This window comes from Camellia sinensis, chromosome 2 (assembly GCF_055761805.1).
Source record: "Camellia sinensis isolate YWXY chromosome 2, ASM5576180v1, whole genome shotgun sequence".
In the NCBI taxonomy this organism is placed as follows: Eukaryota; Viridiplantae; Streptophyta; class Magnoliopsida; order Ericales; family Theaceae; genus Camellia; species Camellia sinensis.
The window spans coordinates 35123765-35195853 of record NC_138962.1 but is presented as its reverse complement, the minus strand read 5'-3'; the positions used below and the strand labels follow the sequence as shown (position 1 = coordinate 35195853).

Here is a 72089-nt window from a genome sequence, read left to right as displayed (position 1 = left end):
TTTAGCAGTTAAAAGAATTAAAGCTAAAGTTCAACAGTTACCATGTTTACAATTACCAAACCCTAATTGGAGAAAAATTGTTGAAACAGACGCATCCAATGAAGGATTTGGTGGGATCTTAAAACAGCTTAATCCCAATACCCAGCAAGAAGAATTATTAAGATTTCACTCTGGACATTGGAATAAAGCCGCTTTAAATTATCCAACCATCAAACAGGAATGTTTAGCCATTGTTAAATGTGTTATTAAATTTCAGGATGATCTTTTGAACCAGCACTTTCTCATCAGAGTTGATTGCTCTGCTGCTAAACAGATTTTCAAAAAGGATGTCAAAAATCTTGCATCCAAACAGATATTTCTGACTTGGCAAAGTTTTTTATCCAATTTTGATTTTGATATTGAATATATCAAAGGCGAAACTAACTCTTTGCCTGATTTCTTGACCCGTGAATATTTGCAGAAATCACATCCTCAAAAGGAATGACCAGTCGAGGCCACAGAGGTCGTGGTCGTGGCAGGGGTTACAACCCTCGCTATGATCCAACAGAATTTCTACCTTTAAGAGGTCAAACCAGTAATCCATTGTAGACACCCCATTTTGACCGACCTTAAGACTCAGACGTCACCGATTGAGCGCTTGGTGATATTACATAATGTGCTCGTTCAGAAGTTTCAGAGTCACGGCCGTGAGCCCTGCCTCCGGACTTCCGAACCCTCTTTTGTGCTTTGCCTCGGTTTACGAACCAGGCTCGGTTTTCGCTGTTTCTTTTCCTGAGGGAAGGGAGAGGTCCTGTAGACCATCTCTCAGTGGCCGTGGGCTACATTTTGTGGCCGCAGGCCATTTTGCCCGTTTCGGAGTCCGGTTTCCGGTTTTTCGGGACCGTTGGTCGTGTGCCTCGGTTCGGGACCACCTAACCATCTCCGTTTGTTCTGATTTCTGGCATACTTCCTTTCTACTCCCTTTTGAGGGACACTGGGGTCTGAGAAACCCACTTCGTGCCCGAATGCCACTTTCGGTGCTTGACGACTCATTTTCGGGATCCCGAACTGCGTGTTTTGGCCCCCGAACATTCGTTTTGCAACAGTTTTCGTTCATTTTTGGCAGGTACCTCTGTTTTATCACTGGAAAGGCCGTAGAAGGGTGGGAGGCCAGTAATTGTTGCAGCAACCAGTTATATATCCTCCGACGCCCTCCGACGCCCGTTTTTCACACTTCCGGGCTAATGTTGAACACCTTGGGGCCACATTCTTGAACTTTGAACCACATATATGTGATGTACACACTTGGGAGGATCCTAAAAGTTGGTGGCCGGCCAGTAATGTTGCCTGACCCTTTTGAACCCCTCCTTCCGGACTAATGTTGAACAACCTGGGCCCTTTTTCTTGAACTTTGAACCACATATCTGTGATGTACACACATGGGAGGACCTTAAAAAGTGGTGGCCGGCCACTATTTCAACTTGACCGTTTTGACCCCTAGCCGGCCGGCTAGGTGGCGTGGCCGGCCGGCCACCTGGAGCTCCAAAAAGGGGCCGGCCATGTTCCTCACAACATCCACTTTACAGCTGTATAGCTGTTTCCCTCAGAAAATATCCCAATCCGGGGGATATTTTGTGGGGGAAAACTTGCCTAATTTCCCCCACCTTTGCCCCTCCTTTACTCCCTCTTTTTTGTCCTTATAACCAGCAGGTGATATCACATTTAGGGGTGAGAAAAAATTGCTTCAAGCCTTGATACACTTATCTCACTCCATCTCTCTCATTTTCCTTGAAAACTCCTAAGCTACACCTCATTTTCTTCATCACCACCAAGCTCTACCACCACCACTCCATTCCAGCAACAAGGGGAGGAATTCCAGCAGCTAAGAGGCAACAAATTTGGTCCAAGAAGCAACAAAAGTATTGATCTTCAAGGGTGAGTCTATTTTCCCTCTTTTCTAGTTCATTTTTGCACCATTCCTCTAGCCATCATGCTTACTGTTTTGAGCTCCGACCAAAACTGAAAAGGTCATTTTTTTGAGCTCATTTTCATGTCTCATTAAGGGCTCAACCCTGTTTGAGCCCTCCATCTTGCACTTGCTTCAATACCCTCTTTGTATGTCAATATTTTGCATGCTTTTTCTAACCTAAGTGTGATCTATTTTGGAGTTTCTCATGAACTGTAAGTAGGCTTATTTTGAGCCTCTCTTCAACATTGAAGAAGGGATCATCTTTGTTTGGGACCTCCATGTACCACTTGTCTTTATATCCATCTTTGGTCCCCTATTCTTGTATGACTTGGCAGCCTATCTTGGTTCCATTTTTGGTCATTTTACAGAGCTATAAAAGTTCTTATTTTGGCCCATTCTTCATGTTTCATTAAGGGCCTTTCATGGTTTGAGGTATATTTTATACACTTCATGTTATATCTCTCTTTTAATCCCTATTTTTGCATGATTTGTTAGCCTATCTTGCTTCTGTTTTTGGACATTTTACAGTACTAAAAATAGTCTTATTTTGGACCATTCTTCATGTTTCATTAAGGGTCTTTGGCTGTTTGATGAATATTTTGCATACTTTGTGTTATAGCCACTTTTGAGCCTCATTTTGCATTGCATTTCTAGCAGGTTTGTATACTGTTTTGGAGTTTTTAAAGTTCTGTAAATAGTCATATTTTTGGTCCCTCTTCAATGTTGTAGAAGGGAATTTTTCAGTTTGGGTTTTGCATATACTACTTCCTTCTTTGGCCACCTTTTGGCCCTTTTTCTTGCATGGGAGTGCAGCCATACCTGTGTTTGTTTTTGGGGTTTTTATAGTTCTGGAAAACATCATATTTTGGGCCCCTCTTCAAATTTGTTGAAGGGCCCTAACCTGTTTGAGGACAGCAGCTGTGAGTTGCTTCTTAATCCCACGTTTAGGGCCATTTCTTGCATGCTAGTTTTGCACTGTTTTTGCTTGCTATTTGGCCATGTTTTGAACTGGAAAAATGCTTATCTTGGTATTGCCTTGCTTCTGTATTTTCATTGCATGTCCATATTGTGCATGTTTGGTATAGCTATAGGCCATTTCGGGTGCCAAAATTCATATTTCGGGACTACTCCATGCATTGGGTGTACTTTCGCCTCGTTTCGGGGCTGTTTTCCCCCACATTTCAGTGCCTAAATTCCATTAGCATGTTTGCATATCATTTCCATGCCATTGCATTGCGTATGCCATTGCCTCGGTTTGCGTGTCCGTGTGCACGCATTTCGAGGCACTTCATTTTCATCCATCGGCCTCTTATGTGGGTGCGGCTGAGGCTCTCTCACGTTAGTATAAGTCCATGTTGCGTTCTATATGCCATTTCCATGCCATTGCATTGCGTATGCCATCGCCTCGGTTTGCGTGCCCGTGTGCACGCATTTCGAGGCACTTTATTTTCATCCATCGGCCTCTTATGTGGGTGCGGCTGAGGCTCTCTCACGTTAGTATAAGTCCATGTTGCATTCTATATGCCATTTCCATGCCATTGCATTGCGTATGCCATCGCCTCGGTTTGCGTGCCCGTGTGCACGCATTTCGAGACACTTCATTTTCATCCATCGACCTCTTATGTGAGTGTGGCTGAGGCTCTCTCATGTTAGTGTAAGCCCATATCATATTTCCATGTCATTTGCATTGCGTATGTCATTTTCTCGGTTTGCGTGCCCGCGTGTACGCATTTCGAGGCATCTCATTTCATAACATTGTGTATGTTAGAATTGTATCTTAGTTGCATTTCATGCATGTCATGCATATTGCATCATGTTCGGAATAGGAGTTAGCCCGGGCACGGGAAACGAGGTGCGTTTCGTACTCCGAGTAACGGAATGTGTCTCAATTCCCTAGTCACCGACACTCCGGATCATCCATGATGGAGTTAGGTTCTTGTTGTGTTTATACGTGCATTCATTCTATATTGAGTTGTGCATTTCGACTCCTCGGCCATCATGTCTCGGTATGCGTGATTGGTGGCACGAGGATCGAGGCATGCATATATCTGTGAAAATACATTGCTATGCCCCTTTCCTGCTCTCTGTTGCAGCAAAATGACGAATCAGCAACTTTTCGGAGCTTGGCACGCTTTCCAAGAATAACTGTTAAACAGAGGCTAATTGGGGCATCCCGGTGAATTTCCGCGCAAGACAGCCTAAACATACATCATTCATCAGAAGCAAGGCAATCCCGGGCTTGCACGCTGATTAAGGCCGAAATGTACATCATTGAGGCCGTTAATTAGAATCTCTTAACTTCACTTGCTGGTCAAACTGTATATTTTATGTGTGTTGAGTGTCAATCAGGTTATACATCGTCGGAGCATAAAATGAGCAAAAAGTCAGAATTTGGGCAGAGTTGACTTTCCCGCACGTGTGTTGACTTTCCCGCACGTGCGTTGACTTTTTCTGGGAAAGTCAAACCGACGTTTTAAACCTGTTTGGACGGGATTTGAAGCATAAAAAGACAAGAAAAAGGCTGGATTAGGGTTCTGAAATTGTTTTGACCTAAAGAGGGAGGCTAGGGTTTGCAAAAGAGGAAGAAACAAAAAGCTTCAAGGATGTCTCCCATGGTGATTCCTTCTCTTTCTACTCCCTTCCACTCCTCCATGAGTGGCTAGTCTTCTTTTCTAGGGTTTTGATGAAACCCTAGCCATGTAATTATGTAGTTTTCTTTTTTTTGATTTTAAATTATGTAAAGGTTTGAACCATTGTATGGTGTTTTAGAAATTCTTTATCTATGATCTTCATTATCTTTTCAAATATTTAACTTTCTGTGATTGTTGAATATTATCCATACATGAGTTTTCTATTCCTTCACATTCGAGGTATAGGACGAACCATGCTACGAGGAACGAGTCGTATCACTACCCTAGTTTAGAGTGAACGATTCGTATTGCTTGAGATGGTTCGTGCTCGTACATTGAATGTGATAATCTTCTTGTTAAATGCTTTGAGCTTGTAGTTGTGAAGCATTAATTCGTTCAAACCGTAGCATAATTAATTTCAATTGGAAACCCTAATTATGTGGTTAGTGGTGAATTCTCTACCCTAGGATTTTTCCCCAATTTAGTAAATCCAATTTCATTTAATATTGATAATTTAATTCCTTAGTTTAATTTATTTGTTAATTAAATTAGGTTATGATCATTCAATCTTTTTATCAAAATTAATTTAGGAATTTAACAATTAAATTAGTTTAATTTCACAATAGTCCTTGTGGATCGATACCTGGACTTGCCATTATTCTGATAGAATTTGGTATAGTTTAGTATTTAATTTTGGTGTGTTCAACGACCCATCACACGCCAGTTTCATTAATTAATTAGGAATTTGTATATTATTCGGACTGTAATATTTGGACTGTAATATTCTTTCATTCGGGACTGTATATTTATTCGGACCCTCTGCGCGAGGGCATAACTGTAATAAGTGTGCGTGTGTGTGTTGTATGTCTTCCAACCCCACGTCTTTCTCCCTTTTATTTATCCGCTTATGATGGTTAGATTAGGGTATATTTTAATTAGCATACAGTATGACAGCATGTTTGCATTCATTCATTTGTTTTGCATGCATCGGGCTCGGCGCATCATACTAACTGCATTGTATTTTTAATTTCAAATTGAATACATGTTAGCTGTAGCATTCCATACGCCATGTTTAGAATAGCCGAGCCTGCTATAGTTGCATTAGGCATTTCTGTATACCTAGGATCATGCATGATTTCTTATACAGTTTTTGTTTTGGCTTGGAGTACTCGGTAAGCTTTATGCTTTAGCATCCTTGCATGCGCGTGAGTGTTACCATGAATAGCATGCTTACCATGAGGCTATATGCTTATGTGATATAACTGCCTAAATGCCTCTGGGTGAAGGTTGGGTTACTTAAATTGGAATAAATCATCAAATGTTTCAAGCCTACCTGCGGGTAGCAAACCATTTTCAAAAAGCGAACATGAAATTTTTTGTTCCAATTTAGGCGATCCAATCTATACTTGTATGCTGTGCGCATCACATAGTAACCTAGGCTAATAACCGGAATAAGAACTCACAATGTTTTCAAAAATAGATATCATGGTTAGTAGAGGCCGGTCTATGACCGGGCGAGCGGGAGTGCTCACGAAGTGACTTTCCCCAATCGTACCCAAGTTCCCGAGCCGAGGCAACTTTGGTGATGACGGACACGTGGCCTTTTGGCACCGAGTCAGGGTTTCCTAAATTTTCCAAAATAAAATATTTAGGTGGCGACTCTGTATCTGGCAAAGCAGTCCATGTTTGGCACTTCTTTCAAAAATCTGTTTTCTCAAAACGATTTGCCGGATTTGGACTCTTTGGTTCAGACTTAGAACCGTGACTACAAATCGAGTCCGAGCTGTAGCGAGGTCCCCCGCGGGCTTGTTACATCCATCAGCTAAGGATATTCTCCTTAAGACTGAAGAACCGTATACTCCTAACAGTATTACAGAGGAAACTGTCCTCTATATTGAAACAGCAGATGAGCAATGGATGACCGATCCATGGGAGATCAAGCGTAGATATCTTACAACGTAACAATCTCCATCTCATTTTGACCAGTACCAATATATCTATGAACAGATATTAACAGAAAACGGGGCCGCTGAAATTAAACATACTTTACATGATGTTAATAAAACTGCTAGCCCAATTCAATTCAGTAAAATTGTTATCCGACAGCTTATGCCCATTTCTACTTGGGGCATTCATCCGCATACTACCCGCGATATTGATTTACGTAACAAACAAACTAAATACAGTTACTGGGATTATATTGATGCTTTCACACAGGTTTTCTATTACCAGAATTCCATTAAAAACCATTCTTGGTTTATCCGTATCTGTCCCGATGTCCTTAAAAACGATGTCCCCAATTGGTTCCTCGTTTGGTGGGATAAATTTGGACTTTCTCTTGATATTTTACCAGACACTATACGCACCACATTTAATGAGTGGCATGTAGCTTATTCTCGAGCTTATGCCTACTTAAATAAAAACAGAGACCTTTCCATCAGTAAATCTCTTGTCCATTTTACTATCCGTTTTGGTATTCCATGGATATGAAAATGAGACTTTGCTTGTGATTACCAGAATAAGGTTCCCCGCCTTAAAAGAATCTTTTTTGTAAAATGGTGGGATAAGGGAATGAATCCTAATTTAACAGAGACTGTCCAGAAAATTCAACAGCATACCAAAGCATGTTGGGAAACAGTTAAACAGCCAGCTTTTCCAGCTCCATCACCAGCATTATCCAGTAATCCCTTTGTGCAAATCCAAAAGGAATTAAAACAGTAATATCCTCATCTTTCAGACCATGAATTAATGATCAAAAGCATGGATTTTTGTAAGAACCCTCATACTACTTACCGATTAATGACTGATTGATTACCGATAGACACTGATTACCGTTAAACTGAATTGATTATGACTGATAATTGAGCTGATTAAAAGTACTGAACTGACTGACTGGAGTCTGGAATTAATTGACTGACTGTATCTGTTTAAATGCATAACCTATCTGTTTGATTGTTTGATTATCTGTTCATGTTTTATGTTTAAACTGCTAATTGAAGGCCTTATCGGTGGCCGAACCGGGAATCGATTAATGTTTTATAATCCTCATAATTAATGTGAGTTTATGGTGTATTTACCTGAAAACTGATTAGGTATGACTAAATTAGATTAAAACAAGCTAATTAAAGAGTTAGGCTTAATTACCAAATTGCCATTGTTAGTGGGCCTCTTATTATAACATATTAGAGCCTTGTGCACACTTGAAACAAACATTTCCTCAGCCTTGTTTGATGCTCTAGCCGACCTTAGAGAGAGAGAGGAGCTAGAAGAGTTGAGTTCAACTTGTTTCATGGTGAATTGGCTAGAATTGCTTAAAGAATTGAAGGTTGATTACTAATTTGAGCTCCTTCACTTCTAATTCTACACCTAAGGTAGATCATTCATCATCTTAATGGTGTCTTTGAGTTGTTCTTGCATGATTCATGCTTCATTGTAGAACTAAGTCATGAATTGGCTCATTGTTGTTGAATTAAAGCTTAATGGTTGCATGCATGTACATATATTGAAGTTTTGAGGTTGTAGTTCATAATACCTCACATGCATGTCCATCTTTTGGTCATACTCCATGAGTTCATCTTGTTTTTGAAGGTTTGAGCTCTTTTGAAACAGCACTAAAGCTTTAAAGATGATTTAAGATCATGCATGTCACATTTGAGTTGTTGTTCTTGAAACTTGGTTTGAAATCATGTTTAATTGAACTACCTTTGGGCTTTGATTTCTCAAATTGATCTTTGAAACATGCTATACTATGAGTTTTGAAGTGTTTTCCAGAAAATTAGCCCAAAAGGATCGAATTTGATGCATTGGAACTTGATTTGAGCATTGGAGTTCAAATCTGGATTTTCCAGATTTTGGTCTCCCGCTCGAGCGGGGAAAGTGGAGCTCGAGCGGGGAATTCGAGCTCCCAGCATCTTGCACTGTTTTACAGTCCGCTCGAGCGGAGTAATGTACGCTCGAGCGGAGACCTTTGTTGCATGACCGCTCGAGCGGGAAAACTTGAGCTCGAGCGGGACTCTGTTTTTCTGAAAATGTTTTAAATGTGCATCTTTGCATCCTCATCCCATTCTAGGCGTTCTTAGGCCTAGTTTAAGACATCTTGTTGAGGATATAGATATAGAACACGCCGAGGCATTAGGGATTAAGTTGTTAATCTTTCCCAACTGTGTAGCTTAGTGTGTGTTCAATCTGTTAACTGTGTAGGGTTGGCGACTGGGGAGACACGCTCTAGTTTACTATAGCCCAGAACTCTGTGAGTAACATTTGTGTAAAGATATGTTCAAACTGATTATCTTCTGAACAATTAAACTGAACTGTTTAAATATTGAAAAGACATTCATCCTAAACCTCTTTACGTATTATGTTATTCACTAGGCTTTAGCTCACTGCTCCTATATATATGTAGGTGTTCAGGCACTGGACCGCTGCTAGGAGCGTCAGGCAAGTTTTTGTTTTGTCAGCCAACCACTGTGCCTCACTGTGAGGTTCTAAGCCGTTCAAGCTTCGGCTTTGGGGTGTTTTAATATTCCCTGTCCGTCCCTGTAACTGTTTTGTTTACTGTATATACTGTATAGACTGTTACTGTACCGTTTAATAGGGATTAGATCCCTGTTCTGAATGATTGTGCATGTATGTGTAGACTGTCACAGCTCATTGGACATTGTTCATTTACTATATTGGCTTCCGCCAGGCCCTGTACTCTGTTTTACTGGTTTACTGTTAGGTAGGCCTTCGGTAATCTCGGATTACTGGCCGGTTACGGTGCTAAACCCATAGGGCTGGGTTTGGGTCGTGACAATTTTCTAAAAGAGCAGTTCCTCCAAACAGTTAGCCAAGATGATGACGTCTCTATGAGGTCAGGCACCAGTCAGACTCCATCAGAACCAGAGAATGATCCAGCCGAACACGTGTTGGCAGGAGAGTCACAAGATCCAGAAGAAGATGAGCCCAATCTCGGTGACTTTTGGGACTCACTAACAGCTGTAATTGCAGAAAAGATGACTAAAGACAAAGACAGGAAAGGAAAAGGGCCCGAGCATTAAGGCGTCGGTACAAACAGACAAAATGCTTTTAAGAAAAGCAGATTCCCACTACCAGTCAGATGGAGAAGACAGCAGATAAAATGCTTTTAAGAAAAGCAGATTCCCACTACCAGTTAGATGGAGAAGACAGCTCCACTTTCCGACATAGTTGAAGATAAGATTTAATTATAGATAAGGTGTAATCCTGTTAGCTTATTAGGAAATGACACATGTCTTCCCTTAAGATTTTTCTTATCTTCTTCGTGTTATATATAGGGATGGTCTCACCCTTGTTAGGGGACCTGGATTTTAGATTTCTTTCTCTCTCTTATGTACTATCTCTTCAACCCCCTCTTGTAAAATATTTGTACTTCCTCCATTAATAATAGTAAGCTTTGGGAATACTCTCCATGGTTGTAAGTATGAATGCCCTCTGTTAATACTTTAGAACAGTTGTTACCTTATTTGCAGTTTTGGCAGCAACAGAAAAATCATTATCTTAATACACCAGTAGATTTATATACTCAACCGTATATATCTGAGCGTATATCAAAGTGTAATCAGCGTATAGCTGAATTACAGATTCTGATTAACGAACAGATAGTTGCGTGGGCGGCTAGAAGGCCTCCACCTCAACAGTAAATTTATGAGATCATATATGTTGTAATTTATTTTGTTTATATATGGATTATGTGCATAGTTATTCCTGGGTTTGTGCTAATGTAAGGTTAATTAAATGTTAGGGTTAGTGGGACGTCACCCAAGTCGCGTAAGGTTGGTCGTATAGCAGGGATTGCGTGTAGACCATTTACCTGTAAGCCGTTGACAGACGTGCTAGCCAGAACCTTTAGTGAGCACCTTAGTTGGTATCAGAGCCAAGTTTAATTAGTCACATAATGCATATATAAAAATAATAAATTATACATATATGATCACAATACAAATATAACCGAAATAACCAATGAAATACCCGTAGACATACCAGGAAATGATTCAGTAACCACTGTAGGAAACACAGTCTCCTCAGTAGCAGAAGCAGCCGAATTAGTGGCATATCAGGATGTAAAAGATGCATTAGATAAATGGACAATACCAACAGTAGATCCAAAGACAATTTATAAAATTGGAACTTTTAATTTTCTGAGTAAACAGGTAATTAAAACTTTTGAGCATGCTGCTTATATCCAGAACAATGATGAAATCATAAGATTAATACATATCAATGATTTTATCCCATTCATCAGGAAATATAAATACATCCATATTGGACTTGTACAAATAGCTTTTAAACCTTTGACTCTCCTAGGTCAAAACACCAGCATTCAATGTACACTTCGTGATGGAAGATGTCTTAACTGGAGAGCTTCCTTAATGGGAGCAATAGAGACTAGTTTGTCTCATGGACCAGTATATTTTGATATTTATCCAAATCTTAGTATAGCAATGAATGATGCTAATTTATCTGATGTATTAGAACTTAGAGTTCTTACTCATGGATATGAGTATAAACCAAGATCACCCCATTTTTCAGTACACTCTAGAATATATCTTAAGGTATTAACTACCTTAAACCCATATACCAGAAAGAAAACCGAAACAGGTCAAACAGTTTTAATTGAAACAAATTTTTACAGTAGTCAAGTAGCTGTTCCTAGGTTAATTCCATGGAAAGATATTACTTTTCCAGATAGATGGCATATTCCAAATGCTGTACCACCAAGGCCTATCATCCAGCACAATTTAGATGATGTAATCCAGACACACAGAGGTAATGTTTATCTCCAATTCCAGAAACCTCCTCCACTAATTAGGAGTAATTCTTCTAATGCTAGTTTTAGGACAGCACCCAGAAGTTTTTCTAATAACAGTTTTAGATCTATTCCTCCATACAGAGTAGATTTACCAGAATCAAGTCGCCAATCGGTAGACTCACTACTCTAAGAGATTCCTAGACCGTCTAGTCGACCATCTAGTGATCCTTAGGAAGATCCGATGACTGCAGAAATACATGGAATAAGAATCTCTAATAACCAAATTCCACATGGAGTCTATACGACTCAAATACCAGATAGCCCAACGGCCAGTGATATGAATTTTGAAATCGTAAATATTTAAACCAGGAATTTATGCAATCTATATACCAGGATTTTAGAATATGGTATTTTGCAAACCATACTTCTCAACAGTTACAAGAATATAAACTTCAATATTATCAGCATCTTGAGTTACATCAGCAATTAATACCCTTTGTTGAATGGTATAATACAGTATTTAAATCACAATTAAATGTGTTAGAAGATCAGTATAAAACTTGGACCACAACAGAGGGACAGGCTATCCATGCTTTGCACCCACCACATCAATCATTAGAATTAGCTCCTAATAGTGAGGTTACCAGACAACCTTTAGTTGCCACAGCATATATAGACGCTCAATCAGCCAGATTTACTAAATCTGATTATATCAAACTTTCTGATTTGAGTCTAGTTTGTAAACAGCATAATTATACCAATCTGTTTTGTCAAACAATGGGCAAGCAATTAACCAGAATTGAAGAAGCAATTAATGCATTTAAGGATAGAACCTTAACTTCACCCGTAACTGGACCTTCCATGATCCATCCAGTATCTATCAAACCACCTTTAGAAGTAACTAACTTTAAATTAAAAGCTTCGAATACAGAATTTATGGACACACTTTTACAGAAAATGAAAACATTAAATGTCCAACACGGTTCTAGTGAAGATCCTACTGGATCTATTCACATGCTTCGATCTGACCCTGTACTAGATGAGGATCTATCACCTGAAGCAAATCTGGCTGATTGAGCGTCTATATATGTTGTGGCAACTAAAGGTTGTCTGGTAACCTCACCATTAGGAGCTAATTCTAATGATTGAGGTGGTGGATGCAAAGCATGGATAGCCTGTCCTTCTGTTGTGGTCCAAGTTTTATACTAATCTTCTAACACATTTAATTGTGATTTAAATACTGTATTATACCATTCAACAAAGGGTATTAATTGCTGATGTAACTCAAGATGCTGATAATATTGAAGTTTATATTCTTGTAACTGTTGAGAAGTATGGTTTGCAAAATACCATATTCTAAAATCCTGGTATATAGATTGCATAAATTCCTGGTTTAAATATTTACGATTTTCACTTCCTGGTGTAAAATCCATTAAATTTCAAAATTCATATCACTGGCCATTGGGCTATCTGGTATTTGAGTCGTATAGACTCCATGTGGAATTTGGTTATTAGAGATTCTTATTTCATGTATTTCTGCAGTCATCGGATCTTCCTGAGGATCACTAGATGGTCGACTAGACGGTCTAGGATTCTCTTGGAGTAGTGAGTCTACCGATTGGCGACTTGATTCTGGTAAATCTACTCTGTATGGAGGAATAGATCTAAAACTGTTATTAGAAAAACTTCTGGGTGCTGTCTTAAAACTAGCATTAGAAGAATTACTCCTAATTAGTGGAGGAGGTTTCTGGAATTGGAGATAAACATTACCTCCGTGTGTCTGGATTACATCATCTAAATTGTGCTGGATGATAGGCCTTGGTGGTACAACATTTGGAATATGCCATCTATCTGGAAAAGTAATATCTTTCCATGGAATTAACCTAGGAACAGCTACTTGACTACTGTAAAAATTTGTTTCAATTAAAACTGTTTGACCTGTTTCGGTTTTCTTTCTGGTATATGGGTTTAAGGTAGTTAATACCTTAAGATATATTCTAGAGTGTACTGAAAAAGGGGGTGATCCTGGTTTATACTCATATCCATGAGTAAGAACTCTAAGTTCTAATACATCAGATAAATTAGCATCATTCATTGCTATACTAAGATTTGGATAAATATCAAAATATACTGGTCTATGAGACAAACTAGTCTCTATTGCTCCCATTAAGGAAGCTCTCCAGTTAAGACATCTTCCATCACGAAGTGTACATTGAATGCTGGTGTTTTGACCTTGGAGAGTCAAAGGTTTAAAAGCTATTTGTACAAGTCCAATATGGATGTATTTATATTTCCTGATGAATGAGATAAAATCATTGATATGTATTAATCTTATGATTTCATCATTGTTCTGGATATAAGCAGCATGCTCAAAAGTTTTAATTACCTGTTTACTCAGAAAATTAAAAGTTCCAATTTTATAAATTGTCTTTGGATCTACTGTTGGTATTGTCCATTTATCTAATGCATCTTTTACATCCTGATATGCCACTAATTCGGCTGCTTCTGCTACTGAGGAGACTGTGTTTCCTACAGTGGTTACTGAATCATTTCCTGGTATGTCTACGGGTATTTCATTGGTTATTTCGGTCATATTTGTATTGTGATCATATATGTATAATTTATTATTTTTATATATGCATTATGTGACTAATTAAACTTGGCTCTGATACCAACTAAGGTGCTCACTAAAGGTTCTGGCTAGCACGTCTGTCAACGGCTTACAGGTAAATGGTCTGCACGCAATCCCTGCTATTCGGAAGCCCAACTCGGGGTTTTTTTTGGTTGTTTTAGTTAAAAAAAATAAAATAAACATTTTAGTTTAATAAGACAAAATATCACATCTAGCTTATAATTATTACATTTTTTCTCTCACAAAAAAGTTAAAAAAAGTCAAAAGTTCTTTCCAAATCAAATTTTTTAACCCCAGACTAAAATAATTAAAAAAGTCAAAAAATCAACCCACCTCCCAAACAACCCAAAGTTGCCAACAGAACAAATAAAGAAAGAGACAACAAATTTGAACGATTGCTCAGAACAACCATGGAAAGTTGGTTAAAGTTGTTAACAATGAACGATTGTCCTGATAACCACCAAAAAGTTAGTTAAACTAAAAAATAGTAATTTGACTATTAAAATAATCAGTAATGCTACAGAGCCGGAATATAGGGGCTCGAATTTGGCTCGAAATTAGGGGAAAAAGGAGAAGGAGGAGGAGAAGAAGGAGAAGAAGAACTCAACTAGAGGGGCCAACAAAATTGGGCGGAGGCGGAGGTGGAGGTGGAGGCGGAGGTGGAGGTGGAGGTGGAGGCAGAGGCGGAGGTGGATGCGGAGGCGGCGGCGGGTGGAGGCAGAGGTAGAGACGGAGCTGTGATGCCGACGAACGACGAGGGACGAGCTGCGAGATCGGCCGACGAGTTGGGACGCCGACGGGCTGCGATGCCGACGACGACCTGCGTTCTCGCTCTCGCTCTCGCCTCTGCAACGAAGAAGAAGAAGAAAGAAAAGGAAGAAAAGAAAAGGAAGAAAAGAAAAGGAAGAAAAAAAAAAAAATCAAAACCCAAAACGACGTCGTTTTGAGTTTTGAGCCAAATTCGAGCCACTAATTTCGGGCCCTCAAACATTATTCTAAAATAATATTGCTATTCTATTCTATTTTCCACCATTCATTATTAAATTATAATTTTAATTATGAACAATCAGATATGGTCTAATAATTTTTTTAATAATGATACATCCCACTAATTTGGGAGCACTAATGAACCACTAATGAGGTGAAAATTCAAAAAAAAAAAAAAAAAACGTAAGGCCAAAATATCATATCAGTCAATGAAATCCACTCTCTAGAGCTCCTTTAGCGTTTTAGCGCTTTCAATTTAGAGCTCCCAAACATTTTTTTAATTTTTTAGAGTTACAAATGACAGGTAATTTCCCATTTTTATATTTACATGTTTATCCGACATTCCAAAGCAAGCAGAACTGACCGAGAGCGCGGCATTACGACTTTTAAAATCATGGAAATGGCGGCATTCGTTCTCCTCCTCCCTCCCGCTCTCTCTCTACAAATTCAATAGGAGTCCACTCTCAGTTCTTCACACACACCCGCATACCCACACATATATTCTTCATAATCTTCTTCTGCGTTCTCTAATTCTTAAACCCTAATTCATTTCCAAAACCCTAAACCCTTGAATCAAATCCCCAAATGGGAGAGCAAGAAAACAGTGTTCCAACCATCCGCTCATCTAAGAAGCGACCCTTTGCTTCAACCGCCACAGCCAATCAGTCTCAATTGCCCGCCGGAACTAAGAAGCGAGTTCCATTGGGCGACCTCACCAACTCCCCCGATGTTGATGGGTTGTCTCACAATTCCGATTTTGAGAGTACCCAGAAGCCCAAATCCAAGTCCACGAAGACGAAGAAAAAGAAGGTTCAGGAGTCAGATGGACTGGAGATTGTTGCGAGTTTCGATGATCCCCAGAAGCGTGCTGATACACCTCTTATATATCAGCATCTTCACTCCTTGGAGGTATGATATGTTATAGTTCATTTATGGGTTTGATGGTAGATCTCTGTTTGGTTGCTGAGAAAATGGCAGATGAAGGAAGAAAATTTGAGGGTTAAATTTATTTTCTCTTGATTCATTTTAGTAAGTTTACATTTACATTTATAGTTATTAAAGGTACACAAAAATTTGATTCGTTTTTCTATATGGGTTTGATGGTAAATTTTGTTGCCATTAGTTGTAGAAGCTAGTTTGACTGGAGTTTTCTGTTTCCTTAAAAACAAGCCTGTACTTCAAATGTTTAATTTTTGTCTATATCCTACAATCTCTTCTAATGGAATATTAGGGTTTTTGGTTTTGATAGCCTCTATTTACATATTTTTGTAAGGGTCCAAAATGTGTCATAGGGAACAATTCTCTCATTCAAGTGTTAGGGCTTTTGACGTGTCATCCAATTTTGTATCAATTCTCTGGATGGTTTGATTTTAAGAATATGAAATTGATACTAAGCTTTGTTTCTTACTTGGTAAGAGTAGAGTTAATTTGGGAAAATGGGATTTGTATTGATCCAATTATGGACTATAATTCAGGTAGAGGAAAAGAGGAGACCCTTGCCCAATTACATGGAAAAGGTTCAAAATGATATTAATCAAACTATGCGAGATATTCTATTGGATTGGTTGGTTGAGGTTGCGGAGGAATACAAACTTGTCTCGGACACCCTTTATCTCACTGTATCCTACATTGATAGATTCCTATCTCATCATGCTGTAAGCAAGAACAAGCTTCAGCTTCTTGGTGTTTCTTGCATGCTTGTTGCCTCGTATGCTCATGAACCCCATCGTATATATTCTTATTTGTCTTGGTCATTACGTGAGTTGATTCTCTTAATGGTACTTTTTTATGGTTGATAATGCAGCAAATATGAAGAGATCAGTCCTCCCCATGTTGAAGATTTTTGCTATATAACAGATAATACTTATACAAAGGAAGAGGTGAGTTTGTCCCTCACGAATTTGTCTTCGCCTTTTTTTTTTTTTTGCCACAAATAAAATCTATCAACGCTTGTACATGTTTTGGGGGGTGATTGTGCAGGTGGTGAAGATGGAGCAAGATGTCCTCAACTTTTTGAACTATGAGATGGGTACTCCCACAATAAAAAATTTTACGAGGTAGAAACATTGTCATTTTGCAATCCTACTATTTCTTTCATTACTACTTATTTTGACAGTGATGCTGTTGTTACGTTTGCCTTTGTGATTACATTTTAATTATTGTGGAACCAATAACAATTTTCTTGGTGGATTTGCAGAATTTTCACTAGGACTTTTCAAGAGAATTGCAATGTAGGCCATCTTCTTGACATAGTTGTTATTATTATGATTTAATGTTTCTTTTTTTTATTCTTCTTTCTCGCTTTGATTGTCACTGATTCAGTATTTTCTGTCCATTCTAGTTTGTCGATTTGCAAATGGAGTTTTTGGGTTGTTACCTTGCAGAGTTAAGTTTGTTAGATTATGGGTGTCTGCGGTTCTTGCCATCATTGGTTGCTGCTTCAGCCATCTTTCTTTCTAGATTCACAATTGAACCTAAGATACATCCTTGGGTAAGAACTAGTTCCATTTATTTACTGGTGCAATAGACTGTTTCCATTGTAGTTTTCTTCTTGTGTTGAAGATTTAAGCTGGTAGGTCAATAAATAGGTTACTGAATCTTAAATGGCACTAAACTTAATCTTTAGGTAAACTTAATCTGTGAAAACACCGCAAAAAGTTAGGAATTCCTTGGATTGGTGACAAACTAAAGATTATGTTAATGATTCTGCTTTAGCTCTATAAAATAAATGCAAAAGTAAATTTACGTAGGGTAAAATCAATCTCTGTCAAGTTTTATTGGATACATTTTTTTTTTAATTTTGTTTTTATTTATAAACTTATCCATGTATTATTTATACATTTTGCAGAACTTAGCACTGGAAAACTACTCAGGTTATAGACCATCAGAATTGAAAGAATGCGTCCTCGCCATTCATGATTTGCAATTGAGTGGAAGAGGAATATCTTTTGAAGCAGTAAGAGATAAATACATGCAGCATAAGGTATTTCATTTTGTATTGGATAACAGTGTGCCATCTTCATTTTGCACTGTTGTAGCATGATGAACTCACAATCTTTGGGCATGTTTGGTTGTGTTTTCATTTTTTTTGTTTTTGGGTTTTTGGAAATAAAAACAGAGTACAAAAATACTCGTTTTCATATTATTATCATTTTTGTGGCAAAACAGTTTTCAAAAACACTTTTTTTTTATTATTAAAAAGTTGGTTGCTTTCGTACAATTTTTCTGAAACACCAGAAATAGTTTGCCAAACTAGGGTGTTTTTGTTTTTGTTTTGGTTTTTGGAAAATGATGAAAACAAAAACAAACAAGTTCTTATCTTTTCTGAGGAGATTTAGATCCTATAATTGGATGCAATTGATTGGGTATTGGTTAAGTTTCTTTTATAGCCATTAACTTCCAGCACTAATATTTATCAACAAAAAGTTGCAGAAACTTATGGGAGTCGGGTCTTTAGCAATTTAGGCCGTGACATTATCTCATATATACAAGCAATAATCTAATTTGATTTTTTTTTTTTTTTTTGAACAGTTCAAGTGTGTTACAGCTTTGTCTTCTCCCTCAGAAATCCCTGTGAGTTATTTCGAGGCCATCTATGAATAAGCATTGATGAGATTTCAAAGCAGTCAACCTCAAATTTTTTTAAGAGAACTTATGGAGTGGAATGGAATTTCCTCATCTTAGAGAATTGCTAGAATATCAATGGAAGGCATTGATGGCTTACATGTGAGATTCTTGTTATGTGGTACACATGATCAATAATTCTGGATTTGGAATAGGATGTAGATCGTATTAATATCGCTCTGTTCAGATATAGTGTTTGTTAGTCCACGATTAACATGAGACGTATTTGTATATCTCAGTAGTGAGAACAAAACATCAAGTTTTTCAAGATTTGTTGTTTTTTAAATTTCTTTTTTTCAAATGTAAGCAGTCCAGTAACTTCTAGATGATGTTCAGTTCCACAGCTGAGCTAGTGGTTGTGCAAGTCATGACCTTTCAGTATTAGCAATCATGTTTAAATAATAATTTGGAGATTTAGATGGATGGATTGTTTTACTTTAGTAAAATAATGTTAATCTTTCATCTTTAGTATTTGTGGACTCGTTTGACATGAAGATTATTCTTTATGGGATTAGATATGAATGGAATTATTATAGAATTATGGAATATAAGTTTTACTATGAGAATGAATAGAATAAAATATTGGATAAATGATGAAACTATGGGTATAAAATTATACCCTAGGATAAAAGAATTGCTATAAAGAATTGGATTATTAAGTATTATGGTTAAGATGAAATAAAAAGATATTACATAATGTGGGATTTTGATTCCAACCTAACTTCACTTTACATATTAAAATTTTTATATATTCAATTGAACTTCACTTTATGTGAAAGTTGTCATTATCATTATGTAAATTTTAGACCTTAATAATTTTACTTTGAAAACTATTTATTATTATTATTATTATGTTTTTGTAAAATTATATTTTATAATGAGCATTCAAAAAATAGATTTAATGTGGGATTTTGATTCCAACCTGAGCTAGTTTTCAAGTTGGAATGGTTTGATTCAAGGCATAAAAAATTGGAAACTAAGCTGATTGGTTGATTCGGTTTTGAGTTTAGCACTAATTGAATCAATTTAATTCATGTTCAGTCTTATCTACTACCCCTATACTCTATTGTAAGCAGGGTTTTGTTTACTAGCTGTTACCTATTTTAGGGCTAGTTTAGATTATGCTATTTTAGATTGAGAAAAATCAACTTATTTTATTATATATTTTTTTTACTTGATCATTTGAAAAAAAAAAATAATTATAATAAGACAATAATAAGCAAATTTTACGTTAGAGGACTCTAAATTTTCAAAAAAAAAAAAAATCATGATGTGCCTGTTTGATGGAACTTAACTTCAATTTATTTCAACTTATGACTTAAGTCATTTTGATCTGTTTGGTGGAAGTTAAACCAGCAAATTATAACTTAAAAAAAGTCATTTTAAGCTAATTTCCTCAAGTTGCTTCGGAGGTGCTTCTAATTTCGGCTTAAGCGCGCATCTATTTGGAGGGGCATGAAATGACTTAAATGCCCCTCCAAAACTTCAACAATTACGGTTATATAAATAAAAAAATCTCATTTTTGTCTCTTCTCTTTCTCTGTCTGGCGATTTTCGACCATTTCGGGCGATTTCCGGCGAACCCGGAGATCTCTCTCCCTTGCTCTCTCTCTCTCTCTCTGCTACAGCCATGGCACCGAACCTAGGGTTTGTCATCGTCGGGTTCGGAGGGTGGATCGCGATCGCCAAATCGTGGCAGATCGCGATTTCTGGCGAACTCTCTCTCTCTCTGCACATCCATGGCACCAAACCTAGGGTTTTTTGTCGTCGGGTTCGAAAGGTGGATCGCGATCGCCAGATCCCGGCAGATCGCGTGCAACGTCGCCGATCGGATCTCTCTCTCTCTCTCTCTCGCGCGCCGATGAGAACTCTCCGATCAGATTTCAGTATTTTTTAATAAAAGAATAATAATAATAATTAAGCCATTATTATTAATAATTTTAGTATTAATTATTAAAATTGATTTCAAAAATTAATTATTTTAGTATTTTTAGTATTAATTTCAGTATTTTTATATTAATTAATATTAATTAATAATTTTATTATTAATTAAATTTTAGTATTTTTATATTAGTTAATACTAATTAATAATTTTACTATTAATTGATTACAAAAAGTCATTAATTGAAATAATATTGAACAAAATAATTAAACAAAATAAATTGAAATAAAAAAAAAATTAAACAAAATAATAATAAAAATAATTTATTAATATTGAAATAAATTGTGCAATTTATAGCCATTAAATAAATTACACAATTTAATTGTAATGAAAAAGAATAATAAATTTAAAAAATAACAATTGTTATATTATTAATTGTAATAAATTTTTTCAATAAAAACAAAATCAAAAAATTTAATAACAATTGTTGATTATTGTATATTTTTGTAATGAATTAATTATTAATTGACACAAATTAATATTATTAATATTAATTGATACTAATTAATAATTTTAGTATTAATTCAGACTAATTAAGCCATTAATTGATATTAATTAATAATTTTAGTATTAATTCAGACTAATTAAGCCATTAATTGATACTAATTAATAATTTTAGTATTAATTGATACTGATTAAGCAATTAATTAATACTAATTAATTTATAGTGACAAAAAATTATTACAATAACACTTCCATTACATTTTTATCAACTGTACCAATTTTTATATTAGTTGATACTAATTAATACCAATTATATTAACTTTTATTAATTAAATAATTTTTTAAAATTAAAATTGAAAAAAAAATGACAAAATTATCATTTTTATATCATATAAGGGCAAAAAGGTCAATTATACAGAAAAAACTATTTTATAGTTTATTTACCAAACATTATTCTGCTACTTAAATCTATAATCCCACAGTTACACCAAACAGGTTACCAGCTTATGCTCACAGCTGTAAGTTATAATCTGTTAAGTTATAATCTATAATCACTTTCCCACAGTTCTACCAAACGGGACCAATAACGAAAACAAGATTTTTTCTCTCAAGTTAAAAACGAGGCCTTAGATGGTAATGAAAGCCCAAATTTTCTTTATGGCCCATGTATGGAGGGTTCAACCCGCCTCTCCAAACCAAGGCCCAAGAAAGGAGGAAGGCCTACGAAGACAAAACTCTCTGCGACAGGCACAGGAGAGAGAATAAACAAACAAGCCTGTCCAGTTACAAACTTGCTCGGAGGAAGAAGACGGTTGTGGTGGTGGTGGTGGTGGTGGTGGGCGTGGAAGCGGAAGTGAACGACGGAGGTAGAATTTTCCGGCGGAGGTCCGAGCCGGAGAAGATGGAGTATGAATTGGAAGAGACTGAGCTTTGTTCCGACGGAGTTGAGCTCCGCCGTGGATTGCGCATGCACGGTTGGGAGATCGTTTCTCTCAAGCGTCCCATTCTCGAATCTCTCCACCTCCAACAGTACACACTCTCTCTCTCTCTCTATATATATATATATACTTGCTTTTCTTTTGGATTTGTATTGTATGATCAAAGAAAGTTCCCCAATGCGTAAGCGTAATGGAATTAGCGTTCGCATCATTGTCATGATTGAGGAGTCGTTTGGTTTGGTCTGCATTTTTGTAAAACATTTATTTGTTGATCTTGAGTGGAAATCTCGATTTCGTATATTCTCTTGAAATCAGAAATAAGTATTTCTAGAATTGCAATTCAAAGAGAGTGTACTTTTCTCTTTTTTAAATTAGTCCATGTAGCATTGTTTTCTTATTAATTGCATTGTAGAAGAGAGTGATTGAGAGATTTTGGTAGATTTCATGTCGCAATTAATTGATTAACCAAAGGATTGAGTCACATTGGTGGAATCTTAATAGAAAGAGGCAGGGGCAGAGACCAAGCAGGAGAGGGGCGGGGAAGCCAGGGCATATAGAATTTTTTAAGATTGGAAGCGCCTATAGTAGACTATATATTTTATATATCAAAGATATAAGTAAACGCTAATAATTAATTTTTTCTGCTTTATATGTGCTAAAATATGAATAGATATTAGAGATTGATGTCAATTATAAATTCTTTGTTAAGTGTAAATAAATATTATATAAATAAAAATTATTATAATAAAGTTTGAATTGCTTTCTTTTGTTTCGGTGAGATTTGAGAACTTGTATCCCAGTTGGAAGTGAATTTCTTACAAGTTTCTTACTTAAGAGTGTGGCATCACATTTCTAACACGCTACTAAGGGTGGAATATTATTAAAAGATATCTTTACTTTTTTTGGTAAAGAAAAATTAGAAACCAAATGGAAAATCTACCTAATTGTTCCCCAGTAAGAATTTTTTTGTCATTAAAGATAAGGCAATTGTTTGTGGCCATCCCATTTTTTTAAAGGTTGATGGATGATGATCAGAGGCCATATTTACATTGCTTGGTGGAGTGGTGTACGCAAAGGGATGCGGTCATAGACCAATTAAACACTGGGATAATCTCTCTTTTGGTTCTACTAGTTTTCTAAACAAAACCTACAAAAGATTTTATATTGAAGTTCTTAATGAGAATAGCAATGTGTTCAAAAATATGTTACTTGTGTAAAAAGGCATAAGGTTATGTAGTCATTATTTTTAATGATTCCACATTGTTTCTTGTTGAAGAAGTTGGTAACACTAATGTTCTCAACTCCAAGCATGCATGACTCCTTTTTTATTTATTTATTTATTTTTGGGTTAAGTTAATTTAACCATGTAATTTTCCTAACCAATACTTGTGTCCTGTCATATAATTTGTCATTTCATATACAATTTTTTTGTTTTTCTATTTTTATTTTTAGTTTCTCTCTTGATCAAATTGATCTACTGTCCCATTTGCTGGAATTGTTGGAGTGCATGAATTTGTTATGAGTTGAATACTGTACTTGATTTGTTTGCAGGTGGGAACATAAGCTTCAGTCATCCCACTTGCCAGAGATGGTTTTTGGGGACAGTTCTTTGGTTCTTAAACATGTGAATAGCGGCACAAAGATTTATTTTAATGCATTTGACGCCCTAACTGGCTGGAAGCAGGAAGCATTGCCACCAGTCCAAGTTCCTGCAGCAGCAAATTGGAAATTCAGAAGGTGAGTTGGGTATCTGTATATATTTGTTGTTAACACCCTATCATTCCTTTACCCAAGTTAATCAGATTCAAATGCATGAATTTATGAATTTAAGAGATTGGTTGACCAATTCTGAATCCAACTTCTAAGGCAGAGAATTAGGTGGATATCCATTAGTTCCTTTGGGAACTAATTCATGAATAATCTTTTAGAACTTTCCTGTGGGATGCACTTTATTTACTTCAACTAAAGGGAAAATATGTTAGGAAGACAAAAAAGTCACTGGAAATTTGGAAGTCAATGGATGCACATTTTTCTTCCTGTTCAAGGACAATGGCTGATGAAGCCTCAAGCATCAGAGGGAAAGAATCATAATTACTCAAGTAGTAAGAATCTTGTTATGATGAGCAATTACAATTGAATCCAGTTTGTAAAAGACAGACAAAAGATATATTTGGGACATTCAACTTGGCATACTATCTGTATTGAGTAATTATTTCTAGTCTGTAGTTCTAGAAGTATCATGTTTGGACTTGACAATCTTCTTTGTATGGATATTCATGCCAGCAAGTGAAAGTCACAACTTGATAGTTGATTAGGTTGTTCGATAGGCCTATTATCTTTTTGTGTTCCTCAAGTAATGCCACCAATGGGCTATCCGAAATTTCAGATTGGCCTTCAAGATAATCAGCCTTTGTATTGTCCAATTGTGCAGTCACTAAAATCTGCAACACCAATTGCACGAGAGTGATATATAGATTAAATTGCCTATCCCAGACATCCTTGAAAAGTGAAGCAAACCTACTCTTAGTAAGATTTACTGACCAATGTCAGCGTTGTTCCAAAGGGCCTTGTCACCTTCATGGTTATAAGAAGGAATTACTCCATCAAGCAAACCATCCCTATACCCTTCTCTCTTTCTCTCTCACTCTCTTATTTTGCATTCCATCTTTGCTGGTATTGAGAAGTTGGTTAGAATGTCACCTCAGGGGACAGCAAGGCCTCTTTTGTCTTGGATGCCTTTGTGATACTTCTCATAAGTTGTACTAATCTGCATCTCTGCCATAAGTTGTATCAATCTACACATTCCATCCTTACATTGTATTTGCTCACATTGATCCCTTGGACATGGGGTCTGAACTTCTGTTTTGTATTTTCCATCGTCATTATGTTAAAATTGACGTTGTGATGTGCGATAACTGAGATGTATTTTTGCTCCTTTATTTTCTTCTTCCCCAACCCCCTTCATAACAGTCTGCAGAAGAATTGCTTTCCTGATTCTCATTTCTTTGTATATTTGCAGCAAGTCCTTCCAGCTGGTGATGCTGGATTATGACTATACCTTCACAACACCTTATTGTGGAAGTGAAACTGTTGAGATAAATGCAAAGGTGTGTGCTTTCTCTTTCTTTAAGTTCTCTCTCTCTCTTTTTTTTTTTTTAAAGTTATTGAGCCAATTCTTGGTTATTGCTTACAAATTTATTTTTTCTTTGTAATGAGTCATTGCTAACTACATTGTTTCATGTGAATCCCTTTCAATTGTTCAATATCATGTTGTCAGATATTTCAGTCAGATTTACCGAAAATCTGTCAAAAACATGAAGGGCTGCTAATTATGCTTAGAGTCTGGCCTGTTATATTATTGGCACTTCTATCATATCAAATAATTTTAGTAGTGCTGTTATTTAAATGGTCAGCTAGGAAGAGGAGCAACCTCCAAAGAGGGAAACTGCAGTCTTCATTGGGAGGAATGCAAGGAGGAACTTGATATGGTTGCACTGGCACCAATAGAGCCTATTCTCTTCTACGATGAGGTTGGCAACAGAGAAGATAACTAGGAGCAGATTGACATGCATTTTTATATCATCTTTCGGCTGTTATATGCTTTTCTGCCATGACCAATGTTATTGTTATACTTCAACAGGTAACTTTGTATGAAGATGAATTGGCCGATAATGGTGTTTCACTCTTAACTGTAAAAGTGGTAAAATCTTGACTCTTTCAACTGTATAAAGCCATAATGGATATGCTTAGCTTTCTTCACAATGTTAGGATTTTGTTTGTTTGTTTTTTTCTTTTCTTTTTATTTTTTTATTTTTTTATTTTTATATAAGTTTCCTTCACAATGTTGGGATGACTGAGGACTGATCAGATTTTGTGATTTTGTAGAGAGTAATGCCAAGTTCTTGGTATCTTCTCTTGCGTTTCTGGGTGAGTTCAACTTTTTCAGTTCATAAAGTTTCAACATAAAGCTTTTTAGGCAATAGATAATTTTTTCATTTTGTCTTTAATCTTTTAGATTCTGATATTCAATACTAGAAAATATTTAAATATATTTATTTTATGAATTGAGAGATTTTATGTCTTTCTTCTACAGCTTAGAGTTGACGGAGTGCTTATGAGATTAAGGGATATGCGTATGCATTGCATTTTTGCGAAGAGTACAAACCCCATCATTCTTCGAGAGATCTGTTGGAGAGAAGCTACATTTCAAGAATTGTCCGCAGTAAGTTTACAATCTCTTGTGCAAGGGTTTTTTGTTCTTTCTGTGTATAAATATGATATGATAATTATGTCTTTCCTTGTTGTCACCCTCTTATAGATGGATATGCTTGTCTGGTTTTGTTTGATATTGGGGAGCTGAAGAGATGTAATGTAGTATCACTTTGTTCATCTAATGAGATTACCATCTATTTCTCTGAAAGTTTAAAGAAACAATCCTCTTTCTAATTTAATATTCTTGTGGAAATTATCTTCCACTTCTTTTGTTTTTATGAATTTCATTTGTAGCTTCTCTAATAAACCCTCTCGAGTTGGCATTATGGTAATTGTATATCAAAATTGGGTGCTACTAAATAAACACCCCAAACTTTTCTTCACACCAATTTGGGGTGTATAAGCACCCATCAAGATTACCATGCTTTTTGTAAGAGATTAACAGAACATCACATGCCAGTCCATAGTGGTCGAGCCTCATAACATTTTCAATGATGAGTCATGCTAATGAAAATTTTATAGGCTGTCATTAAGGTGAGGATAATGCCCCCAAAATTTTATTTTTATTTTTGTTAGCACCTCGTCTGCTTGTTGATGGAAAATGTAGGAGGTTTGCTTTCGTCATGTTTCAAATTATAACTTTAACCAGTTTAAATGCATTGACTTGTCTTATTAAATGATGCAGAAAGGTTATCCTTCAGATTCTGTGGCATATATCGATCCATGCATCATCAGCGAGAGGCTTCCAGTCATCATGCATAAGACCCAAAAGCTCAAAATCCCTGGTAACTTGTAAGGCTGTAATTAATCATTGTGATTATATGGATCAAAACTGTACTGAATCTTCATGTAAAAGACACAAATTATTTCTACATAGAAGTTATAATATCTTTTATGGTATCTGCCTGCCTGTACATTGTTATGTTCCTACATCTATGTTTGATTACTGAGTTATTATATGCCTTTAAAAACATTTTAGTAAATATGTCTCACAGGCATGCTTATGTAATTGTTACACAAGTAAAGTGTGGTGTGTAGGAAGCAGAAGCGAGCGTTGGCACGGAATTGGGATGTGACTAGAATGCAATAGAGAAACAAAATGAGAACAACACCACACACATTGGCAGTGTTTGTAATAATTATCTGGGAATAGACTATATGAGCTAGGAACTCAGAAGCATTATGAATTTGAGAAAGTGAGAACATGCCATGCCATATAATTTACTTTTACATATGGTAATATCTTGTAATTGCTAAGTAGGACAGAATCAACATACACATACTGTAATATATTTTTTTCTTACACCCCTTGTAAATTTGTGGGACTAAAATCTGGCAAAACTCACTGCTGGATTTCATACTCCTTTAACAACCTTTGAGCTTGCCAAATTTCTAGCCAGTCAAAAGAAATCAAGAGCTATTTCATCGATAGATATCCAATGGTACAGAAAGTAATTAAATGGTGCAAAACTAAACTTTCTTGCATGTCTATGCTATGTTGAGACAGATGCAGTTTCCTGCACCTAGAAATATGGCTTAGTCAGCCATCAATAGGAAGTAGAGAAGGACAAGAAAACTAAACTTTCTTGCATGTCTATGCTATGTTGAGACAGATGCAGAACCTAGAAATATGGCTTAGTCAGCCATCAATAGTAAGTAGAGAAGGACAAGAAAATGTAGAATTCTTATAGGTAGACCAGTTTTTGCAACTCGTTTCTTTGGAAGTGAGTATGAAGTACACAATCTTTATGAAATCGTCTCGCATGGAGAAAGTTTTTAGTTTTTTTTTCCCCTCCCCTTTGTTGTCATAGTTTTTTTGCACTTCTTGGCAGAACCACGGTGGTATATTCATATACAGTTACTTCTTTTAGAAGTCATTTGCAGCTTATTGTCAGAACTTACTGTATATGTTCAAAACAATTTGGAGTTTCTGAGTCTTGTGATGCATATTTACTTGGAAATATTCTTCCAAAATTTTTCTCATTATTCGAGTTGGTATACTCTTAACGCTATATAAACTATTATAAAGTACAACAAAAACAAAGCTTGAAGGCAATAGAAAGGATAATGAACCTTTCAAACTTGGAGACTAGCATAGTGCACCAGAAGTCAAGTGGGGAAGAATAACTCAAAAACTATTCCGATGGGAAGAAATGAAGAAAAGCATTCCAAAGTGGGGAAGAAGGATAGAAGGATTATAACCGGAGGTTCAAGTCAACTGTAAGGGTGTCTGATGGTTGCTCTGGTGGCTGTCGATTTAAATGAAAGCTTCCCGGCCACATCAAATCCATCGATTCCTCCACTATGTGTGGTGCCCATGCTATTCCAAACCCTGTATTAGTGTCGTTAAATCTTCCCACAATTGTTGTTCCATCTCTACTTGGTTTGTGAACGAGGGAGTGAGGTCTGACACCAAGTGATCGGTCCATGGAAGTATAGGAGGGAAAGCCCATGATTGTCATCATCCTCTGAGACGGGTATCCTCTAGCCGCACCTCTCTCCCTCTTGTGAGCGTTTTGGTGACCTCCTAACGCCTGTGAACTATAGAACTTCCTCTTGCAAAAGTTACATGAAAACACCTTGGTGGAAATAGGTCTTGATTGTGAGCTGGATTCTCCAAGTGGTGTTGTTGTATCTGGATTCCTTCCTAGGCTCAAATTCAACCACTGTCCCTGATTAACATTTAGGGTTCTTCCTTCGTCACTGTTTTCACTGATTTTCATTATTGATTCTGGAAGAGTGTATCTTCTTCACAACCCTCAAATTGGAATAGAGTTTTGAAAGAAGATGATGGACGGTGAGGCTTTTGTGGAGTAGCTAGCTGTAGCTGACTTTTAAAATGGAATCCAGATCAAGGAGGGATTAACAAATGGAGAGGAAAGGTATCACAAGGGAAAGGGGAAATGGACTTTTTAAATTTTAGCTGAGTTCTATTCAGAGTCCCCACCTAGTGATGCTTGGCCTTCCAGGACACAATGCTGCCCTCATTGTTTACTGTTCCCATGTCAATCTTAGGATTCCTCACTTTTCTCTCTCTCTCTCTCTCTCTCTCTCTCTAATCACACCAACTTTACATGGTTCTCGATAGGCTGTGTTTGTTTAGGGATAAGACTATCGGATTGGACTATTTTACCCTTATTAATTTCTAATCCCATTTTTTAAAACAAAAGTGGACTTTTTACCCTTATTAACCATCACCCGGAATTGATATGGGGACTATTGATTTCCATGGGGGCTAAGATACAAATTGGAGGGATTAAGAGGGGCTCGAACTGAGAGGTGTTATTATGGTCATTACATTATGTAGTTTAAGTCTAGTGATTTCAAATAAATATGGGATAGGATATGATTCTACTGATCTCTCCTCTCCTAATTCAGGGACATTCCAAATGTGAGAGATGTGTAACTCCAAGGGATTAATAATCGCAGGACAATTTGTACCATATAATAGTCTAACAAAACAAACATCGCCTTATAGTAATCAACCGAGGTCACCTCACTAGAACATCAAAGATTAAAGTTTGATTAAAGTTTTGTCACACATGTTTCCACCTTCATCACACTACGACTTCCATGTGTATCCAACGAAACAACAAAAAAGGTGAGTGAACAATAAACTCCAATACAGAATGTAGATGTTGAATTGATGAGTGAGGGAAGAATTATTTATTTATTTATATTATGAAAATTTTTAATTTTTAATTTTTTAATGGGGAATTGGTGGGGGCCTGCCTCGAGGAATTTGATAATAATGGAGGATAAAAGGTAGGAAATAAGATGAAGTGGGTATCTTGCCATATTTACATTGTTGTTTCACTTTCAACAATGAGTGTTGTCTGTCTCTATGTGGTGCTTCAACTTTTCATGTTCACATTGGGGGATTTTCGGCAATTCCTTTCAGACTTGTTGTCAAGGATGGATCTAGGAGTGGTGCAAGTCGCACCTTAAAAATTGTAAAAATTATTTATATTATATTAGTAATAGTAAGATAATTTTAAAAAATAAAAAAGCTAGATATGTATTTGCCTCTTAAAATCTGAATTCTGAATCTGCTGTTGCTTGTGGTGCTTTGTTTTACACTGTTGCATATGCACGCTAGGAGAAGTGCGTCCACTTGTACTCTCTCTCTCTCTTTTTGTTATAATAAAAACAAAAGAGAAGACAATCAAATCTCAGCTCCCCATTAAATTGGTTGGGTGGAAATGCAAAATGCATAATAAAAACAAAAGAGAAGACAATCAAATCTCGGCTTCCCATTAAATTTGTTGGGTGGAAATGCAAAATGCATTAAAATCACTTCTGTCTGTTTCTCCCTCACACACACAAAAACAAAAAAAGATGATGTGTTGAGTGGACACGAATGTTGGAAAAGATGGGAGGTTGTTTAACTACGTGGGATGTCTGAACTCGAGTTTTTTCATTGTGCAAATACTTCTCATTTTCTTGTTTGTTATATTTGATTCATGAATTTGGATAGGGATTTAAAAAAGAAAAAAAAAATGTGAAATATAATAATGTGTTTTTGGTTTTAAATTTTTTGAAAATTAAGTTTTTTATTTTTCGTATTTTTTTGTTTTTGTTTTTGTTTTTAGTGAATATTTTTAAAATTTTAAACATTTTTTTTTTTTACTTTTTTGGATGTGTATCTAAACAGTAAAAAAAATTGTGAAAAAATATTTTAAAAAATTAATAAATACATAAAAATATAAAAAATATATTGAATTCTTGTTTATTTGGTATTTAGTGAATTTTTTTAAAAAAAATTTCACTAAAATTATACTTTTTATGTATATATATGTTAGGTGTGTTTAAAAATTAAAGAAATTCTTTAAAATATTAAAAAAATTTAGTAAAAATAAAAAAATACGGAAAATAAAAAATTAGAATTTTCTAAAACTTATTTTTGGAAAATCAAAAACATGCAAATTATTCACATTTTATTTATATTTTTTCTTTCTTTTTTTCTAAATTCCTTGTCAAATTGTTAAACCAAATACAATATTGATGATTATAACACAAAAATCAAATCAAATTTAAATACTTAAGTTCATCTAAACTCTTGCATGATGGTAAACAAACTTTCTTGTTATGATTAGATATTAATCAAGTGGATGGTGTACCTTTTTGAAAGCTATGTTTGGTTTGAGTTTTTTAAATTAAATTTTTAAAAAATTGAATATTTTAGTTTTCGTGTTTTCTTGTTTGTAGTGAATATTTTAAAAATTTTAAATACTTTTTTTTTTTTAACTTTTTTAGATGCACCTTACTTAAATATATTTAAAAAGTAAAAAATTTGTGAAAAAATATTTTAAGAAATTAATAAATACATAAAAATATAAAAAAATGTACTGAATTCTCGTATTTTTTTAAAAAATATTTTTGGTGAATTTTTAAAAGGTTTTTTTATAAATTTTTTACTTCTTAGGTATATTTATGTTAGGCATGTCTAAAAATTTTAAAAAATGGTTAAAATATTAAAAAAATTCAGTAAAAAAAAAAAAAGGAAAAACAAAAAAGTAAAATTTTTTGTGAAGTATTTTTGAAAAACTCTAACCAAGCAAAGTGTATGTAAGAATGTTGGGGGTAGGATCACAATTGTGAGATCATCAGAAGAGCTCAACACATTAAAGCCAAAGAGGACTTTCTTTAAGGTCTTGTTATTAGTTATCATCATTATAATTATGGTACTTGCCGAATTAAGGCTTATTAAGAATTCGTTTGGAGACTTGATTTTTAGGTTTAAAAAAAAACTAAAAATTATTTTAAAAATCCAGAATGTCACAGAGAAAGTCAATCATATACATCACACATTCAAGTTTCTCCATAAAACTGGAAGAAAAAAAAAAAAAAATCAAAAAGTTACTAGAAATGCCTTAATTCCAACTTTAATGGACCCAGAGTCAAAATATTTCATTTTCCACTCTTTTGGAAGACAACTCTCAGGACTCATACCTGGTAATTACAATATGAGAAGCGACTACAAATTTTGGAGAATTAATAGGAACAAAATTCCAGGCACCTCATGAATGTGTATATTATTGTACACATGCAAGTTTGCTTTTTCCTGGTCATCATCTGTAGCTTTTTTCCAAACCCTGGGAACTTTTTATGTAAAATTGTAGAACTATGAGCATCTCCAATAAGCTCAATAAAAAAAAATCAAATTAAGCATTTTAACTAACCCCATTTCGGTTGTGGCTATTCAACAAATTTTTTAAAAGTGCTAATTATTTTGACTTTCGCTTTCCAAGCTATCTCCAAATTGTAGAGTATTGTTAAAATGGTAAAGTAAAAGTATATTTTTAAAAAAGTAATGTCAAAGTTGCTAGTGAGAGAGAGAGAGAGAGAGAGAGAGTTGACTACCCACTGAAAGAATCATGGACCGGCTGTGGCATTAAACGGACCACTCGACTCTACTTAAAAGGTTTAGCCTGCGTTTGGTTGTGTTTTGTAAATGTGATTTGAGAGTATGAATTATATTTTGAGTTTATGGGTTGTAGAATTATGATTTGAGTGTAGAAAATTTGTTTGGTTATGATTTTTAAATAGAGTTTTGAATTGTGTTTTGAAGATGTATTTTGAATTATGTTTTGGAAGTTTGATGTGACATGTGAAAGGTGAAAATTTGTTTGGTGATGTGTTTTGAAAGTAATTTTCAAAACTTAATTCAATCAATAATTCATCATCAAACACACAACTCATATATCGATATCGATATCTATATTTTTTATCAACAATAATAACCAAACTATTTTTAAAATACTGAAATTAAACATTGATTTTTTTTGTCAATTATTTTTTTTTAGTAATTTTTTTGAATAATTGTGATTCCGAAATAATTTTTTCATTTTAAAATAAACCGATGTCAATTTTTTCTGCCAATTAATTTTTCTATCAATTCATTTATAAAATACGTTTTTAATTTTTTTCTAACATTTTGTTAAAGTCAACAACTTTTGAAAATACATATTAATAAATAAGGGATAAATATACTAACTTTCATATTTTAAAATACAAATCATAATATAAATCTTACAAAATATTATCAATTTATTTTTCATTTATTACATTTTTTGTAATTTAGTACAGATGTGTAACACAGATACACTCTATTATTGTCCACGAAGAGCTCATATAATTGTAGGAATTGACATGTGAAATGACCATTATGCCCCTCTGAACTTAAATGAGAAGTGATGATATAAAACAAAATACAAAGGGTAAGATCGTAATTTCACTTACTTAATATATACTCCCTATTATATAATAGCTGTGTTCTAGCTGTGTTCTAACACTGATGGAAAGAAAAAGCAGAGGACGCATGTGATGAAGATTTGAAAAAAGTAATAATATTATATTTAACAAATAAAAAAAAAAAAAAAATATTCCTACAATTATATGAACCTGACCCTTCTGAACCTCACCCTTCCTATTAAATCTGAACCTCCTTCTATTTAACGCACCAACTTCACCTTCTCGGAAGCACTTTCTCCAGTTACATCACAGAATTAATTTAGACAAGTAGAAGATATCCACCATCTGGTTAGGTCCTCCTTCTCCACTTCCATAATTTACAGGTGAGATTTTCATGCCAGTTCATCTTCATATTTGGTTCAAACATGAGCTTCAGAAATTCAGACATGAGCTTCAGAAATTAGCTTCACTGAAGGGGGAGGGGAGGACGACCGGCCGGTCATCCCGTGGGACTTCCGGCCGGTCATCCCGGCCCAGTCACTTTTCATTTCTGTTCCATTTTCATTTGTTATATTTTTTGATATCTGTTTTAAATTTTTCGCACTATCATTTATTTTTCTAAGTATCAGTTTCTAAGTTCTAATAAACTCTATGAATCAAACCCCAATGACAAATATTATTCATTATGATTTTTTTTTTTATACAAATCTGTTTCTTTGGAATCTGCCTAATTAAATTTTGTCACCAAATTTTTTTATATTTATTTTTTTCATAAAAAAAAGTTTGTATGCATAAAAAGATACTAATGTTTGATATATTTTTCATTCATTTTTCTTACCTCTCGTATATTTTAATATACATTTTTCTTTCACTTTTACAGTCATCATGCCAAGAACAATCATGCCAAGAACAAAACGAACCAGACCCGAAATTGGTGAATCGTCAAACCCTGTACCACCACCACAGCAACAAGATGATGGCTATCCAACTAATGATTTTTATTCATATCATTATGAACAAGCCAATGAACATTTCATTCGTCGACCAATTGTTACGGGGAGAAACGTAAAACTACCTTCTCAATATGATTCACTCTTAATTGGCAAATTAGATACAATTGGATGGTTACCATTAAATAATTTACCAAGTAAGATATATCTCCGTCTTGTACAATTATTTTATGTTCACTTGACAGCGGGTGACCAACAAAATGAACCGTGGAGTCTTACCTCTTATGTTAAAGGGAAAAGAATCACACTCTCTCTGCGTCGTTTTGCACAAATTATTGGAGTCGAAACAGGAGATTTACAATGTTATTTTCAAAATGAGTCTGCCTTAGAAAAAATTGTTGATGATGTCACTCAGATTTATACCACAATTTGTGACAATCGATTTAGCGGCACTAATTTAAAAGTCAGCCATTTAAAACCTCACCTTCGTATTCTCCATCGATGGATAGTTGAAAATGTCACCCCCAAAAAAGGACATTATAATATTGTTGCATGTTTTCAAGTTTACTTGTTATATTGTTTTGAAATTGGACAAAAATTAGATTTATGCTTTATATTACTAAAAGAAATGATGGTTGCAAAATTGGATACTCTGAGTGGCCGGTCCCTACCTTTTGGAGCTTTACTAACCATAATTTTCAAAGCCCATGATGTGAACCTTGAAGATGAAGCATGGATCAGAATCACTTCACCAATTTCTGAATATACACTGACCCGAGCTGGTGGTTCTGACACGTTGATGGGCTCTCTTAATCTTCAAAATGAACCAATACCTGATGAGGAAGAACCCCATGACAGTGCCATGCCACCAAATGAACAACCCCGTTACTGGACAGATTATTTAGCCTTGGAACAAGAACGGTACAATCAGCGCCTACAATGGGAACAACAAATGGGTAATCAGCTCAATACACTGGGTACTCGGTTTGATGAATTTGGTACTCGATTCGATGAAATTGCCACCGCTCAGAACTCACTAATTCATCAATTTGGTGAGTTCCGCGTAGACTCCGAGAGACGTGCTGAACTGACAAGGAACCGCATTGATCTGATTGACCATCGAGTCACTCAGCTGTACCATCAGCATTTCCCTCCACCTCCAACACCACCTGATAAGGATGCTTAACTTGTTTAAAAATCATACGGTTGTTATATTTTTTTCTCTTATTTTTGTTTTGCTTATTTATTTGGTGAGTTTTGTTGTGATTGTTTTACTTTTGTTATTTTGTTATAAACTTTCCTATTCACGTAATGAATAAGAACGAGGGGTTTTTTTTGGAAGCATTTAATTACACAGTTATAATGTTAATAAATAGTATGTCATACATGTCTATGAAAACCTTCATTTCAATAAAAAAAAATAAAAATTACACAATTATTAAATAATTTGTGTGCATCAATTAATAGAAAAAATGAAATTAATGTTCGGAAATTAAATACAACAACTTATAATTTAATAATAAACATGTGTACTAAAAAAACAAATATTTAATAATAAACATTCTTTTTTTTAATGAAAAGGGGAAAAAAAATTCAGATAAGCAAAAAAAAATATATTTAATAATAAACAATCGGGGAATATAAAAAAGTAAAATATAATAATTATTTTATGTTATTTAATTTATTATTATTATTATTCTTATTATTATTCGTTATTTGTTACACTTTTAAATGGTGAACTTATCACCACCACCACCTACCACCACTAACCATCCACCTGCCACCACCACCCATCACCACCCACCACCCACCTACCACCACCACCCACCACCCACCACCCACCTACCACCACCACCCACCACCCACCTGCCGCCACCACCCACCTGCCACCACCAGCCACCGCCACCCACCACCCATCTGCCACCACCAGCCACCACCCACCACCCACCAGCCACCAGCCACCACCACCCACCACCCACCTACCACCACCACCCACCACCACCACCCACCTACCACCACCACCCACATGCCACCACCACCCACCGCCACCCACCACCCATCTGCCACCACCACCCACCACCCACCACCACCCACCACCCACCACCCACCTGCCACCACCCACCACCACCCACCACCCACCACCCACCGCCACCCGCCACCCATCTGCCACCACCACCCACCATCCATGTACCACCACCACCCACCACCACCCACAACCTACCTACCACCACCACCCATCACCCACCTACCACCACCACCCACCACCCCCCTGCCACCCACCACCCACCTACCACCACCACCCACCTGCCACAGCCACCCACCACCCATCTGCCACCACCACCTACCACCCACCTCCCACCTGCCACCACCACCCACCACCCACCTGCCACCACCACCCACCACCCACCGCCACCCACCACCCATCTGCCACCACCACCCACCACCCATGTACCACCACCACCCACCACCACCCACAACCTACCTACCACCACCACCCATCACCCACCTACCACCACCACCCACCACCCCCCTGCCACCCACCACCCACCTACCACCACCACCCACTTGCCACAGCCACCCACCACCCATCTGCCACCACCACCTACCACCCACCTCCCACCTGCCACCACCACCCATCACCCACCTACCACCACCACCCACCACCCCCCTGCCACCCACCACCCACCTACCACCACCACCCACCTGCCACAGCCACCCACCACCCATCTGCCACCACCACCTACCACCCACCTCCCACCTGCCACCACCACCCACCACCCACCTGCCACCACCACCCACCACCCACCGCCACCCACCACCCATCTGCCACCACCACCCACCACCCATGTACCACCACCACCCACCACCACCCACAACCTACCTACCACCACCACCCATCACCCACCTACCACCACCATCCACCACCCCCCTGCCACCCACCACCCACCTACCACCACCACCCACTTGCCACAGCCACCCACCACCCATCTGCCACCACCACCTACCACCCACCTCCCACCTGCCACCACCACCCATCACCCACCTACCACCACCACCCACCACCCCCCTGCCACCCACCACCCACCTACCACCACCACCCACCTGCCACAGCCACCCACCACCCATCTGCCACCACCACCTACCACCCACCTCCCACCTGCCACCACCACCCACCACCCACCTGCCACCACCACCCACCACCCACCGCCACCCACCACCCATCTGCCACCACCACCCACCACCCATGTACCACCACCACCCACAACCTACCTACCACCACCACCCATCACCCACCTACCACCACCATCCACCACCCCCCTGCCACCCACCACCCACCTACCACCACCACCCACTTGCCACAGCCACCCACCACCCATCTGCCACCACCACCTACCACCCACCTCCCACCTGCCACCACCACCCATCACCCACCTACCACCACCACCCACCACCCCCCTGCCACCCACCACCCACCTACCACCACCACCCACCTGCCACAGCCACCCACCACCCATCTGCCACCACCACCTACCACCCACCTCCCACCTGCCACCACCACCCACCACCCACCTGCCACCACCACCCACCACCCACCGCCACCCACCACCCATCTGCCACCACCACCCACCACCCATGTACCACCACCACCCACCACCACCCACAACCTACCTACCACCACCACCCATCACCCACCTACCACCACCACCCACCACCCCCCTGCCACCCACCACCCACCTACCACCACCACCCACTTGCCACAGCCACCCACCACCCATCTGCCACCACCACCTACCACCCACCTCCCACCTGCCACCACCACCCATCACCCACCTACCACCACCACCCACCACCCCCCTGCCACCCACCACCCACCTACCACCACCACCCACCTGCCACAGCCACCCACCACCCATCTGCCACCACCACCTACCACCCACCTGCCACCTGCCACCACCACCCACCACCCACCTGCCACCACCACCCACCACCCACCGCCACCCACCACCCATCTGCCACCACCACCCACCACCCATGTACCACCACCACCCACCACCACCCACAACCTACCTACCACCACCACCCATCACCCACCTACCACCACCATCCACCACCCCCCTGCCACCCACCACCCACCTACCACCACCACCCACTTGCCACAGCCACCCACCACCCATCTGCCACCACCACCTACCACCCACCTCCCACCTGCCACCACCACCCATCACCCACCTACCACCACCACCCACCACCCCCCTGCCACCCACCACCCACCTACCACCACCACCCACCTGCCACAGCCACCCACCACCCATCTGCCACCACCACCTACCACCCACCTCCCACCTGCCACCACCACCCACCACCCACCTGCCACCACCACCCACCACCCACCGCCACCCACCACCCATCTGCCACCACCACCCACCACCCACCTACCACCACCACCACCCACAACCTACCTACCACCACCACTCATCACCCACCTACCACCACCACCCACCACCCACCACCCACCTGCCACCCACCACCCACCGCCACCCACCACCCACCTGCCACCACCACCCATCACCACCCACCACCTATCTGCCACCACCACCACCACCCACTACCCACCACCCACCACCACATTTAATTTAATGACAACATATTTATTTCTAAAAGTTATTAAGAAACACATTGCATATTAATAACATATTTAATTGTCTTTGGTAGACTATACATAAATTTGCATATTACACATTGCATGAACAACATATTTAACTACACATGTACTAAGAAAACCATTATCTTCAGTGCCCATGGTGAACATGATTTTGCCACATAGCAGTAGCAATTGCATCCCTAACGTTCGATTGGGACGTTAACCCATGTTGTGACATGTCAACGTAGTCAGGTTGGTCTCCAGGAAGCCCGTCTGCTTCTGCTTCTGCGGCCATTTCATTATCAGCTTCCATAAATAATGGATCCATAACTGCATGCAAACGGATCCAATTGTGCACGACACAACATGCAATCACGAGAGGCCCTTGTCGTGTAGACTTGTAATTTGGCATGGACCGCAATATTGGGAAGCGCTTCTTCAAAACACCAAATGTTCTTTCTATGACGTTGCGTAATGACGAATGTCGATGGTTAAACAATTCCTTAGGTCCTGCATAACGATGGCCACGAAACTCTTGCAAGTGATATCGTTGAGACCGAAATGGAGCAAGAAATCCAGGCATGTTCGTGAAACCAGCATCAACTAAATAGTACTTGCCTACATGTAAATAATGAATACACAGTTCTGTCAATTAATATATATAAAAACAGCCAAGGAAAAAAATATACAGTATGTTGTTCAGGGACAGTCACCATTGGGTGGGTGTGGGAACTGTAGATCAGCTCGTGTAATAGAGTCAACCAGAATAGCATTGTCGTGAGCGCTACCTTCCCATCCAGAATTAATAAATGTGAACAACATATCGAAGTTGCAAGCTGCGAGTACATTTTGCGATACCGTTGCTTTTCGACCGCGGAATGTATGTTGTCTTGAAGCAGGGACCCATGCATCCACCAATGTGCCATCGATAGCACCGACACAATCCTAATTGACAGATATCAGCCTTTGATATTAAAAGCGAAACAAACTGATTGATTTTACTTTCATAATTAAAAAATAATAATATTTATTAACCCTTATGGATATGAACAAATTTACAGGACAGTCACACTGTTCGTACCTTGAACCAGGGAAAAAACCGCCTGTCATTTAAAATTTTTCCTGGGATGTCCTCTAGGTTACGTGGTTTGATAACCGATGATGAAAGCTTGCACAATGCCCGCATAACAATTTTTATGTGCCGACAAATTGTTTCCGTTGAGTGTTGAAATCTATCTGCCATTATTCGATGGCGATCATTTTGTGCAAAAGTGTATAAAAAAATTCCAAGCGATTCCTCCACACTTATATGCATATGTTCAGTATCCATAAAGCCATTATGGAGTAAAGTGTCTTTCAATAAAATGAATGTTTGTGCATCCATTCGCATAACGTTCATCATTGTTTCTGGATGGCCATTTAATAGGCCGAAGATATAATCATCACCTCTGAATGGACACGTTCGCTGCGGTCGGCGACTACTTGACGCGTTGATATGGTCATGCATTACAGCAATCATCAAGAAATCCATAAAATCATCAACAACCTCATCCTCCTCTGATGAGAGCTCCATTGTATTGTTTTCTCTGTCGGATGACATATGCCTTTGTCTACATCACAGTAAAAGCATACTTATAAAATATGTTATTCATGCAGTAACAGTTAGCGTTATTCGTGCAACAGTAAAATTCAGAGGATAAGAAAATTTATTTAACACATGGTCATATTATAATAACTTCCATAGTTTTAATATAACAGAAAACACTTAAAAGTTAAAAAAAAAAAAAACATACGAACATAGAAAAGAAAAGAGGATATGATGGAATGAAAAAAATAAGAATTAAAACCAAATCAGGGATAATGAAATGATCAAACAGTTCAGCCAAGAAGATTTGCTAACACAAGCAAAACAGGGATAATCTCAGTTCACTGCAAAGCGAGGATCATGGCTAGGCGCAAATGGGTAGGAGTGCGCATGAAAAACCTTCGCCATTCCTTATCCTTGAACAGTGTCAGTGCCCTAACGTACTGCAACGGTGGTATGTCCCCAAGCTCAAGCAATGCATCTTGACATGCATCAAGGGAATAATCATCACCACCTGCACTTACAGCCTCAGTCTCATGTTCTCGTGCACGTGAATGTCCTGTTTTGGCTTGTACATAGGATGTGAAAGCAGCACACACATCATCAAACCCACTTGACCGTGACTTTTTGGAACGGCCACTGTCAGTCTGGCTGGTTGCAGGGCCTCTCTTGTGACTTTTGCCCTTGGCTGGATCTATATACTCATCCCCGAATAAGTCAACAGGAATGGCCTCAGCAGCATTACTCCCACCAGCATTACTCCCACCAACGTTACTCCCACCAGCATCAACGTTCCAAAATTTATTTAACATGTCGTCTTCTTCTTCTGAGTCAAGGGGTCCTTGTGTGGATGCACGAGACAGGGCCCTTGTAGCACAACAATTTTCAACAATTTCTGCCATTTCCTGAAAATATTCAAACCCTTTTGTCCTAAACTTCTTCACATTTCTGCTAGCCTACAACAAGTACAAAACAAGAATTAAGCATTGTGTATATCATGAAACGTTTAAAATAAAATTAGAAAATAGTACAGATTAATGGAAAACCTTATCCCAAAATTCATCGGGTGCAACAACAGTGCCTATAATAGGATCCCATCCCAGACCAGTTTGTGCCTGGAGTCGCTTGAATGTCTGGTAATCAGCTTTCAAGCGCTGATATTTTTGGCGCACCTTAACACCTGTATACCGAAATCCATATATGTTGTGCAACTGATTTGCATAATGATTCCAATGCCTAATTGTCCATGAAGTAGTACGGCCCGTTGTTTGATTGTTTCTAACCTCATCTCTCAACATATTTATTAATTTCGTTTCAATTCTGGGCGTCCACATTTTGGTGTTCTCATTGTCATCGGAATTATTTCCATCCATCTATAAATATACAAATTATATTTAAACTAGTTTGGGATGAATATACAAGCAGAACAAAGTATTTTAAAGAACACTGCGATGGATATACAACAATAACAGTGCAAAATGATTTGAAGGAGAACACAGATAAAGGAAAAAGTACAGATTATTTTATTTCAAGGAAAAAAGTACGTAGCAGATTAATTGAATTTAAATAGCTGAAATATAATTACAAAAAAAAAAAAATTCAGATAGCAGAAATATAACCACAAATAATAAATAAAAAAAAATCGACTTTTATAAACCCAAAACCAACTTTTTTTCCTGTGTCCCAAACGACCCCTTGCAAGTAGTCATGGAAAAAACATTTTTTTGTTTTATCAAAAAAAATTTTGCATAAAAAAAATTTCGCTAAACCGTTTTTTTTTAATTCTATAAAATGTAATTTCAACCACTAGAAAGAAAAGGAGGGTAAAGTATGGTATGAACTCGATCAAAACAAAAGTATGGTATGAACATTTTATTTATTTATTTCTATAAATTAAAATATGACTCAAAATAATAAAAAATTAAAATACATACATAAATATTCTAATATGTTGAAAAATTATGAAAAAATATAATTAATTTTAACATAAGTATATTGACTTATCTTTTCATAACATCAAAATAAAAAATATTTTAATGTAAAAAAGATAACATTATTATTTTTTCGTTTTTAATTCATATTCATATGAATGATAAATTATTAATAAAAAATGAAATGCTATAAAAATTAAAAACTTTACTATATTTTGTATAAATCTTATTTACCATATAAATAAATAAATATAGACATATATATGTCTAAATGGTAATGTAACACTAGCTATCCCTGGTTTTAACCGTGTGTGCCAGCGCTAGGGGTGTCTTTGCTCTCAAAGCCTCAAAATTCAGTTAACATTGGGGTGTCTTTGCTCTCAAAGCCTCAAAATTCAGTTAACATTGTGTTTAAATAGTAGGAAAGAAATCAGTAATTTTTTTTTAATTAACAATCAGATAAAAAAAAATTTAATATTGGTTGTTAACAATGTAAAAAAAAAAAAGCTTAATTAAAAAAAACACAATGTTAACAATGTTTTACAAAAAAAATTAGTTAACATTCAATGTTTAATAATGTGTTTAACATTGTGTTATATTGATTTGAATTCAAAACAAATTAGTATTGGTTGTTAATTGAAATTAAGGAAAAAAAATAGTAAAAAAGCCGGTGGGTTCAAACAGTTCAGGGAGGACCAGTGGTTCAAACCATTCAGGAATGGAAGGTGGAAGACAAAGCGGCAGAGAGGTGGGATGACCGCGTGGTCGACCTGCCGGATGACCCGGGGGACGACCGGCCGGGTGTGTATGTTCACTGCCACTATACATTTGATAGAAGAAAGGTTCAAACCGTTCATAATTTCAAATAACAACCGATCTGAAATGGAAAATACGACATACCAAATTCTGATAAACCATTTACGAACTGATTTCAACTTCTCCAAAATCATTTATACATAACAGATGAATGATTTACACTATTTTTGAAGAACAAAAAGTTGAAACAGTTGATCGACTCGTTTGAAATCATTTTCAGATAACAGATAACAGACGAAGGATGAAGGATGAAGGATTTATTTACCAGATTAGTGGGAGTTGAATAATTATCGCCGGTGATGGAATGTGTATACTGATTGAACGAGCCACTGTTTGCTCGTCGAATTCGACAATAAATTTGATAAATTTGACCTGAAAAAAAAAATTAGAATGAATTTTTCAAATAATTTTCCTACAACAAAATATGTGAATAATTTTGTGAATAATTTCACCTCGCAGTCGTCGTTGATTGGTTGCCCGTAATAAGAATCGTCCGCAACGCACAAATCGTAACTCAGTTGATTTGTGAAATATGATACGAGTATGAAGCGGGTTGGATGGATTCATTATTTATAAAATGAGTCTGACCTCTGAAACTCTCTGAAACTCATCCGTGATGAATCTGAACACTGAGAAGTCGCCCGTGATAAATCTGAAGGACAGGTCTAGATGAGGTTCACGTGAAAGTTAGGAGATGATGAACAAGGCAGAAACGTTGAAAAAGAGATATTTGCTACCAAACAGATTTTGAAAATGTAATTTGAATTAACACGCGGAATCAATTTTTGAACATAGTATCCAAACGTCATACGCGAGCCCACGTGTTGAAAATTGATTTCAGTTCACAACCAAACAGAGCCTTAGCTTTTCCTTTTTTTACCATTCCTGAGATTGATTCTCCACAAGCCATAGGGTAGCCACACATAATGTATGTATACAATTTGTACAATCGATATTGTACAATTTGCCAAAAATCCAGGATAGTGGAAGTCGAAAATATATACTTTCCATTTCCATTCTGTGATCAATGACGGTAAGATATATACATTAAAAAGTCATTTTTAAGTCATAATTAGGAAGAATTTTTAAAATTACAATGGCCCCGTTTAGTAGAACTATGAGAATGTGATTATAACTTATAACCTAACAGCTTATAGCTGTGAACATAAACTGATTTTTGACTTATAAATTAAGCTTCTCCTCCCCTACTCAAAGAATAAATTGATTTTTGACTTACAAAAAGCTATAAACTATGTTGTTAAACTGAACCAAACACATCAAAATAGATTAAATTAAGTTAAAAGCTGAAATAAGCTGAAATAAGCTGAAAATAAGCCCTACCAAACAGGGCAAATGACTTGATAACTAAAAACCGTTGATTTCAAATTTTGATGGTGTTATAATCTTATGAATGAAATGAAAACCTCCATTCCATTATAAAATGGCGAGTATCAAAATTTCAGCAACTTGCGACTTCCTTCAGCTATCTTCTCATTCTTCTAATAGCAGACAATTGGAATTTATGCTAAATTAAACTACCATCAGAGGTCAAGTTTCCCCCTCCACATTCAGTCCAACTACAACCATTAACTCTCGTTTTCCCTTCTATGAAAAAGAAAAAAGAAAACGCCTAGCCTACATCAGCAATCCTATGTAGAAAAACTACTAACAAATCGTAAGCCACAGTGTAGGTCACAATAGAAATGCTTAGTAATAAATAGCTGAAGCAAGAGTATAGTTTGCGTGCAAATACATGAACATTAGAATGCAAAAAGGTCCAACAAACAATACTAGTTTTCACTTCCTTTCAAAACTTCCAAGTTTTCTTTCTCATGAATTTTTTACTATAAAATGGAGAACAATGTAGATGCAAGAGACAGTTAAAGGAATGAATTTTTGAATCCAACAAGAACAATGCTAAAACATGTAGGTTTAACAATCAAAAAGCAGAAAGAGCATTACAAATCACAAACTAAAAATATGAATCATCATAATGAAGGCATTAGCATAGTCCGACCTTCGTTTGTAGGATTTGTCACAAAAATTTGGAGTTTTCAAGTTCATTTCCAGATAAAACAGAGCAGAAACCATATACACTATTAGATTTTCCTACTTCAAAAGCAAAGTTCCCACCGGACCCACCTAGCTGTTATAACTGCCTGCCTCAAATATTTGTAGCACCCACTGTGCTGATCCAACAATCTGCTCAAGTACCTGCGATGATATAACAATTGTGCAAATTCTGTCAACTTGGAGTTTATATGCCAAAAGATGGCATTTAAGTGATCATATTAAAAAATAGAAAAAGGAGAGGAAAAAGGAAACTTTAAAATGTCATATACACCACCACCCCTTTATATTGATGATATACAATTAAATTATTTACAAATTATACCCCTTTCGGCAAAGATATATCAGTGAGATGTGAATCTATTTTCAGGTGACACTACAAGTTTTTTGACCTTATTTAATGGGCGACCCAATAAAGAAGGCTCCCACTAAAGTAGGGTTTGGAAAGGGAAAAATGTACTTATTCCCATTTTTGGAGAGGCTGTTTCCATTAATCTTAATTGCATGTGGACAATTGAGCATGCAGAGAAGTAATATAACAAAAATCACAGAATGAATTTTTGTGAAAGAGGACATGACTTCAATTTAAAACCACAGTGGAAGTGACCAAGATTCAAGAGTTGCATGAGTAAATTAAATTCGTGAGATAAGAATAAATTTAAATTAATCATCAATGCTAGATCTTAAATCCAGATTTCCTTAGCTTCTTCATTTCCATTGTTCTTATATTTCTAAAGCTGCAACCTACATCCAAGTGGTACATCAATTTTTTGTAATCCAAGGACCATTATATAAATCTAAATAGAACTAATTATGTGTAACATGAGAAATGCGGTTTGCAATGATCTGCTGTTAGAAAGTGCAAATAATGTTGCAGGTGATTCACATTTAAAAAAAAAAAAAAACATTCAAAGAAATTTTTGGGATTTAGAACTTCACATTAGCACACATAAAAAAGGGGTCCCAAAGCAAATCATAGATCATTGGTTTAAATCACCACATATCTCATGTGGGCAGAGTTGTTGCACAAAAAAACAAAGAAGAGTATAACATGGGAGAGGACAGGTCATTAGAGATCAACTGTACCAGAGATTTTGATACAGAGACTGTAAGTCAAATTTATTTATTATTTGGTAAGGAGTTTCCTCGGCATGAATAACTACAACAACCTCCGCAAATTTGATAGGGAAGATTAAGCTAACAGAGAAAATTACAGATCATTGGTTTAAATCACCACATATCTCATGAGGGCATAGAAGTGGCACAAGAGGTTACTTCCTAATGAAATATAAAAATAACAACACGTTAATTTAGTGACAAGCTAGTGAGACATACATGCAACCATTTAGAGACAAAAAGTGGCATGCTACTGATTCACACATATCCTACACTCCTACATGCAACCACTACACCAAGAAGTAGCAGATGACAAGCTGCTTGCAAGAAGAACCCAATTAGAGCAAAGTTAGTTTAATGACAGTCTGCAACCAATTAGAGCATGGGGTGACAATTCACTAGAGCAAAGTCAGTTTAACGACAGTCTACAACCAACCAACAATCGCATTCAAGCTTCCAAATTAAGTGGTGCAAGGAGGCGCTGGCCTAGTGGCCTGATCAACACAACCTGATTTTTAAGGGTTTGGTATTGAGATTTAGGCCCGTATGGCTGAGCTGGGCCAAACTTTCAGGCTTGTTTATTTATTGGGCAAGGCTTGGGAATAACATGAGACCTGGCCCGATTATGAAAATATATTATATAAATTATATATATAGTATGTACATGTATATAAATTAGTGTACAGTGCATAAATAATTTATGACAAATTTCACTTCATTTATTGTGGTATGGGCCATGTACATTTGAAAAATGACCACTTAACGTTCTGTGGTTTGTTAACTAAAGTCATTATGCTCACAGCTAATGGGTCACTGGTTCAAGTCACTAGAAGACTCGTCTATATCATCCTGACAAGAGCTATGAAAATGAACACACCAAAATTTGAACTTAGGATGTAAAGTATAAACACGAAGAGTTTACGCCAAATTCAAATTCAAATACAAATCTATTAATTTTTAGTTTTGTAACATTTATTTATTATCTAATATTTGGGTTGGCTTGGGATTGTAATATTAATTTAGGGTCGAGCACAGAATGTGCTTTTCAGGCCTGATTCTACGTAGCACTGGACTGAGCTTGGGCACAAGAATTCTTCATTTTTTTTTTCTAGCAAAAGCCCGAAACGGTCCGTGGCCACCCTTGTAGGTGGTCAACAACAATGGGATTTAGATGAAATTACACAGATGAAGAAAATGTCAAGGAAGATCTGGATGAATAAATAAATCACTCCCAAGATCAACACTATAAAACAAATTAAATTAAAACATGCAGAATTTTTGGTTTTAAACAAATTAAATTTAACTTCTTGAATAATGTTGGTTTTAGCAGCAGCAGCAATAAATTACAACATGCAGAATTTTTACATGAAGTAGATCCTCAATGACCAGTGAAACTGTAACACACAATTCCATCTACTTTCCTCAGCACCAAAATCAAGGTAATGACATGTATAAGAACACCAAAAAGACCACAAAAATGACAATGTGGGTCTAAAAAAATCCAATATCTACGCAATGATCAATGATTTACACACACACACACACACAAAAAAAAAAAAGAGATTTATTTAGTTTATTTTCTCCTGCTTTTCAAAACAAATATCAGCAAAAGCGAGAATTCATACACATGTCGATATACATTAACTATATCATATACACATTCACCCAATACCTCGTTATTACAATTTTCTCTTTCATTCTAGTTTTTCTACTTAAGCATGCCATCTAAGGAGCACTGACATTTCTACGAAAGTAAAGTGTCGTATAACATCTGACACGACACTAACACAACACTTATTGGACACTTCTCAACACTCGAACACACATGAAACACATTAGAAGTTTAAATAAAATAACTTGAAATTAATGATAAAACCAAAACAATATAAATTTATGCTTATTATCCTCTTTCAGATTTTAAAAATTATTATTCTTAACTTAAATATTCATATATATAACACATAATAATTATTTAAACTTAAATATGACCCATAATAAATATATAAAATTATATGTTTTTCACGTGTAAATTTGTGTTGACATGTCATGTTGTGTCACGTATTTGTATCTGTACTTCTTAACATGTCATCAACAACACCAACCACATTTATGCAAAAAAGAAAAATAAAAGGAGCAAAAATAGGAACCTACAATGTGGCATCATTGCTCTGCCTTTTGACCACTGACCGCTGCGCATCACCCATCTTTTCCATTCATCCCTATCAATCCCAATCCCAATTCCTTTTCATTAACCAAAATCCACAAACTAACAAACACTTTAAGTAGTCCACCCTCATTTTCATTGATCAAATCAACACAATGAACCAATACAGAACAGTCATAAAATCAAAGTTATATGGTGGATTAGTGCATGAATGCTAGATATTAATAGAAACATATTTATTTTCTTTGATTTGTCATCTGTCCTAGAAACAGTAAGACTCACAAAGAGACTACTAGCGATCCTGACAAGTACGGCAGAAGGTACCATGATACAGCTCGCAACAAGCCCGCACGTTAACGGCCAGGTGCGATGTGAGGCGTGCTCCGGCGACAAGCGGCATGAGCGATTGCACGCAGCCTAATTCTCCCAAATTCCTACAAAATCAGATTATAAACAATGACAATATAAGAAAAGCACAATTAACTCCAATCAAAAAGCCTAGGAAAGAATTAAAGCTTTCTGTTTGGTTGCTGAGAAAATGTGAGGAAGTAAAACCGAATCAAACTACTGGATCTAAGAAAAACAATTTCAATTAACTAATTCTGTGGTTGTTCGCCAAAGAAAATGTTTTTTTTTTTCCTTTCTCTTCAGTACCTGGGATTGGTGAAGGAGAGGCGGCGAGGTTGGAGGCGAGGGGCGGAGAGCGGCGGAGGACGGAGGCGGGGGAGAGGCGGCGATGAGCGGAGGGTTGAAGACCTAGCGGTGGCGATCACCGATCTGGAAAGCGAACCACGCCAAGCCATTGTCTCTCTCTCTCTCTCTCTAGTTGGTGGTGTTGATAGAGAAGCACAGAAAGCGTGAACAAAATGGGGGAGGGTTTGGGGCAGTAGGGTTTAGGGTAATATTGTTTGGGTGTGAATGGTGTATCGGAGAGTTTATACAATATGGGTTGTGGTCCGTTCGATTAGCTCGTCAAATAGGAACCTGTCTATAGTCAAAGCAAGCAGTTCTTTGGCTAGTTGTACGGTACAACCGATTAAAGTAGTAATTGCTTTTGGCAAACAAACATTTTCAATAGCTGCTGAGCAATTCTATTTCATATACTATTGTGTCAGTGTATATATTTAATGAATTATTATTTTAATAATAATTATATTTTTAATTAAAATGATCCTAATAAATATTTATTAACATTCACAATATTATATAAAAATACTCTGTATATATCTTTTAAAAATAAAAAAAATTCAATATACATATTTTGAGTAAAAAAAATCAAATTATAGTTTTTCTATTATTGTCACTTTATTTGCTACACACTTTATACTCCTCTATTAGTTGCAAAGTAATACTCTCATAATAACTCTCATATTGCTTAATATTTAGATTTATATTCTATTAATGATAAAAATATTAGTTTTTTAGTACAATTTTTTTTTGTGTGTGGTTCTTTCGCGGTTTTCAATCGGACAACCAGTGTCAAATTATTTCATTATATTTGGATATGAAACTTTTTTATTTTTTATTTTTTTGAAACAAATTTATCAAACTAATCTAATTTTTGAAATAAATACATAATTTCAAACAACTACAGCTCACAATCAGCAATACCGATTCAAAAAATGAAAGGAAATTCTTAATTGTGCTTTTTAGGCATTTCTATGCTTGTTGTAATTCTAGTTCTTCAAAATTTTTGATTTACAGATTTTAAATGCATACTTTGTGGTTCTTCCATTACGTGATGAAGGTGCGATATCATTAGGGTCAGATAATCTTCCAGGGTTTTTCGTGAGTTCCTTGGCCCTCACATTGGTTGCTGCCTTGTTTCCATTCTCATCTTTTCCGTGCCTAATCTTTCTCAAGGAAAGGTCAGGATTTTCACAACTTCCGTAAATTTAGTCTACGCATTTTCATTTTTTTGTCTAATTTTTGGGATTGTTGTTGCACTGTAGCTCTACAAATTTCCAAATTGTACTAGTGTGTGGAATGAGGAGGTGTGTATACAATAGTTGAGTGAAAGGTATAATTGATACATTTAGACCTCATTTGAGAACATGCTAATTTAGTAATTTTTTGGCTATTTGGCTAAAATATGTGCTAAAAAAAACTAGTATGTTTGGGATTACTTTTTGACTTTTTACGAAAAGATGTGTAAAAAGTAGAGAGAAAAGAGAATATTTGACTTTTTAGTATGAGTTATTGGCATTTTAGTTTTTTAGTGACTTTTTGATTAAAAAAGTCACTTGCCAAACAAGGCCTTAGTCTGTGGATTGAGAAAGTTAATTAATAATTAAATTGCAAAGTGTGTACACTAAGAAATGATGTAGATTGAGATAATTAAGTGTGTGAAAATAGAGAATTTCTCATAGCTACTGCCTTTACCTAACCACCACGTAAAAATTAAAAAAAAAGAAATTACTATTCAATAATAATTCTATAAAATTATTATATATTCATAAAAAAAAATTATAATTATAATTATTAATATTTATAAAATTTATTATTTATTTATAATTAATTTTTTAAATGCCTACTAAGTTGAAATTTCTCTTAAAAATTAAGGGATGTTGGTAAGTTTGTTTGTTTGTTTGTTTTTTTTTTTTTTTTTCGTTTTATTGTTTTAGTTTTAGTCTTCATTAATTTAAAAAATTGCTAAACAAAACATGTAATTATTTTGGTTTTGGCTTCTTTCTTCTCTTATTTCTTCTATTCTATGAAACATCACAATCAATTACAACCAGGAAGGAACAACATGAATATTGGAAAAAATGGTGCATCTTTTCCACAACATATAATAGTAATGAAATACAAAAGCATAAACTTGTTAAACTATGAACCAATTTATTAATTAATTGTAATGAGATAAGGCTGTAAATTCTCTCAAACAATAAATCAAAGAGGGAAAGACTAGATTTCCCTAATTAATTGTAATGAGATAAGGCTGTAAATTCTCTCAAACAATAAATCAAAGAGGGAAAGACTAGATTTCCCCACCACCAAAGAAAAAAATTGGAGGATAAAATGAAGCAAAGAACTTCAAGTTTCTTGCAAAAAAACTCTTCGTAAGATCAATCTGATCTCCAAGTTCAGAGAAAAGCCGCATTCAATAAAGAATATGTCTTCACGCATTTTAATTGCTGATTGAACGTGTAAACTGTCGCAGATGACATTTTCACTGCAACTGCAATTCCTCCAAAATGTAATCTTATAGAATTCTGATTCTTGGACCAAAGACCAACTTCACGAAGATTTCCTTCATTCCAGCAGATGTTGACGGTCACACCACCCCTCGCCTTCAATCCTTTAACACAACCGTTTGCCCATTTGTCTCGTGGAAGAGCTGGAAGTAAATATAAGTCCTTCACCGTGCTCTGAACAAGCATTTCTGCTACTGCTGCAGAAAAGCTGACACCAACAACAGCTATCAATCATTCACATTGTTAACTTCATAAACTCCATAATATCATTGAAGAGCATGTGTAATGCTACAGGCGCATTATTAACCTTACATTATTTTTTGGGTGTTGGGATTTTTGTTTAACCAATTACCTGTTACCCTACTCAACCACCTGAGCCGAAGCCCAGGGGTGCTTGTTCAGCCTCGAAATAAAATTGCTTCAACTCTGCCTCCTGTTTTTTATTCTAGCATGCTATATATGAATTTAAAATATATAGCATCTGTTCAAATTTAGTAGGATACGTATCAAGAGTCTGCAAAGTGTCTCAAATTATAAATTTAAAATTTTAATTAATTAAGACACATTGAAGAAGTGTCGGACAAGCTTTTAGGAATGTTGTGTTTGATATGACACGCAAACTCCATAGAAATATCCGTGCTTCTTAGTCCCGTAGACAAGAGGTGTACGAGGCATACCCTGTCAACCGTTGCATTTGATAGCGCAGATTTTCCAGCAAAACACAACAAAAAGCTTAAAAAATACACTCTTACAGACAACTCAAAAACCTTTCTTCTATTTAAGCCTCAAAATGAGAAACAAAGTTCATTACAGCTATGCTCAAACATCCATCTTTAAACCCCTTTTCCTTTCATAGTTCAAAAGCATTCTGAAAGAAACTACACTCCTGTTATATTCAAAACATTTTCTTGATATCTTGGCCTTGGCTGCTTAGACACATACACTATGGCCCTTAGATAATAGAATTAGGAACTGTCTTATTGTAGGTCAATGTAACAAAAAACATGTTCAAACACAACCTAAAACTTTGCATTATAATATTAAACACACCCAGGCACACTTCAAAGTCAGAAAGTGTTGTCGACATTTTATATTGCTCAATGCTGATATAGGTCAACACAAGAATTGAAACCTTGCTTACCCAAAATTGGCATCAATCTGGAAAGGGGGGTGTGCAGTGAACAGGTTACTGTAAAGTCCTCCTTCGAAGTCACTTTCATGATCAGGATCCACCAAGTTAAATAAATGCTTGACCATCCTATATGCGTTCTCACTGTCCCGAAGGCGTGCCCGCAAAGCAGTTTTCCATACAGTCGACCATCCTGGACCCTCCTCACCTGTTTCCAGAGATGAAACTTAGAAGTGATGCTATTTGACAATTGCTGAATATCACTATTGACAAAATGAAGCTCATAATTATTAAGAAGTTAACAAAATGAAAGTAAATAAAACCGCAAAATGGTTACAGTCCTTAGAACATCTGAGCCAGTAATTTCTAAATCTTCCTAAATTTTCTCAGACGCAAACCTCTTTTGTAAAGGGTATAGTTGGCAGCTTTACAGAGATCAGGAGTTTTCTCAACAGTAATTGTGTGCCCCGGAAACAGGCCAAATAGGTGTGATAGATGCCGATGATGTGGTTCGGGATCCTCAAAATCTTGTGCCTGTGATGGAAAATATAAATAAGTTTATTATTTCTACGCCCTAGAATGACATAACCTTCCAAGCTTCCTTGAATAACTAAAAATACAAAAACTTGGAAATTCATAATCAAAATCCACACACCCATTCCATAATCGAACCATCCCTAGCAATTTTTGTTGGATAAAGCCGTGGTTGAGCTTTACGGATTCTGTCAACCAGATCATCGTCACTTTTACCCAACGCCTGTTCACATGTAACTTTTTATATAAAGCATCTCATTTGAAAAGTCTAAAAGGTGCTGATAAAAACAGAAACTCAAGATTTTTTGCTGATTCAGGATAGGAGCTTTACCTCAGCAGCAGAAACAACCGCAGAGAAAACTTCTTTGATGATTGACATGTCCATGGTTGTTGAGTAACTCACACTAGCAGGCTTACCATCAGGAGCAATAAAAGTATGCTCTGGAGAGGTTGACGGGTTGGTTTCAAGGTATCCTCCTCGTCCTTCAATCAACCAGTCCAGCAGAAATGAAGCACATGCTCCCAGCAAAGGATATGCCTTACTCTCCAGAAAACCCTAATTATGTTGAAAATATAAGCAATAACTTCCCCCCAGAAAATTTTTGAGTCAAATATCACGAGCAAAACTAGGTACACAATTGCAAGATCAACAAATGTCCTTTATGAGGAAGATAAAAAATAAATAAAAACTATTCAATTGCCATACACTAAGGATTTTTGAAGAATATATTTGGAAAGGAGACACAAATGCCTTTAATAAAATGTAACTCCAAAGAGAAAGGAAGAAGAAGAGAATTCCAAAGGTCACTAAATATGATACCAAATGAAATAGCATGAGAATAGAAATAGAAATAGCATATTAGTAATAGAATCTTACTTTGTCCATAGTATAAGTATAATGCTCCCATAGATGAGTACAAAGCCATGCTCCACCCATTTGCCATAAAGCCCAAACAGCCTGACCTCGGTCAGGAGATGTTTTTGCCCATATATCTGACACTTGATGTGCAACCCAACCATTTGCTTCATAGTTCACCTGTAACATTCTGTGACTAAATAAAAACAATAGTGTTTATAAAGAATATAGAATGCTTAAATAGAACAATTTATCATGGAAAACACCAATCACAGAGTTCATCCTGGGTCTTGACCCACCTAACTACTTTGATGTACAAATTTTATATGGATACATACATATTTTATACTTATTCAGTCTTTCAAAAAAAATAAAAAATACTAAGCTCCAAATGATGGCTTGCAGAAAAACAAATATACATATATACACAATACCACACGTGATCACACAAAATGAAAAACAACAATTCATAAGGACCGTTAATGTTTGATAAGTGAAAGATATTCTTACTTTGGCAGTTTTACTTCCATTGACCGACAGAGACGAAATGTAATCAAACAAAGGCTCCTGGCACTCATGAAGGTTGCATGGAAGGGAGGGCCAATAGTTCATTTGAAGATTAATATTCAAGTGTTGAGCGCCACTGGAGAGTAAAAAGGAAAAGGTCACATTAGTAGATGCAAAAAATACATATGCTTTTTTTTATCAATGGGAAGCAGAGAAATTATGTTACATCAGAAGACTAACATAAAATGAAGTACAGAGGGAAAGGCAATACTGCTGTTTTTATGGCTTAAAAATTCTAGGGCAAATTACAGCGGTAGTCCCTGTAGTTTACCCGTTTTATCATTTTGGTCCCTGTTGTTTCAATTTGATTAATTTTGCCCCTGAATTTTACGGATTGTGTCATATTAGTCCAATAATAACAGCAGTTAAGTTTGATGGACGGAAAATCAAATGGTGTATTAATTTGGTCTCTATAGTTTACAGGATGTGTCAATTTGGTCCCTATTGTTTTGACTTTCCTATAAATTACAAGAAACAAATTGACACGTCCTATAAATTACATGAACTAAATTGACACATCATTTGATTTTCCGTCCGTCAAACTTAACCGCCGTTATTTATTGGAATAATATGACACAATCCGTAAAATTCAAGGGCAAAATTGATCAAATTGAAACAATAGGGACCAAAATGATAAAACGGGTAAATTACAGGGACCATTTGCATAATTTGCCCTAAATTCTATCTTTCCAACTCTCTCCCATCTCTCTTAGAAGCTAATTTCTTAAAGGGGAAGAAAAAAAGAAAGAAGATTTCACAATGCACTTGCATCAAGGAGAAAATTACAAGATACCATGCAGCGAGAGAGAGAGAGAGAGCTTACTCCCATGCTGGCTCAATATCCTTGTTCCATATTCCCTGCAAGTTTGCCACCTGAGTTCCAGGCCGTGAACAGGAAATAAGTAGATATCGACCATACTGGAACAAAAGCTCCACTAAAGAGGGATCTTCATCAGTTTGAAAAGATTTCACCCTCTCTGCAGTTGAAACCATCTTATCTTCACTACTTTCTAAAAACAGATCAGTTGTAGAGGACAAATGTTTCTTCCTATCCAAACACCCATTTTCTCTAACATTCTTTGAGCTTTTTGAAAGCTGCAGTGAGACGCGATGAAAAAGGTTTTGATAGTCAACCAAATGCCGTGAATAAAGATCAGCAGATGACAAGTTTTTAATTAAATTGAATGTGCTTAGAGACTCCGAAGTAGGATCTTTTTTTGAATCTGAAGGTTTAGTGAATGGCCCATCAAATGAAGATGAAGCCACGAGAAGCATAACAGCCCAATCTGAACCCTCAATCTTCAACTTCTTGTCATCCAAAACATTTATAGTACCCACATCACTAATCTGCAAATCAAGAATTGCAGAAAACTGAATACCCTTTGGATTGTCGTTTTCATTCAATTTCGGTGGAATTCTTTTACCGGGGCAACTTCCTTCCATGATAATCTGATTTTTACCATTTATACTCGAATGATGATGTAGTTTGCTGTCTAGAGATACCATAAAGGAGAGAGACCCTGATTTGCTTCCTGAAATCTTTGTCACGATCACTTGATCAGGATTTGAGGCAAAATGTTCCCTCACGAATTCAACTTCACCTACAGAATATTTCACTTTTGTAGTTGCAGTATCCAAGTCCAGTACTCTCGAATATGTTTCTTCAATATATGAAGCATGAGAATCATCGAATTCTAGCTTGATATCACCCAGAAATTGGTAAACCTTCACATCATCACAGAAAAATCACAAGGATATGGGGGTAAAGATCATAGAAAATATGAAATTTCACAAAGGATCAGGAATACTGACCCATATAAAACTGCATACCTGGTAAACAAAGCTTGTGCATCAAATATGACACTATGTCAATTACAACTCAGATGTAAGCTAGCTTTAATGGATGTAGAAAGTTCCAAATTAACCAAATTTCATGTAAATATGCTCTTTGTATTTTATTTGAATCACCTTGGGTGTTCTAATTTTGTTTGTAGATGCTCATTGAAAACTTTCCCATGTACAATGGTTCAAACCCACAACTATATGAGCTTTACAAGGAGATTGTTTAAGTGAAAATCTGAAACAGAACATAATCAGTTTGCATAAAGTATCCAATCATCCAATTATTGAAGTTTAACCACAGAATTGGTGGTGAATGCTCACCCACCAATAACAACATTGACAAGGCCCAAGGTTTAAATTCCTGTTTTTGGATCATGGATTTGGATAGGGATTTAGAAATCCATGATCCAAACACAGCGTTAATGTAATGTTTCAATGCCTCCATCAATTGGAACTTCTAATTTGGCCTGAACTACTTCGAGGATCTAATTATGGACAGATGCTACAGTAATAGCATATTTTTGTATATAATATCCAAGTGGTTCAATTGATGATCCCAAAATTGCCACAATATAAGGTAATAAAGTAGAGCATACGTCTGAAGGATTGTCTGACAACTTGACCGCTTCAGTAGTAGCTTCGGCATACTGGCCATCATCAACAAGCTTCCTGACCACTGACAGTGACTTTGGTGCATCTGGGTTTGTGTAGTTTCCAGGAATCCCAGTCCAAAGTGTGTCCTCTGCCAAATGAATTCAAGTAATCTGCTGTCAGTTTCACTTTCATATTGAGAGAGAGAGAGAGAGTAGAACAACAGTTAAACTTCACAAGTTTCATCAAACTTATCTCCATAACCTTGAATTTTAATATGGTATCATTGGGTCTCTGTTTGGGTTCTAATAAGATTATTGGAAAAGCAGCAATATTAAATATTTGAGTTTTTTGTTTTACATGAATTGGGACCCCAGGAACAATGAACCTCTAGCCTACTTTCAACTATTTGGCTTATAAATTCTGAATGTTCAGAATCAACCATAACATTGGAGGGAAAAATTAGATTCAAACCTTTATTTCCTTCTCCTTTCCTCTGTTTCTAGCTATAAAACAGAGTTTCATCCAAATTAATAGATACATTAACACATCTAGGCCATGTTTAATTAGTAGGATTAATAGTGAGGAGATTAACAATCCATGGAATTAGTGTAGGATTGGTTATCCAACTGGATTAGTGGGATACATAATCCGCTCTTGTGCACGTTCATCTTGCAATGGATATGGAAACATATAATCCCAATTATATGTTTGTTTTGCATTAGCAGTCTCTTCTTTGATTTCTTGCCTATCTCCTTTCATCTTATATAAGAGACCTAGATTAGGTTCAATAAAAAATGATTCCATCATTTCTATATCTGCAATTCAATAAACATAAATATATACTACATATATATTTTTGTACTTTTATCATTTTTTTCATGTAAGTTGTAGGATTCTATCAATTTTGTTAGATAGAATATCCATTGGAATCTAATCCGAATAACAAAAATTGCAACCAAACACTAGAATGTAAGTCCCAATAATTAATAATTTTAATCTTATGCTATAATCTGCCAAATAAGACAGGCCACTAATGTTTGAGCTATCCTCAACTACACCAAAGACATTGAACTAATCTCAATTCAAGTCCAAGACATACAAATACATTGAACTAATCTACTTTAGCCATTTAAAGTTGAGTTTGGATCTTGGAATTATGAAGAGGAAAGGGAAAAAATGGAAAAAAAAAATCTTGGATTTGTGGAGTGAACAGAAAAAGAAAGGAAAAATGAGAAGAAATTGAAAAAATATATATATATATATATATATAATTTCAGTTTCATTTTCCTTTCCCATGACAATGCAAGATCCAAACATAGCTTAAGGAATCCTCTATTGGGGTTATGCTATTTTAGTAAGAACAATGCTAGAGGGCCACAATTTTTGTGGCCATAATGGCTCAAAACTGCCAAAACTTTGAGCCATTGTGACCACAAAAATTGTGGCCCTCAAACATTTTCCTTTTAGTAATTTTTCAATTTTTTGATTAAAATATGAGACAAAAGAAATTATTACGTTTAGGATGACTTTTTTTTTTTTTTTTTTTATGAAAAAATATGCTAAAAGTAAGGAGAAAATTTGACTTTTTATATAATTTGTCAAGTTTTTCAACTTTTTTTTTTTTTAATGACTTTTAGGCTATATAAAAATACATGTAGGAAGGGTAAAGAACCAAAATGTCAAATGCTAAAATATTGAACAACTCAAAACCCAAGATAAAGAACAAACTTCAAATCTTGAAAATAAACAATAATAGTATATCAAACAAGACTCAAAAACACTGTCATCTCTTCCCTTTCTATCATTTCTAGGCAACCAAACAACAACAGAGCAAATTGGGATATACTGTTACGTTTACCATTGAGATTGAGAGTCTCGAATTGAACACCGCCCCAAACCATAGCACCGAGTCGACCATTTCCAATGGGGATAGCATCAGTCCAGTGCTTGGCAGGCCCACTAAACCTAACTTCCAGAGCCTTCGAAGGCTCTGCTTCAAGCAAGCTCGGTTCCCACAAGTCCTTCATTCCAGGTCTTCCCACCATAACCCAATCACTATCTTCTTTCATTATTGGACTCAAATCAAGCTCTCTTTTTAGGGTTTTACTCACAGTTTCTTGCTTTTCATATCATGTGAAGAAGTGATGGGTGAGAAAAAAACCCCAAAACAGAAGAGAGTGAAGAGAGTGGGGAACAGAGTGAGACAAAGGAGGTACAAGAATGGAGGGAGGTGGGTTAGGTAGGTGGGAGATGAAGAGATGACAGCGAAGAACTGGCCACCGCCAACGATGGATGTTTTTGTAAAAATTATTGGTGGGTCCAGAACTACGTGATTATGTTTTTTATTAATTATAATTCAGCTGTCTTTTTAAATACTTTATACAAATTCGTGGATTTCAATCTCTCCAACAATAATATATCGCAGCACATATTGATGTTTGTAGAGCAGAAATTAGGAGCGCGGAGGACCCCACGTTTCACGTTTGGATGTCTTTTTGCCTTTTTCTTTTTTAAATTCGAAACTTTCTCCTGCGATGTAATAATTTAATCACGCCGTGCGTCATCTTTTTGGCCAGTTTCGTTTCACCACATAAACGTTTCATTTTTCGGTGCTTAATCACTTGACTTTTTTTTTTTATTTTTTTGGGTGGGTAACCAAGGGTGGTGGCATAGTAGAAAAGACATTCATCTTTGCAACGGTAATCCAAGTTTGACTTTTGAGGGGGATAAAATGTTGAGTAATTTGAGTAGTTCTATAAGAAAATCTCACTTTATATATTGATCGAATTTTTGGCTTGTTTGTAACATATGGTTGAATTTTGTTAATGTTTCGGTAGTGAATCCATTTCCATAGATTCGGTTAAATTAGGCTGATAGAAATCTCATTTTATATTCTGATCGAATCATCGGCTCATCTATAGCATATGCTTGAGTTCTGGTGGTAGGTCAATTCCTATAGATTGGGTTAAATTAAGCTTGACAATCGGTTACACAGAGGCTTAGACCCACAGATGCAGTGATCACACCTAAAGCATCCTTTTTTCTGATAAAAAAAAAAATCACTTTTTTTTGGATCAATAATTTAATAAAAAGTTTATTCATAAATTCTATAAGGGAATATTCAGTGTGATTGGTCTTAATTTTCTCAATTTAATTTTTTAGAAATTGAGTTTTTTTATTGTTCGTATTTTTTTATTTTTAATGAATATTTTTAAAATTTTAAACATTTTTTTTAATTTTTTAAATGTACCTTACTTAGATGTATCTAAATAATAAAATATTTGTGAAAAATATTTTAAAAAATCAATAAATATACAAAAATACGAAAAATACACAAAATTTTCATATTTTTATTTTTATTTTTTTGGCATTTAGTGAATTTTTTTTATAAAAAAAAAATCAAAAATATTATACTTTTTAAGTATATTTATGTTAGGTGTGTTCAAAAATTAAAAAAAAAATACTTAAGATATTAAAAAAAAGGAAAATGTTTGGTAGCTCAAAATTTTATGGCTCAAATGGCTCAAATCTGTCAAAACGACGTCGTTTTACACTCAAAATTTGTCAAAACGACGTCGTTTTGAGTGATTTGAGCCATTTGAGCCACAAAATTTTGAACTACCCTAGCATTGTTGTAAAAAAAATCAGTGGAAGCAAAAAAATATGGGAACGAAAAAATAAAATTTTCTGAAAAGTGAATTCTAAAAATGAAAACCAAACAGAGTGATTAGTTATAAGAGTTTTTTTTAATAAATCAATTAAACTTTTTATTTTAAAAAGTTATATTTTAATTTGGTATTATTTAAGTTTAAGTGATGGGAATGAAAAGGTGAGGCGTGGAAGATTTTTTTGAAGAGATTAGTAACTAAAGTGTTGATTGTCGAGTGTGAAAATCTACATTTCGTTTTCTAATGTTACATTTGAAATGTTATATTAGAGTGTTACGTTTGAAAAAAGTATACTAAGAAATTTTTATGTATTACATTGATTGAAGTGTTATGTTTATTAAAAAAACACTTAGTAGTTTTTTGAAATGTTACGTTGTTGCGTTTAAAAAATATATATTAATTTTTTAGTATGTTACATTTGAGTGTTACATTTGAGAAAAAAATAGTAAGAAATTTTTGTGTGTTACATTGATTGAAATGTTTCATTTGGCAAAAATGCATTAAGGAGTGTTTTTTATAATGTCACATTATTACGTTTGAGAAAATGAGTTTTTTTTGAAGTGTTATGTTTAGTAATTTTAACATTTTAAAAAATTCACATTTGTCCCTCAACACATAATATACACGCGTTTATACTTGATCATAAATGTAATTCGCACTAGAATGTGACCTTTAGGTCCATAATAAGAAAAAAAATGAAGGACCAAACAGTTTTGTTAACACCATAAATCTGTAATTTTATTATTATATAGTTGCAGGACACGTGGCATCCTCTTATTCATTTAGAAGTTAAAAGAAGTTATAGAGATGATGGAGAATATGAAGGACAAAGTGGATGAGTGGAAGGACACATGGCAAGACAAGAATGAAGATGGAAGAAATGGGTAGTTACTAAGTAGTTATTGCTGTATTTTTTCCTCTATAAATAGCCATTAATGGCTACATTGTAATGGATCTAGAACTTAAATCAAAGACAATTGATTTCAATATTTCTTGTCATTTTCCTTATCTTAGGAGTAGCTTAACATAGATTTATATTTCGAAACATTTATTTTCAGCATTTCCATTTCGAAGCATTTTATGCACTTTCTTTTCGAAGTATAGGAGTAGAGGTAAGTAATTATTACTTTGATTGTTCACTCAATCATCTTTCTTCGTCCCTTTTTCTTCTTTTACTTTTTCTTTTCTCTACACTTGACAATTTTGAAATCCTCTTCGTTGAGGCAAAAGAACCGTCAACACAATCGCTTGATAATTGGCTTGAATTTAATCTGTAAGGATTTTTCAATCCTTGCTGGCACGCTCGCATTTATGATATTTTCCTTCGTAGGAAAAATAAGCTAACAAGTTTATAAGATCAATGTTTAGGATTTATTGATGGTTCTAATAATTTCATTTTAAATATTAATATTGGTAATTATTTTTTTTAGTAATTTTTAATTTGGCATTCTGCTTATAAGTCCAAATTTAAATTTCTTTTGCTCAAAAATTTACACGCTAAACTATTATGTCTATAAAGAGATGCTTATGTAAAATAACTAAACTATCCATAATTTCTATCTTTCTGTCTCTATGAGAGAGATCTCCAATGGAAAATACTATAATAGCATTTGCCATTGCTATAATTTAGTAATAAATAGTAATAAATTGTTAAATTATGGCAATGATGCTTCAATGGTCATATGTCATTTTGGCAAATCTCAACAAATTTTCCCTCTAATTTTCTAGGTGTTGTTTGGATATACGTTTTATAGTAATTTTTTGGGCGAATTACACTAACAATCCCTATAGTTTGAGGGTTGTGTCATTTTGGTCCATAACTTTTCAATTGTGACATATTTAACCCTGAATTTTGAATCTTGTACCAATAGGGACAATTGAAAATACTATTGTTTAATTTCAAGGGCAAAATCATCAATTTAATAAAATATAAACTAATTTAATAAAAAAAATTTAAGAAAAATATTTTTGAATTTTTAAAAATTATTTTTACCCACTAAAGAATAAAATTATATAAAATTGATATATCTTTTAGATATAGTTTTTTCGTTACCAAATTAATTTTTATTATGTGTTTAAATAATGATCATGTAATTGGTGGTTATTTTTATTTTCATTAAACTAGTTTCTATTTTTTCAAAAGTCATGTTTCGACAACTTTGATACCATTATTAAACCAATCCATTAAATCAAAAAAATCCAAAACAAAAAATATTTCATATATTAAATATATCGATTACACATTAAAATCCTAACAATTACCTATTACATGATCATCATCCAAACACATAATAAAAATTAACTTGGTAAAAAATAAATAAATAAATGTCTAAAAGATTTATTAATTTTACATAATTTTATCTTTGATGGGTGGAAATAATTTTTAAAAATTTAAAAATATTGTTTTTAATATTTGTTTTTGTCAAATTAGTTTATATTTTATCAAATTGACGATTTTGCCATTGAAATTAAGCAATGGTATCTTCAATTGTCCTTATTCGGAACAAGATTTAAAATTCAGAGTCAAATGTGTCACAATTGAAAAGAAACTATAGGGATTGTTAGTGTAATTCATCCTAATTTTTTTATTGTTCATTTTTTGTTTTTTGTGACATTTTTCAAACTTTTTGTAAAAAAATAAATAAATATTTACAATCTACTGTAGACGTTCCCGAACGTCGCGGGAGGGAAATCCCCCCGTTTTGTTCATTTTGGGCTCACTACAGTTCGGACTCAAATTGTCACGGTTCTTGTATCTAATCTCGCAGAGTGCAATGCAAGACCGATGAATCATCAAAGAGTCCAAATCCGGCAAATCGTTTTTGAAAACAGATTTTTTTGAAAGAAGTGCCAAACATGGACTGCTTTGCCAGATACAGAGTCGCCACCTAAATATTTATTGTGGGAGAATTTAGGAAACCCTGACTCGTTTGCCTAAGGCCACGTGTCTGTCATCACCAAAGTTGTCTCGGCTCGGGAACTTGGGTACGATTGGGGAAGGTCACTTCGTGAGCACCCCCGTTTGCCTGATCAAAGATCGGCCTTTACTAACCATGATATCAAGTTTTGGAAAACACATGTGCCCTTATTTCGGCTTATTAGCCTAGAATTACTATGTGATGCGCACAACAAAACAAGTATAGACTAGATTGCCTAGGTTGGAACAAAAGCATCGTATATCCGTTTGTTTTGAAAAATGGATTGAAGTCTGCTACTCGCAAGTAAGCTAAAATACGGGTTTCGACAAATTATTCCAACTCAAGCAACCCAACCTCCACCCACAGGCATTCAGACAGTTATATCATATAAGCACATAGCCTCATAGTAAGAATTCTATCATGGCAGTCACTCACACACGTGCAAGGATGCTAAAGTATAAACGTTTACCGAGTACTCTGAGCCAAAATAGGAACTAGTTAGTAATCATATGCATGATCCTAGTTCATGTTAAGATGGCTAATGCAACACATGCAAGATGCAACTAAGCTAGGCTCGGCTATTCTAAGATGGCATATGAGATGCTACAGGTAACATGTATTCAACTTGAAATTGAAATACGATGCAGTTAGTATGATGCACCGAGCCCGGTGCATGCAATACAGATGAATGATGCAAACATGCAAGCATAAGTATGCTAATTGAAACATGCCCTAATCTAACCATTGAAAGCAGGTAAATAAAAGGGAGAAAGAAGTGGGGGTTGGAAGACATACACACACTCACACACACTTATTACACAATTGCCCTCGCTCGGAGGGTCCGAATAAATATTACACAACTAAATAAATGATTAACTATTTAATTAATTATTACAGAACTTCTAATTGATTAACGAATTAAATGCAGAAGGAAGGTGGCCGCAGCCCCGCCTCGGAATAATGGGATGATGCATGCTCGATTCGTCTCGCTCGAAAACCCGGTACCATGCCACTGTTGCCTCTGTTTACACTGCCTTGCTCCTCTGAAATTTATGAAAGTTTCCAGAATCCTTCTGAATCACTCCCTGAGTGTTGTGGAATGTCACCGGCCATAATTCAAGTCCACCGGCCACTGAAAAGTGGTCATCGGCCAGTTTTAAAGCCACCGGCCATTTATTTTGGGTCGGTCGGCACTGTATGTGGCCGGTCGGCCAAAACTTCCTGCATAACCCTGTTTTGACAACAGCAGAGGACAGACAGTGCATGGCAAGGAATTTTCAAAGCAATGTGTGCATGGTCACTCTCCCTATCATACTATGGACTCAAGGGAGTGTGGCCCTCGGTACTCGGGCTACCAGCCACGCATTTCGATGCATGATGGCCAAAGGCACCAAGCTTGCAAATCAATGTAAATGCACGCAACAAAACAAATGAATGCCTCACGCCCTATCATGTTGAGATCAAGGGTATCGGCGACCGAGGATTGAGATGTGTTTCGTCACTTTGAGTACGAACACACCTCACTCCTCGTGTTTGGTTTGACAACGCCAAACCTAACACAATGTTATTTATGTATGCTATATGCAATGCGAAGTAATGCAACTAATGTAATGCAATATGAGCATGCTAAGCTAATGCAAAATGACACTACCTAACCATGCAAGCCAAACTAATGCAATATGAACATGTCAAGCATACAACAAGACTATGTAATGCAACTAGCTAAACAACATGCAAACATGCAAACATGATACAATGTAAGCATGCAACCAATGTAATACAACATGTCAATCATGCAATTTATATACAAGGATGGACTTAAACTGAAATGGGAGGCCTCAGCCATGCCCCAAAACAGTGGCCAAACGCACTAAAAATGATGGACAAATGCTCATGCAAACATGCACACCAATGGGCCTAAAACTAAGGCATAAACGGGAGCATGCCATTACAATTATCATGACCACACATGGCACGGATTATGCAACCAAAAATAGATTTTTAGTGCGTCAAAATACACCCCAAAACCCACATGAAAGGCATCCCAAATGACTTAAACAAAAGGCATGCACTATGACCCATTTCAAGGCACAAAAGAACGACTCTTCAAAGCATGAAAGGGATGATGAATGCAAGTATGCAAGCATGGATTATGGACTGACATAACATGGGAAATGACTCCAAATCACTAAAATAACCCAACTACAGCATGCTTATGGCTCACACGCTCAAGGCCTACAAGCTAGAATGTAAAGGGGCTATACAAAACACGGCAAACATGACTCTAAAGATCCAAGACAGACCTTAAACATGATGAAATAGGACTAAAAGCTTCATGGAGTCAAACCAAAATCATGCTAAAATGTCATCCCACAACATGATACATGTTAGGCCAAAACATGAGATTACAAGGCAACCATATAATGCATGAAATGGACCATCAAACCAACTAAAAACAGAGGTATAATATGACCAAATATCACCAAATACCTACTGAAATGATGCTAAAAACAACTAAGCATGCATGCTACTCTTATGAGCCAAAAACATAAGCAAAAGAGAGACAAAGGGAGAGGGGTGTCCCTCCCCTATGCAAGACCTCAAAACCTCTTCTTTACCACTGAAAATCCTCTGGATTTCAGTGGCGAGAAGGCCAATACACGAAGGTTCCCGAAGCTCAACAAAGAAAGCACAAAAAGGGCCAAACAAGGCCAAAGAGGGGGTGGACGACCCCTAACACCAAAGTGACCTTAATGAAGTATCTTAAACACAAAAAATAGAACTTTTATATGTTATACACAAAGCTCAAAATAGCATGCAAAGTAGGTTAAAAGCTAGTGCAAGAATTGGGAATATAAAGCAATAGTGCTCACCCTTGAAGAACACTTCAAGAACCAAAACTCCAGCCCTCTTTTCTGATCAAAACCAACTCAAAAGCTTCAAGAACAACCTCTAAACACCTCAATAACCAACGCAAGGTGTAACACTAGGTGTCTTAGTGCAAAACTAAGAACAAAACACACTTTTAGGCCCTTTAACACACACAAATGAAGAGAGAGAGGGAGATATAGAGAGAGAAAGTTGTATATATCATATACCTCTGGTTTTTGCTGAACCTCTTCAAAGGAGAGGGAGGGCCCTCTTATATAGACAAGGCAAAGGCCTAAGCTTCCAAGAGAAGCTAAACAAAAGGGGTCAAGGCTTCTTAAAGAAGTTAAGGCTAAGGGGCCAAGGCTTCTTGAGGAAGCTGAGACAGGGGTCCAAGCTTCTTGAGGAAACTAAGACAAAGGTCCAAGCTTCCTCAAGAAGTTAGACCAAAAGGGTGCAAAGGGTGCAAATTCCTCCATACACGTGTATGAAGGACAGGTCCGTGCACTCCAGCTGGCACAACTGGCATGCACAATGCCTGAAAAAGGCAAAAAGAAAGTATCGGCCAGAGAGAGAGACTATCGGCCAAATAAATGGCCGACCGACCACTCAAAGAGCCGATACACTTAACAGAAGTGCTGACTGACCAAATATTTGGTCAGTAGCAGAAAAAGCAAGGCCGGTGGCTTCATGCCACGGTCGGTGGGTCTTAGGGGCTGGCTAACAAGCCACCTCCTACTCTCAGGTGCAAAAACAAACAAGTTCTTGGTCCACAACCAAGCACAAAATAGTCAAGTCGAGAGATCCTAAGGCAAGGCGCGCAGCTGTGTCCTTCGGGATCTTAAAACGAACACGAACATAGATGATCACCGAGTGTTCAAACGATGGCATCCAAGTCTTGAGGACGGTCAAAAATGGGGTGTCTACAGTTGTCCCTCTTTGACAGAACTCAAAAGTCATAATAATGACGAGAGTGAGTGTCAAAGCCCAAAGACGACTCATTTTTGACGAGACCAAAGACTTAGACAAAGCATACAGGCTACAGACAAAAGTATGCGCCCGAAGGCAACGGCAAAATGCAAAACAATGCACAAAGCCGAGCATAACTTATGATCTTGCAAAGAAAGCTGTAACGAAGCATAACATGCGACAGTTTAAGCTAGCACAAACCAAACTATACTACAATGCAGAGAGGGTGTAAGAGAATCATTCAATTCTCGCTACGTTTCACGCGGAGAATATAATACCTGTGCGGTCCGTCTGGTCGTGCCAGCTTCAAATGAGTCGTACATACAATATCGTGCCTGAAAAGGAAAGAGAACTTAATAGGTACAATATCGTTAGATACATGCATAGCAATGCAAATGAAAAGTGCGTGACAACGCGAGTAAGAGAGTGCATGACAATGTAGATGGAAAGGGTGCATAACAATGCAACCCGAGTGTGTGCATAATAATGCAATTTGGAAATAGGCATAACAATGCTATGAAGGCATAAACACATATAAGTAAAGTACACGCGACAACGTGTACAATGTGTGGAGGCGAGGAAAAGTATACACATGTAAGTAAAGCACATGCGACAACATGTACAACGTGTAAAAATAAAGGAATTTGAACACATATAAGTAAAGCACACGCGACAACGTGAGCAATGTGTATAATGAGGAGCTTGAAATGTACACATGTAAGTAAAGCATACGTGGAAACGTACACAATGTGTGTGGCAGGAATGAAATGCACACATGTAAGTAAAGCACATGTGACGACATGTACAATGTGTGAAAATAAAGGAACTTGAAATGTACACATGTAAGTAAAGCAATACGCGACAACACATGCAATGTGTATAATGAGGAACTTGAAATGTACACATGTAAGTAAAGCATACGTGAAAACGTACGCAATGTGTATAGAAACTTGAACACATATAAGTAAAGCATAACGTGACAACGTATGTAATGTGTATAAAAACTTGAACACATATAAGTAAAGCATAACGCGACAACGCATGCGATGTGTATAGGAACTTGAACACATATAAGTAAAGCAATACGCGACAACGCATGCAATGTATATAAAAAGGAACTTGAATACATATAAGTAAAGCAATACGCGACAACACATGCAATGTGTATAGGAACTTGAAATGTACACATATAAGTAAAGCACGACGCGATAACGCATGTAATGTGTATAGGAACCTGAACACATATAAGTAAAGCAATACGCGACAACGCATGCAATGTGTATAAAAAGGAACTTGAACACATATAAGTAAAGCAATACGCGACAACGCATGCAATGTGTATAAAAAGGAACTTGAACACATGTAAGTAAAGCGTACGCGAAAACGTACGCAATGTGTAAAGCAATGCGGAAAGGGTGGATACTCAACTAAAGCATAGTAAAGGCACGTTACTCATGATGTTGAGATGCGAATTCGAAACAAGGTGAGGCAGCGCTCAACGCAAGACGCGTAACGAGCGTGCTTTACTGAAGCCAAAGCGAAGCAACATAATACAACATAATCGAAGCGATTTGTGGGAGTCAGAAGAGACAAAAAGGATACGGGGAAGGATGCTCCTCGCATGTACCGAACATCGCTCATAGAAGACACGGCTCGAGGTCAGCACAAAGTTCTACTAAGGTTTTAAGAGTGCAATTCCTTGCATTGTCTTGAGTAATGAAGGTGCCAAACCACATAATTGACCCGAACAAGAGCGTGGGAGGTGCATCGACCACAAGGGGTGGCCACTGATGTTAATCTGGACATTCTGCTGCCCTACTCCCCTTTTGCTTTACTTATCTTTTTACTGGTAGTTTAAGCACATTGCACTGCCTCAGACAGGTTTTACTTTCTCAAAACTACTTTTACTTACTTTTTTGCAAAAGACATGACGGTAATGAAACAACTATTTTGTCCAAAAAGGTGTTGCATTAGTACTCTCCATGCATCGCATCGCATCGCATTACATAACAATGTAAATGAGATTTGAATCTTTTGATTGCTTGAAAAGTAAGCGCTTGCCTCGTAATAATCAGGTAGTGAACCGAGCAAGGACAGAACAACTCGATAATCAAAACAAAGGACTCGATAAGCTAACCAAGTGCGAGTACAACTCGATAAGCAAAACAAAAACTTAAAGGATGTGACATACAACTCGATAAGCAAATGTGCCACAACTCGATAAGCAAATGGGCGTGACCTCGTAACAATAATCACCGGAGGGCATTGGAAGTGGTGCCAGTCCCAAATTCCCAGCATGTTCAGCACATATACAGCTCAAGGAATAAGAAGGAAGACTACCGGCCACGGGGGAAGGCCATCGGCCTCGATAAATGGCCATCGGCCCAAGGTTTTGGCCGATCAACCAAAAATGGTGGTCAGTCGGCACTTTTTTTGGTCGGCCGGCCATAAATGACAAGAACCATCAGAATGCTGACACCTGTCTTCCACTCACATCTTATCCCCTACAAAAAGCCTCAGCTTCGTAGCTTTCCTCAATTTAACACTGATTTGCTCCAAATGGAAGAGTTTCTTGCCCAAAATCTCACAGCTTGGATTGCCAACTTGGATGGCTCGGAAAGGCTGAATTTCCGGGGCTTTGGCGTAAACGCACTATTCACGCTGAGTCGCACTCCGCTGCTCTTTTCGTTTCTCCATGCCGCGGCAAGGTTTTGGAATCCAGTAACACATGTCTTTAGCTTTGGCGGGCAAGAGGTGTGTCCTACCTTCGAAGATTTACAAGCTCTGATGGAATCCGTGTGCAATGAGGAAATCTTGCCCCAACTCCGCTTCGGCCACGCCCAAGCCTTAGGGCGAATGTGTGGACTCACTATGTACGACGCTTGATCTTTGATTTGTGACGGAATGCTGGATATTCCGAGTTTGATTTGTCGGTTTTTCGATGCCGGTGACTGCGGTGACCATCATTAGCAAGGCTTTCGGCGACATGCCCTTTGTTTGTGCATGCTATCTCATTTCTTGCTTGCCTCAGGATCCGGAGGATCTAGTGTCCGATTGGTCGAGGTTGTTCAAAGCTTAAGGGAAGGCAAAAGCTGCATTGCCATGTCAGTGGTCGAGACATTGATGGGCTTGGACGCTTTCCATTGTCGGGAGACGACCAGGTTTGCGGGGAGTCTACTACTGTTGCAGGTAATGTTTCCCACCCTTTTCTCACATATGTATTGCTTACATCACTCGGCCCTCAGGTTCGGTTTTCCTCACAAAAACCCTTTTCTTACTTTTTCTCTCATCGTACATCTCTCTATTCTTTATTCTCTCATTTTTCATCCCTCCCCAGGTGTGGTTGATGGATAAGTTACAGGTTGTGGACTCTTGCCCAGCATACTCAGCTCGCGACTACTTCTTCTGACGTCGTCTACTTGACGCCCTAGATGAGGGATGGTGGTTCAACTGGATGTGCAATTTGTCTTCAGACCGCATTGCATGGCGGTGTCCCTGGCTCAACCTACCAGCAATGAGCTACAGCATGTCCCGGCAGACCGGGATTCAATTGATTGGCTTGACTCACTGTGTATTCTACTTCCCGTTCCAGTTCCAGCGCCAGTTCGGCCATGATCAAACTTGCCCTGCAGAGGGGGTGGAGTATCCAGCCGCATTCCAAGCCCGAGGCGCACAGCTTGCCCGGTATGCCACAGCATGGAGGACTAGAGAGTTCCTGGCCCCCGCTCCCACTTTCAGTTGCACTTTGTTTGATGAGTGCTTGGATTGGCTCAATGAAAAGGCATAAGAAGGGCCCACTTTGGCATCAGAGGCTTCGACCAGCTCTGGGAGAGGACGTAGGAACACCTGACTCATCCATGCCCTGGATTTATTTGCTTTAATCAGAACTTTCAGGTTTTCTTTATGAATGTAATGAAAAACAACTTTAATTTTTATGCAAGAGCGTGAGAACTCTGTATTGAAATCAATAAAATTGAAGGTTGTGGGCACTGAAAATTTTCCGCTTTGGTCCAAAAATGGTCTAAGTTGTAAAAAGATTAATTTTGAACAAAGTCAACTTTTATTAAAACTTTTCAAAACCATTTTCGATATGGATCAGAACTGGACACGCCTGAAATCTATCATTGAGATGCACAACCTCGGATCCTAGCAACTGGGAAGTTACCCCTAGTCTGAATAGTACCGCGGCATTGCACAGCAACGGAAAGTTGCCCCTAGTCTGAAAAGCACTACACCGGAGATCATAACTGAACTCTTGAATGTTGAATAGAAAAAGATGACCGAGATGATCAAATGGACAAAGTTGATCGGGGAAAAGTTTATGGCTGAACTTCAGGATGAAGTTGCCTACGT

At 36.8% G+C, this 72089-nt stretch overlaps 5 protein-coding genes across 9 annotated transcripts; 2 read left to right on the top strand and 3 right to left on the bottom strand.

The window, feature by feature from the left end:
• The first annotated feature begins 15292 nt into the window (after positions 1-15292).
• Positions 15293-19036, top strand: LOC114261114 (G2/mitotic-specific cyclin C13-1). The gene is made up of 8 exons (XM_028201320.2): positions 15293-15875; positions 16442-16674; positions 16771-16846; positions 16947-17023; positions 17164-17197; positions 17308-17457; positions 17815-17949; positions 18498-19036. The coding sequence occupies exons 1-8, from the start codon at positions 15552-15554 to the stop codon at positions 18567-18569; spliced, it is 1101 nt and encodes a 366-aa protein (XP_028057121.2). The 5' UTR covers positions 15293-15551; the 3' UTR covers positions 18570-19036.
• A 2687-nt stretch (positions 19037-21723) lies between these two features.
• LOC114261115 (TIP41-like protein) lies at positions 21724-27360 on the top strand. 2 transcript variants are annotated; one of them, XM_082914073.1, is made up of 9 exons: positions 21724-22005; positions 23466-23651; positions 24934-25021; positions 25307-25444; positions 25555-25614; positions 25800-25841; positions 26008-26136; positions 26812-26911; positions 27165-27360. In XM_082914073.1, exons 1-9 carry the CDS (start codon positions 21878-21880, stop codon positions 27200-27202), a joined length of 909 nt encoding a protein of 302 aa, XP_082770199.1. In that variant the 5' UTR covers positions 21724-21877; the 3' UTR covers positions 27203-27360. The 2 variants fall into 2 exon arrangements, with proteins under 2 accessions (XP_082770199.1, XP_028057123.2); XM_028201322.2 differs by having other exon boundaries at positions 21725-22005; positions 25328-25444.
• Positions 27361-28321: 961 nt separating this feature from the next.
• On the bottom strand, positions 28322-28849 carry LOC114261116 (zinc finger protein 7). Its single transcript, XM_028201325.2, has one exon. The coding sequence runs from the start codon at positions 28847-28849 to the stop codon at positions 28322-28324; it is 528 nt and encodes a 175-aa protein (XP_028057126.2).
• A 16274-nt stretch (positions 28850-45123) lies between these two features.
• On the bottom strand, positions 45124-49667 carry LOC114261117 (caspase-6 protein). Of its 4 annotated transcripts, none has more exons than XR_003628832.2 (4): positions 49249-49660; positions 48877-49028; positions 48582-48649; positions 45124-45458 (listed from the first exon to the last, which is right to left on the bottom strand). XR_003628832.2 is itself a non-coding variant. In XM_028201327.2 (4 exons), the coding sequence occupies exons 1-3, from the start codon at positions 49395-49397 to the stop codon at positions 48627-48629; spliced, it is 282 nt and encodes a 93-aa protein (XP_028057128.1). In that variant the 5' UTR covers positions 49398-49667; the 3' UTR covers positions 45124-45458; positions 48582-48626. The 4 variants fall into 4 exon arrangements, 3 of the variants coding, with proteins under 3 accessions (XP_028057128.1, XP_028057127.1, XP_028057129.1); XM_028201327.2 differs by having other exon boundaries at positions 48919-49028; positions 49249-49667; XM_028201326.2 differs by lacking the exon at positions 48582-48649.
• A 1748-nt stretch (positions 49668-51415) lies between these two features.
• LOC114261118 (alpha-L-fucosidase 2) lies at positions 51416-59726 on the bottom strand. The gene is made up of 10 exons (XM_082914072.1): positions 59172-59726; positions 57316-57461; positions 55701-56602; positions 54821-54953; positions 54332-54490; positions 53786-54010; positions 53576-53677; positions 53319-53454; positions 52933-53128; positions 51416-51999 (listed from the first exon to the last, which is right to left on the bottom strand). Exons 1-10 carry the CDS (start codon positions 59380-59382, stop codon positions 51681-51683), a joined length of 2529 nt encoding a protein of 842 aa, XP_082770198.1. The 5' UTR covers positions 59383-59726; the 3' UTR covers positions 51416-51680.
• Positions 59727-72089: the final 12363 nt, after the last annotated feature.

Excerpts from the sequence above, each read along its gene's own strand:
- LOC114261117 (XM_028201326.2), bottom strand. The coding sequence starts at position 49,397 with ATGGCTTGGCGTGGTTCGCTTTCCAGATCGGTGATCGCCACCGCTAGG. Across the intron at positions 49,029-49,248 it reads CTCTCCTTCACCAATCCCAG|GAATTTGGGAGAATTAGGCT; the intron begins GTACTGAAGAGA and ends CTGATTTTGTAG.
- LOC114261114 (XM_028201320.2), top strand. The coding sequence starts at position 15,552 with ATGGGAGAGCAAGAAAACAGTGTTCCAACCATCCGCTCATCTAAGAAG. Across the intron at positions 15,876-16,441 it reads AGCATCTTCACTCCTTGGAG|GTAGAGGAAAAGAGGAGACC; the intron begins GTATGATATGTT and ends ACTATAATTCAG. Across the intron at positions 16,847-16,946 it reads ATACTTATACAAAGGAAGAG|GTGGTGAAGATGGAGCAAGA; the intron begins GTGAGTTTGTCC and ends GTGATTGTGCAG.
- LOC114261116 (XM_028201325.2), bottom strand. The coding sequence starts at position 28,849 with ATGAAAATCAGTGAAAACAGTGACGAAGGAAGAACCCTAAATGTTAAT.
- LOC114261115 (XM_082914073.1), top strand. The coding sequence starts at position 21,878 with ATGGAGTATGAATTGGAAGAGACTGAGCTTTGTTCCGACGGAGTTGAG. Across the intron at positions 25,445-25,554 it reads CTATTCTCTTCTACGATGAG|GTAACTTTGTATGAAGATGA; the intron begins GTTGGCAACAGA and ends ATACTTCAACAG. Across the intron at positions 26,912-27,164 it reads CCAAAAGCTCAAAATCCCTG|GAAGCAGAAGCGAGCGTTGG; the intron begins GTAACTTGTAAG and ends TGTGGTGTGTAG.
- LOC114261118 (XM_082914072.1), bottom strand. The coding sequence starts at position 59,382 with ATGAAAGAAGATAGTGATTGGGTTATGGTGGGAAGACCTGGAATGAAG. Across the intron at positions 54,954-55,700 it reads GATATTGAGCCAGCATGGGA|TGGCGCTCAACACTTGAATA; the intron begins GTAAGCTCTCTC and ends TTTACTCTCCAG. Across the intron at positions 54,011-54,331 it reads ATACTTATACTATGGACAAA|GGTTTTCTGGAGAGTAAGGC; the intron begins GTAAGATTCTAT and ends CAACATAATTAG.